A 68,475-nucleotide genomic window follows, 5' to 3' on the forward strand; every position below is an offset into this window, starting at 1 on the left:
GGACTGTGCATTCCCCTTCCCCCAATCCTAACCCTAACCATAATCCTAACCAAGCCTGTGCCTCCAGTCCGTCTGGGTGGCGTCCCATCATTCGTGGGCCTTCTGGGGACTTTGTTGTGGTGTGTGTGTTGTTGGGGGGCCACAAGTTTAACACACAAACTTGTTGTAGACACAACAATAAACAGGAGTCGGAGAAACATCAAAGCAAACATTTTAATGCTTTCATAACACACCATAATACTTACCTGTCTGGTTGTCCACGTTGTGATGAACATTGTACGTCGAGTAGACCCATCACAACTGTAGGATTCATTTGGCTGTTTGGTTGTCCACGTTGTGATGAACATTGTACGTCGAGTAGACCCATCACAACTGTAGGATTCATTTGGAGAAGCCAAACATCTTTCATAACACACCATAATACTTACCTGTGTAGTTGTCCACGTTGTGATGAACGTCGAGTAGACCCATCACAACTGTAGGATTCATTTGGAGAAGTCAAACAACGACGCTGCAGTGTTGAGCTAGAGCCCCGCCCACTGCAGACCTCCCTATATATTCTCCTCCGGCTCAAAACGGCACAGAACTCTCCAGCAGTCGAAGGGAACACATCCTGCTGTAGAGAAAAATAGAGTAGCCGTAAGTCTAGGGGATTAGAAGTGCCCCACCTACTAGGGAATTAGAAGTGTCCCAGTAGGCACAGACTCGCAGTTAAAAAGATGTTTACATCCTGCAATCACTGCAAAGCCAGCCTGAAGAGGTCAAGAGACCGAAACGCGTCGCTGGATGGCAGGGCCAGTCATGCCCGTCACTAATTTGGCTGTATGTGTCTGACGCAGCATGCGCATCTTTCAGGGTCTTCGGGGGGTTCCGGGGTTGGTGTGGGCGTCGCCCGGGCGGGCTGCAGACGGACTGTGCATTCCCCTTCCCCCAATCCTAACCCTAACCATAATCCTAACCAAGCCTGTGCCTCCAGTCCGTCTGGGTGGCGTCCCATCATTCGTGGGCCTTCTGGGGACTTTGTTGTGGTGTGTGTGTTGTTGGGGGGCCACAAGTTTAACACACAAACTTGTTGTAGACACAACAATAAACAGGAGTCGGAGAAACATCAAAGCAAACATTTTAATGCTTTCATAACACACCATAATACTTACCTGTCTGGTTGTCCACGTTGTGATGAACATTGTACGTCGAGTAGACCCATCACAACTGTAGGATTCATTTGGCTGTTTGGTTGTCCACGTTGTGATGAACATTGTACGTCGAGTAGACCCATCACAACTGTAGGATTCATTTGGAGAAGCCAAACATCTTTCATAACACACCATAATACTTACCTGTGTAGTTGTCCACGTTGTGATGAACGTCGAGTAGACCCATCACAACTGTAGGATTCATTTGGAGAAGTCAAACAACGACGCTGCAGTGTTGAGCTAGAGCCCCGCCCACTGCAGACCTCCCTATATATTCTCCTCCGGCTCAAAACGGCACAGAACTCTCCAGCAGTCGAAGGGAACACATCCTGCTGTAGAGAAAAATAGAGTAGCCGTAAGTCTAGGGGATTAGAAGTGCCCCACCTACTAGGGAATTAGAAGTGTCCCAGTAGGCACAGACTCGCAGTTAAAAAGATGTTTACATCCTGCAATCACTGCAAAGCCAGCCTGAAGAGGTCAAGAGACCGAAACGCGTCGCTGGATGGCAGGGCCAGTCATGCCCGTCACTAATTTGGCTGTATGTGTCTGACGCAGCATGCGCATCTTTCAGGGTCTTCGGGGGGTTCCGGGGTTGGTGTGGGCGTCGCCCGGGCGGGCTGCAGACGGACTGTGCATTCCCCTTCCCCCAATCCTAACCCTAACCATAATCCTAACCAAGCCTGTGCCTCCAGTCCGTCTGGGTGGCGTCCCATCATTCGTGGGCCTTCTGGGGACTTTGTTGTGGTGTGTGTGTTGTTGGGGGGCCACAAGTTTAACACACAAACTTGTTGTAGACACAACAATAAACAGGAGTCGGAGAAACATCAAAGCAAACATTTTAATGCTTTCATAACACACCATAATACTTACCTGTCTGGTTGTCCACGTTGTGATGAACATTGTACGTCGAGTAGACCCATCACAACTGTAGGATTCATTTGGCTGTTTGGTTGTCCACGTTGTGATGAACATTGTACGTCGAGTAGACCCATCACAACTGTAGGATTCATTTGGAGAAGCCAAACATCTTTCATAACACACCATAATACTTACCTGTGTAGTTGTCCACGTTGTGATGAACGTCGAGTAGACCCATCACAACTGTAGGATTCATTTGGAGAAGTCAAACAACGACGCTGCAGTGTTGAGCTAGAGCCCCGCCCACTGCAGACCTCCCTATATATTCTCCTCCGGCTCAAAACGGCACAGAACTCTCCAGCAGTCGAAGGGAACACATCCTGCTGTAGAGAAAAATAGAGTAGCCGTAAGTCTAGGGGATTAGAAGTGCCCCACCTACTAGGGAATTAGAAGTGTCCCAGTAGGCACAGACTCGCAGTTAAAAAGATGTTTACATCCTGCAATCACTGCAAAGCCAGCCTGAAGAGGTCAAGAGACCGAAACGCGTCGCTGGATGGCAGGGCCAGTCATGCCCGTCACTAATTTGGCTGTATGTGTCTGACGCAGCATGCGCATCTTTCAGGGTCTTCGGGGGGTTCCGGGGTTGGTGTGGGCGTCGCCCGGGCGGGCTGCAGACGGACTGTGCATTCCCCTTCCCCCAATCCTAACCCTAACCATAATCCTAACCAAGCCTGTGCCTCCAGTCCGTCTGGGTGGCGTCCCATCATTCGTGGGCCTTCTGGGGACTTTGTTGTGGTGTGTGTGTTGTTGGGGGGCCACAAGTTTAACACACAAACTTGTTGTAGACACAACAATAAACAGGAGTCGGAGAAACATCAAAGCAAACATTTTAATGCTTTCATAACACACCATAATACTTACCTGTCTGGTTGTCCACGTTGTGATGAACATTGTACGTCGAGTAGACCCATCACAACTGTAGGATTCATTTGGCTGTTTGGTTGTCCACGTTGTGATGAACATTGTACGTCGAGTAGACCCATCACAACTGTAGGATTCATTTGGAGAAGCCAAACATCTTTCATAACACACCATAATACTTACCTGTGTAGTTGTCCACGTTGTGATGAACGTCGAGTAGACCCATCACAACTGTAGGATTCATTTGGAGAAGTCAAACAACGACGCTGCAGTGTTGAGCTAGAGCCCCGCCCACTGCAGACCTCCCTATATATTCTCCTCCGGCTCAAAACGGCACAGAACTCTCCAGCAGTCGAAGGGAACACATCCTGCTGTAGAGAAAAATAGAGTAGCCGTAAGTCTAGGGGATTAGAAGTGCCCCACCTACTAGGGAATTAGAAGTGTCCCAGTAGGCACAGACTCGCAGTTAAAAAGATGTTTACATCCTGCAATCACTGCAAAGCCAGCCTGAAGAGGTCAAGAGACCGAAACGCGTCGCTGGATGGCAGGGCCAGTCATGCCCGTCACTAATTTGGCTGTATGTGTCTGACGCAGCATGCGCATCTTTCAGGGTCTTCGGGGGGTTCCGGGGTTGGTGTGGGCGTCGCCCGGGCGGGCTGCAGACGGACTGTGCATTCCCCTTCCCCCAATCCTAACCCTAACCATAATCCTAACCAAGCCTGTGCCTCCAGTCCGTCTGGGTGGCGTCCCATCATTCGTGGGCCTTCTGGGGACTTTGTTGTGGTGTGTGTGTTGTTGGGGGGCCACAAGTTTAACACACAAACTTGTTGTAGACACAACAATAAACAGGAGTCGGAGAAACATCAAAGCAAACATTTTAATGCTTTCATAACACACCATAATACTTACCTGTCTGGTTGTCCACGTTGTGATGAACATTGTACGTCGAGTAGACCCATCACAACTGTAGGATTCATTTGGCTGTTTGGTTGTCCACGTTGTGATGAACATTGTACGTCGAGTAGACCCATCACAACTGTAGGATTCATTTGGAGAAGCCAAACATCTTTCATAACACACCATAATACTTACCTGTGTAGTTGTCCACGTTGTGATGAACGTCGAGTAGACCCATCACAACTGTAGGATTCATTTGGAGAAGTCAAACAACGACGCTGCAGTGTTGAGCTAGAGCCCCGCCCACTGCAGACCTCCCTATATATTCTCCTCCGGCTCAAAACGGCACAGAACTCTCCAGCAGTCGAAGGGAACACATCCTGCTGTAGAGAAAAATAGAGTAGCCGTAAGTCTAGGGGATTAGAAGTGCCCCACCTACTAGGGAATTAGAAGTGTCCCAGTAGGCACAGACTCGCAGTTAAAAAGATGTTTACATCCTGCAATCACTGCAAAGCCAGCCTGAAGAGGTCAAGAGACCGAAACGCGTCGCTGGATGGCAGGGCCAGTCATGCCCGTCACTAATTTGGCTGTATGTGTCTGACGCAGCATGCGCATCTTTCAGGGTCTTCGGGGGGTTCCGGGGTTGGTGTGGGCGTCGCCCGGGCGGGCTGCAGACGGACTGTGCATTCCCCTTCCCCCAATCCTAACCCTAACCATAATCCTAACCAAGCCTGTGCCTCCAGTCCGTCTGGGTGGCGTCCCATCATTCGTGGGCCTTCTGGGGACTTTGTTGTGGTGTGTGTGTTGTTGGGGGGCCACAAGTTTAACACACAAACTTGTTGTAGACACAACAATAAACAGGAGTCGGAGAAACATCAAAGCAAACATTTTAATGCTTTCATAACACACCATAATACTTACCTGTCTGGTTGTCCACGTTGTGATGAACATTGTACGTCGAGTAGACCCATCACAACTGTAGGATTCATTTGGCTGTTTGGTTGTCCACGTTGTGATGAACATTGTACGTCGAGTAGACCCATCACAACTGTAGGATTCATTTGGAGAAGCCAAACATCTTTCATAACACACCATAATACTTACCTGTGTAGTTGTCCACGTTGTGATGAACGTCGAGTAGACCCATCACAACTGTAGGATTCATTTGGAGAAGTCAAACAACGACGCTGCAGTGTTGAGCTAGAGCCCCGCCCACTGCAGACCTCCCTATATATTCTCCTCCGGCTCAAAACGGCACAGAACTCTCCAGCAGTCGAAGGGAACACATCCTGCTGTAGAGAAAAATAGAGTAGCCGTAAGTCTAGGGGATTAGAAGTGCCCCACCTACTAGGGAATTAGAAGTGTCCCAGTAGGCACAGACTCGCAGTTAAAAAGATGTTTACATCCTGCAATCACTGCAAAGCCAGCCTGAAGAGGTCAAGAGACCGAAACGCGTCGCTGGATGGCAGGGCCAGTCATGCCCGTCACTAATTTGGCTGTATGTGTCTGACGCAGCATGCGCATCTTTCAGGGTCTTCGGGGGGTTCCGGGGTTGGTGTGGGCGTCGCCCGGGCGGGCTGCAGACGGACTGTGCATTCCCCTTCCCCCAATCCTAACCCTAACCATAATCCTAACCAAGCCTGTGCCTCCAGTCCGTCTGGGTGGCGTCCCATCATTCGTGGGCCTTCTGGGGACTTTGTTGTGGTGTGTGTGTTGTTGGGGGGCCACAAGTTTAACACACAAACTTGTTGTAGACACAACAATAAACAGGAGTCGGAGAAACATCAAAGCAAACATTTTAATGCTTTCATAACACACCATAATACTTACCTGTCTGGTTGTCCACGTTGTGATGAACATTGTACGTCGAGTAGACCCATCACAACTGTAGGATTCATTTGGCTGTTTGGTTGTCCACGTTGTGATGAACATTGTACGTCGAGTAGACCCATCACAACTGTAGGATTCATTTGGAGAAGCCAAACATCTTTCATAACACACCATAATACTTACCTGTGTAGTTGTCCACGTTGTGATGAACGTCGAGTAGACCCATCACAACTGTAGGATTCATTTGGAGAAGTCAAACAACGACGCTGCAGTGTTGAGCTAGAGCCCCGCCCACTGCAGACCTCCCTATATATTCTCCTCCGGCTCAAAACGGCACAGAACTCTCCAGCAGTCGAAGGGAACACATCCTGCTGTAGAGAAAAATAGAGTAGCCGTAAGTCTAGGGGATTAGAAGTGCCCCACCTACTAGGGAATTAGAAGTGTCCCAGTAGGCACAGACTCGCAGTTAAAAAGATGTTTACATCCTGCAATCACTGCAAAGCCAGCCTGAAGAGGTCAAGAGACCGAAACGCGTCGCTGGATGGCAGGGCCAGTCATGCCCGTCACTAATTTGGCTGTATGTGTCTGACGCAGCATGCGCATCTTTCAGGGTCTTCGGGGGGTTCCGGGGTTGGTGTGGGCGTCGCCCGGGCGGGCTGCAGACGGACTGTGCATTCCCCTTCCCCCAATCCTAACCCTAACCATAATCCTAACCAAGCCTGTGCCTCCAGTCCGTCTGGGTGGCGTCCCATCATTCGTGGGCCTTCTGGGGACTTTGTTGTGGTGTGTGTGTTGTTGGGGGGCCACAAGTTTAACACACAAACTTGTTGTAGACACAACAATAAACAGGAGTCGGAGAAACATCAAAGCAAACATTTTAATGCTTTCATAACACACCATAATACTTACCTGTCTGGTTGTCCACGTTGTGATGAACATTGTACGTCGAGTAGACCCATCACAACTGTAGGATTCATTTGGCTGTTTGGTTGTCCACGTTGTGATGAACATTGTACGTCGAGTAGACCCATCACAACTGTAGGATTCATTTGGAGAAGCCAAACATCTTTCATAACACACCATAATACTTACCTGTGTAGTTGTCCACGTTGTGATGAACGTCGAGTAGACCCATCACAACTGTAGGATTCATTTGGAGAAGTCAAACAACGACGCTGCAGTGTTGAGCTAGAGCCCCGCCCACTGCAGACCTCCCTATATATTCTCCTCCGGCTCAAAACGGCACAGAACTCTCCAGCAGTCGAAGGGAACACATCCTGCTGTAGAGAAAAATAGAGTAGCCGTAAGTCTAGGGGATTAGAAGTGCCCCACCTACTAGGGAATTAGAAGTGTCCCAGTAGGCACAGACTCGCAGTTAAAAAGATGTTTACATCCTGCAATCACTGCAAAGCCAGCCTGAAGAGGTCAAGAGACCGAAACGCGTCGCTGGATGGCAGGGCCAGTCATGCCCGTCACTAATTTGGCTGTATGTGTCTGACGCAGCATGCGCATCTTTCAGGGTCTTCGGGGGGTTCCGGGGTTGGTGTGGGCGTCGCCCGGGCGGGCTGCAGACGGACTGTGCATTCCCCTTCCCCCAATCCTAACCCTAACCATAATCCTAACCAAGCCTGTGCCTCCAGTCCGTCTGGGTGGCGTCCCATCATTCGTGGGCCTTCTGGGGACTTTGTTGTGGTGTGTGTGTTGTTGGGGGGCCACAAGTTTAACACACAAACTTGTTGTAGACACAACAATAAACAGGAGTCGGAGAAACATCAAAGCAAACATTTTAATGCTTTCATAACACACCATAATACTTACCTGTCTGGTTGTCCACGTTGTGATGAACATTGTACGTCGAGTAGACCCATCACAACTGTAGGATTCATTTGGCTGTTTGGTTGTCCACGTTGTGATGAACATTGTACGTCGAGTAGACCCATCACAACTGTAGGATTCATTTGGAGAAGCCAAACATCTTTCATAACACACCATAATACTTACCTGTGTAGTTGTCCACGTTGTGATGAACGTCGAGTAGACCCATCACAACTGTAGGATTCATTTGGAGAAGTCAAACAACGACGCTGCAGTGTTGAGCTAGAGCCCCGCCCACTGCAGACCTCCCTATATATTCTCCTCCGGCTCAAAACGGCACAGAACTCTCCAGCAGTCGAAGGGAACACATCCTGCTGTAGAGAAAAATAGAGTAGCCGTAAGTCTAGGGGATTAGAAGTGCCCCACCTACTAGGGAATTAGAAGTGTCCCAGTAGGCACAGACTCGCAGTTAAAAAGATGTTTACATCCTGCAATCACTGCAAAGCCAGCCTGAAGAGGTCAAGAGACCGAAACGCGTCGCTGGATGGCAGGGCCAGTCATGCCCGTCACTAATTTGGCTGTATGTGTCTGACGCAGCATGCGCATCTTTCAGGGTCTTCGGGGGGTTCCGGGGTTGGTGTGGGCGTCGCCCGGGCGGGCTGCAGACGGACTGTGCATTCCCCTTCCCCCAATCCTAACCCTAACCATAATCCTAACCAAGCCTGTGCCTCCAGTCCGTCTGGGTGGCGTCCCATCATTCGTGGGCCTTCTGGGGACTTTGTTGTGGTGTGTGTGTTGTTGGGGGGCCACAAGTTTAACACACAAACTTGTTGTAGACACAACAATAAACAGGAGTCGGAGAAACATCAAAGCAAACATTTTAATGCTTTCATAACACACCATAATACTTACCTGTCTGGTTGTCCACGTTGTGATGAACATTGTACGTCGAGTAGACCCATCACAACTGTAGGATTCATTTGGCTGTTTGGTTGTCCACGTTGTGATGAACATTGTACGTCGAGTAGACCCATCACAACTGTAGGATTCATTTGGAGAAGCCAAACATCTTTCATAACACACCATAATACTTACCTGTGTAGTTGTCCACGTTGTGATGAACGTCGAGTAGACCCATCACAACTGTAGGATTCATTTGGAGAAGTCAAACAACGACGCTGCAGTGTTGAGCTAGAGCCCCGCCCACTGCAGACCTCCCTATATATTCTCCTCCGGCTCAAAACGGCACAGAACTCTCCAGCAGTCGAAGGGAACACATCCTGCTGTAGAGAAAAATAGAGTAGCCGTAAGTCTAGGGGATTAGAAGTGCCCCACCTACTAGGGAATTAGAAGTGTCCCAGTAGGCACAGACTCGCAGTTAAAAAGATGTTTACATCCTGCAATCACTGCAAAGCCAGCCTGAAGAGGTCAAGAGACCGAAACGCGTCGCTGGATGGCAGGGCCAGTCATGCCCGTCACTAATTTGGCTGTATGTGTCTGACGCAGCATGCGCATCTTTCAGGGTCTTCGGGGGGTTCCGGGGTTGGTGTGGGCGTCGCCCGGGCGGGCTGCAGACGGACTGTGCATTCCCCTTCCCCCAATCCTAACCCTAACCATAATCCTAACCAAGCCTGTGCCTCCAGTCCGTCTGGGTGGCGTCCCATCATTCGTGGGCCTTCTGGGGACTTTGTTGTGGTGTGTGTGTTGTTGGGGGGCCACAAGTTTAACACACAAACTTGTTGTAGACACAACAATAAACAGGAGTCGGAGAAACATCAAAGCAAACATTTTAATGCTTTCATAACACACCATAATACTTACCTGTCTGGTTGTCCACGTTGTGATGAACATTGTACGTCGAGTAGACCCATCACAACTGTAGGATTCATTTGGCTGTTTGGTTGTCCACGTTGTGATGAACATTGTACGTCGAGTAGACCCATCACAACTGTAGGATTCATTTGGAGAAGCCAAACATCTTTCATAACACACCATAATACTTACCTGTGTAGTTGTCCACGTTGTGATGAACGTCGAGTAGACCCATCACAACTGTAGGATTCATTTGGAGAAGTCAAACAACGACGCTGCAGTGTTGAGCTAGAGCCCCGCCCACTGCAGACCTCCCTATATATTCTCCTCCGGCTCAAAACGGCACAGAACTCTCCAGCAGTCGAAGGGAACACATCCTGCTGTAGAGAAAAATAGAGTAGCCGTAAGTCTAGGGGATTAGAAGTGCCCCACCTACTAGGGAATTAGAAGTGTCCCAGTAGGCACAGACTCGCAGTTAAAAAGATGTTTACATCCTGCAATCACTGCAAAGCCAGCCTGAAGAGGTCAAGAGACCGAAACGCGTCGCTGGATGGCAGGGCCAGTCATGCCCGTCACTAATTTGGCTGTATGTGTCTGACGCAGCATGCGCATCTTTCAGGGTCTTCGGGGGGTTCCGGGGTTGGTGTGGGCGTCGCCCGGGCGGGCTGCAGACGGACTGTGCATTCCCCTTCCCCCAATCCTAACCCTAACCATAATCCTAACCAAGCCTGTGCCTCCAGTCCGTCTGGGTGGCGTCCCATCATTCGTGGGCCTTCTGGGGACTTTGTTGTGGTGTGTGTGTTGTTGGGGGGCCACAAGTTTAACACACAAACTTGTTGTAGACACAACAATAAACAGGAGTCGGAGAAACATCAAAGCAAACATTTTAATGCTTTCATAACACACCATAATACTTACCTGTCTGGTTGTCCACGTTGTGATGAACATTGTACGTCGAGTAGACCCATCACAACTGTAGGATTCATTTGGCTGTTTGGTTGTCCACGTTGTGATGAACATTGTACGTCGAGTAGACCCATCACAACTGTAGGATTCATTTGGAGAAGCCAAACATCTTTCATAACACACCATAATACTTACCTGTGTAGTTGTCCACGTTGTGATGAACGTCGAGTAGACCCATCACAACTGTAGGATTCATTTGGAGAAGTCAAACAACGACGCTGCAGTGTTGAGCTAGAGCCCCGCCCACTGCAGACCTCCCTATATATTCTCCTCCGGCTCAAAACGGCACAGAACTCTCCAGCAGTCGAAGGGAACACATCCTGCTGTAGAGAAAAATAGAGTAGCCGTAAGTCTAGGGGATTAGAAGTGCCCCACCTACTAGGGAATTAGAAGTGTCCCAGTAGGCACAGACTCGCAGTTAAAAAGATGTTTACATCCTGCAATCACTGCAAAGCCAGCCTGAAGAGGTCAAGAGACCGAAACGCGTCGCTGGATGGCAGGGCCAGTCATGCCCGTCACTAATTTGGCTGTATGTGTCTGACGCAGCATGCGCATCTTTCAGGGTCTTCGGGGGGTTCCGGGGTTGGTGTGGGCGTCGCCCGGGCGGGCTGCAGACGGACTGTGCATTCCCCTTCCCCCAATCCTAACCCTAACCATAATCCTAACCAAGCCTGTGCCTCCAGTCCGTCTGGGTGGCGTCCCATCATTCGTGGGCCTTCTGGGGACTTTGTTGTGGTGTGTGTGTTGTTGGGGGGCCACAAGTTTAACACACAAACTTGTTGTAGACACAACAATAAACAGGAGTCGGAGAAACATCAAAGCAAACATTTTAATGCTTTCATAACACACCATAATACTTACCTGTCTGGTTGTCCACGTTGTGATGAACATTGTACGTCGAGTAGACCCATCACAACTGTAGGATTCATTTGGCTGTTTGGTTGTCCACGTTGTGATGAACATTGTACGTCGAGTAGACCCATCACAACTGTAGGATTCATTTGGAGAAGCCAAACATCTTTCATAACACACCATAATACTTACCTGTGTAGTTGTCCACGTTGTGATGAACGTCGAGTAGACCCATCACAACTGTAGGATTCATTTGGAGAAGTCAAACAACGACGCTGCAGTGTTGAGCTAGAGCCCCGCCCACTGCAGACCTCCCTATATATTCTCCTCCGGCTCAAAACGGCACAGAACTCTCCAGCAGTCGAAGGGAACACATCCTGCTGTAGAGAAAAATAGAGTAGCCGTAAGTCTAGGGGATTAGAAGTGCCCCACCTACTAGGGAATTAGAAGTGTCCCAGTAGGCACAGACTCGCAGTTAAAAAGATGTTTACATCCTGCAATCACTGCAAAGCCAGCCTGAAGAGGTCAAGAGACCGAAACGCGTCGCTGGATGGCAGGGCCAGTCATGCCCGTCACTAATTTGGCTGTATGTGTCTGACGCAGCATGCGCATCTTTCAGGGTCTTCGGGGGGTTCCGGGGTTGGTGTGGGCGTCGCCCGGGCGGGCTGCAGACGGACTGTGCATTCCCCTTCCCCCAATCCTAACCCTAACCATAATCCTAACCAAGCCTGTGCCTCCAGTCCGTCTGGGTGGCGTCCCATCATTCGTGGGCCTTCTGGGGACTTTGTTGTGGTGTGTGTGTTGTTGGGGGGCCACAAGTTTAACACACAAACTTGTTGTAGACACAACAATAAACAGGAGTCGGAGAAACATCAAAGCAAACATTTTAATGCTTTCATAACACACCATAATACTTACCTGTCTGGTTGTCCACGTTGTGATGAACATTGTACGTCGAGTAGACCCATCACAACTGTAGGATTCATTTGGCTGTTTGGTTGTCCACGTTGTGATGAACATTGTACGTCGAGTAGACCCATCACAACTGTAGGATTCATTTGGAGAAGCCAAACATCTTTCATAACACACCATAATACTTACCTGTGTAGTTGTCCACGTTGTGATGAACGTCGAGTAGACCCATCACAACTGTAGGATTCATTTGGAGAAGTCAAACAACGACGCTGCAGTGTTGAGCTAGAGCCCCGCCCACTGCAGACCTCCCTATATATTCTCCTCCGGCTCAAAACGGCACAGAACTCTCCAGCAGTCGAAGGGAACACATCCTGCTGTAGAGAAAAATAGAGTAGCCGTAAGTCTAGGGGATTAGAAGTGCCCCACCTACTAGGGAATTAGAAGTGTCCCAGTAGGCACAGACTCGCAGTTAAAAAGATGTTTACATCCTGCAATCACTGCAAAGCCAGCCTGAAGAGGTCAAGAGACCGAAACGCGTCGCTGGATGGCAGGGCCAGTCATGCCCGTCACTAATTTGGCTGTATGTGTCTGACGCAGCATGCGCATCTTTCAGGGTCTTCGGGGGGTTCCGGGGTTGGTGTGGGCGTCGCCCGGGCGGGCTGCAGACGGACTGTGCATTCCCCTTCCCCCAATCCTAACCCTAACCATAATCCTAACCAAGCCTGTGCCTCCAGTCCGTCTGGGTGGCGTCCCATCATTCGTGGGCCTTCTGGGGACTTTGTTGTGGTGTGTGTGTTGTTGGGGGGCCACAAGTTTAACACACAAACTTGTTGTAGACACAACAATAAACAGGAGTCGGAGAAACATCAAAGCAAACATTTTAATGCTTTCATAACACACCATAATACTTACCTGTCTGGTTGTCCACGTTGTGATGAACATTGTACGTCGAGTAGACCCATCACAACTGTAGGATTCATTTGGCTGTTTGGTTGTCCACGTTGTGATGAACATTGTACGTCGAGTAGACCCATCACAACTGTAGGATTCATTTGGAGAAGCCAAACATCTTTCATAACACACCATAATACTTACCTGTGTAGTTGTCCACGTTGTGATGAACGTCGAGTAGACCCATCACAACTGTAGGATTCATTTGGAGAAGTCAAACAACGACGCTGCAGTGTTGAGCTAGAGCCCCGCCCACTGCAGACCTCCCTATATATTCTCCTCCGGCTCAAAACGGCACAGAACTCTCCAGCAGTCGAAGGGAACACATCCTGCTGTAGAGAAAAATAGAGTAGCCGTAAGTCTAGGGGATTAGAAGTGCCCCACCTACTAGGGAATTAGAAGTGTCCCAGTAGGCACAGACTCGCAGTTAAAAAGATGTTTACATCCTGCAATCACTGCAAAGCCAGCCTGAAGAGGTCAAGAGACCGAAACGCGTCGCTGGATGGCAGGGCCAGTCATGCCCGTCACTAATTTGGCTGTATGTGTCTGACGCAGCATGCGCATCTTTCAGGGTCTTCGGGGGGTTCCGGGGTTGGTGTGGGCGTCGCCCGGGCGGGCTGCAGACGGACTGTGCATTCCCCTTCCCCCAATCCTAACCCTAACCATAATCCTAACCCTAACCCTAACCCTAACCCTAACCTTCTGTACTATTTCACCACCCTTTTAAAACTTGTTGTACAACTTTTCTAGGGTCACAGTTTTCTCTCGCACCTAGTTATGCTATTTGATAATCCATGCTGGACATTCATAACTAAGGTGCATTCTAGTGCACATGGGCTGCAGAGAACTTTTTCCTAAACCTAACCATAGTCCTGGCCCTATCATAGCCCTGGCCCTATTCTCATCCTAACCCTAACCTTGTTTGTAATTGTGCACAATAATTCAAGGCTTAAGGCATAACAATTAATAATTAATAATTCATTCTGACTGTGGTAAAACAACAGGCTCCTGGATCAAGTTCTCTGCCACCTAGATTGTCTTTTGAAACTCCCAATGGGACAAAGAATATCTAAGGTGTTTTTCCTGTATTTTATTTATCATTATTTGTCATCATTTGTTACATTTTACAGTTTTAATCAGGCAAATAAGGCACTGCATTGTGATGAGCGGCTTTGTCCACCAGATGGCAGCATTGACCTATTTATAAACGCCTGTTGAATGTTTGTGTGAAAAAAACAAAAAGTTCACCTGACTTCACTTTGCTGCTTGTGATCGATGAGAGAAGACTCCCGCACTCTGTAAGCATTTAACTTTTATTTCCTCTTTCCTTTTCTATGGCACATCACGCCTGATGAAGGTTATTCTTACCGAAACGTTGCATGGATGTGTCATAGTTTGTAAATAAATAGTGCTATTTTTTCGAACTTTTGGACCTTTTCCTTGGATTATATTTTTCTATTTTTACTGCCCATGTGCACATTTTGGCTACCTCCCATTACTGTAGCATATCTTTTATTCATATAATGTCCGAATTTGTGCGGATGCAGCCGCTATTTGGGTCAAATCAATCGACCCAGGCCATGCCATTCGGACGGCCGCCATTAATGCTAACTGTTAGCCCACAACCACATGGTCCTGACTCTCACTCTGGGCCACACAAGAGCGGCCATTTAGGCTACAGAACACCACAGGGAGGTAGCCCCCAAGACAATCATTTTGGCCTCCAAACTAGATGCATGCAAAACATCATAATTATGATGCATCATCAAAAAAATATTAATAATCATAATTGGCCACCAACCATCAAAAGAATGGTTCAAACACTGACTATCATGATCAAGCCTGCACAAAACAATGCCGGCACGCAGGCTTTGATCTCAGTGAATGCAAAAAATTGGGCTGACACAACAATTGGCATATTAAGGAAGCATTATTTAAATTCCATAAAAATTGAAATGGACATACTGACCACCCAAATTGATTCAAAATGGAGGTCCGCTTTCTTCATCGCTTCCAATTGGGCCAAGAAAAAGTTGGGCTCAAAATTGACTCTTGACACCCTAAAACATGCGGAGACCCAAATCACTTCGCTGGTGTCACCTGACCCCCACATGGCTACCACGACTGGAGACCAGGATGACGCAGGACGAGCAACACCATCAGGACCGACCGATGACGTCACACCGGCGACTCCCCCCGATCCACCCCCGAAACCTCGGGCCCAGGCGGAGATCCATGGCGAGTTCCGTCCTTCTACCGGCGCGGCACCGGCTGTTCCCACGACTCCACAACCGTCCACGATACACGCTGAGGCTACCTGCCCCCCTTCTGTGACGCAAGAATACGGCAGTAAAGGGTTACCCTGCAGACGTCCCGTGATCGACCGGAGACCTTGGACCGTGGGACCCCGGCCCCCCCAGGTACGAAACCGGACTTATTATGAACCCCCTCCCACCTGCAGGCGACTTGGGACGGAGAGGTTGAAGCGCACGAGTGCTGAACTGATCCGGCCTCCTGAATACAGCTCGTATACCATCCCTGTCGAACCAGAGCGACAGCCCAGCACCGACCTCACCGATGTGCTGACACGGTGGTTCCGACAGTGGACTGGCCTATCCCACATGGGGTGCCCTACTCCAGTAAACAATCTGGTAAAATTATTGTGACAAAACAGGTGAAAAAATGTGTCTCACCTACATATGTCTGATTTGCACTATTTTGGCTCATTTGCATATGTCTGACCTGCCCTTATGTGTTGATGTGCCTCTTGCAGGGTCCTCGGGGGTTCCCGTGTTTGGCGTGGGCGTCACCTTGGCGGGGGGATAGATGGACAGTGCACACACCCCTCCCCCCCCTTTTTCTTTCTCTCTCTCTCTCTCTATCTCTCTATTTTTCACACCCTCCTCTAAACCTAATCAGCCCGTGCCTCCCCCCCGTCGCTGGGTTGGCGCCTTGCTTTGCGTGGGTCCCTCTGGGGTCTCTGTTGGGGGCCTCCACTACCAAATTCCTGTAAAAATTGCACAGGTGAACAATTCACATAAATCATTCCTGTAAACATGCACAGGTTAATAATTAACAAAAATGATTCCTGTAAACATTACACAGGTCAATTAATAGCATATCCAATTCCTGTAAAAATTTAACAGGTTAATTCACAACACATTCAATTCCTGTAAACAATCCACAGGTTAATTGACAACATATCCAAGTCCTGTAAACATCACACAGGCACAATTGTCATATTCAATTCAATTGTCACTTTTTGTCTTGGGACTACAGAGATACTGTACTATTTCACCACCCTTTTAAAACTTGTTGTACAACTTTTCTAGGGTCACAGTTTTCTCTCGCACCTAGTTATGCTATTTGATAATCCATGCTGGACATTCATAACTAAGGTGCATTCTAGTGCACATGGGCTGCAGAGAACTTTTTCCTAAACCTAACCATAGTCCTGGCCCTATCATAGCCCTGGCCCTATTCTCATCCTAACCCTAACCTTGTTTGTAATTGTGCACAATAATTCAAGGCTTAAGGCATAACAATTAATAATTAATAATTCATTCTGACTGTGGTAAAACAACAGGCTCCTGGATCAAGTTCTCTGCCACCTAGATTGTCTTTTGAAACTCCCAATGGGACAAAGAATATCTAAGGTGTTTTTCCTGTATTTTATTTATCATTATTTGTCATCATTTGTTACATTTTACAGTTTTAATCAGGCAAATAAGGCACTGCATTGTGATGAGCGGCTTTGTCCACCAGATGGCAGCATTGACCTATTTATAAACGCCTGTTGAATGTTTGTGTGAAAAAAACAAAAAGTTCACCTGACTTCACTTTGCTGCTTGTGATCGATGAGAGAAGACTCCCGCACTCTGTAAGCATTTAACTTTTATTTCCTCTTTCCTTTTCTATGGCACATCACGCCTGATGAAGGTTATTCTTACCGAAACGTTGCATGGATGTGTCATAGTTTGTAAATAAATAGTGCTATTTTTTCGAACTTTTGGACCTTTTCCTTGGATTATATTTTTCTATTTTTACTGCCCATGTGCACATTTTGGCTACCTCCCATTACTGTAGCATATCTTTTATTCATATAATGTCCGAATTTGTGCGGATGCAGCCGCTATTTGGGTCAAATCAATCGACCCAGGCCATGCCATTCGGACGGCCGCCATTAATGCTAACTGTTAGCCCACAACCACATGGTCCTGACTCTCACTCTGGGCCACACAAGAGCGGCCATTTAGGCTACAGAACACCACAGGGAGGTAGCCCCCAAGACAATCATTTTGGCCTCCAAACTAGATGCATGCAAAACATCATAATTATGATGCATCATCAAAAAAATATTAATAATCATAATTGGCCACCAACCATCAAAAGAATGGTTCAAACACTGACTATCATGATCAAGCCTGCACAAAACAATGCCGGCACGCAGGCTTTGATCTCAGTGAATGCAAAAAATTGGGCTGACACAACAATTGGCATATTAAGGAAGCATTATTTAAATTCCATAAAAATTGAAATGGACATACTGACCACCCAAATTGATTCAAAATGGAGGTCCGCTTTCTTCATCGCTTCCAATTGGGCCAAGAAAAAGTTGGGCTCAAAATTGACTCTTGACACCCTAAAACATGCGGAGACCCAAATCACTTCGCTGGTGTCACCTGACCCCCACATGGCTACCACGACTGGAGACCAGGATGACGCAGGACGAGCAACACCATCAGGACCGACCGATGACGTCACACCGGCGACTCCCCCCGATCCACCCCCGAAACCTCGGGCCCAGGCGGAGATCCATGGCGAGTTCCGTCCTTCTACCGGCGCGGCACCGGCTGTTCCCACGACTCCACAACCGTCCACGATACACGCTGAGGCTACCTGCCCCCCTTCTGTGACGCAAGAATACGGCAGTAAAGGGTTACCCTGCAGACGTCCCGTGATCGACCGGAGACCTTGGACCGTGGGACCCCGGCCCCCCCAGGTACGAAACCGGACTTATTATGAACCCCCTCCCACCTGCAGGCGACTTGGGACGGAGAGGTTGAAGCGCACGAGTGCTGAACTGATCCGGCCTCCTGAATACAGCTCGTATACCATCCCTGTCGAACCAGAGCGACAGCCCAGCACCGACCTCACCGATGTGCTGACACGGTGGTTCCGACAGTGGACTGGCCTATCCCACATGGGGTGCCCTACTCCAGTAAACAATCTGGTAAAATTATTGTGACAAAACAGGTGAAAAAATGTGTCTCACCTACATATGTCTGATTTGCACTATTTTGGCTCATTTGCATATGTCTGACCTGCCCTTATGTGTTGATGTGCCTCTTGCAGGGTCCTCGGGGGTTCCCGTGTTTGGCGTGGGCGTCACCTTGGCGGGGGGATAGATGGACAGTGCACACACCCCTCCCCCCCTTTTTCTTTCTCTCTCTCTCTCTCTATCTCTCTATTTTTCACACCCTCCTCTAAACCTAATCAGCCCGTGCCTCCCCCCCGTCGCTGGGTTGGCGCCTTGCTTTGCGTGGGTCCCTCTGGGGTCTCTGTTGGGGGCCTCCACTACCAAATTCCTGTAAAAATTGCACAGGTGAACAATTCACATAAATCATTCCTGTAAACATGCACAGGTTAATAATTAACAAAAATGATTCCTGTAAACATTACACAGGTCAATTAATAGCATATCCAATTCCTGTAAAAATTTAACAGGTTAATTCACAACACATTCAATTCCTGTAAACAATCCACAGGTTAATTGACAACATATCCAAGTCCTGTAAACATCACACAGGCACAATTGTCATATTCAATTCAATTGTCACTTTTTGTCTTGGGACTACAGAGATACTGTACTATTTCACCACCCTTTTAAAACTTGTTGTACAACTTTTCTAGGGTCACAGTTTTCTCTCGCACCTAGTTATGCTATTTGATAATCCATGCTGGACATTCATAACTAAGGTGCATTCTAGTGCACATGGGCTGCAGAGAACTTTTTCCTAAACCTAACCATAGTCCTGGCCCTATCATAGCCCTGGCCCTATTCTCATCCTAACCCTAACCTTGTTTGTAATTGTGCACAATAATTCAAGGCTTAAGGCATAACAATTAATAATTAATAATTCATTCTGACTGTGGTAAAACAACAGGCTCCTGGATCAAGTTCTCTGCCACCTAGATTGTCTTTTGAAACTCCCAATGGGACAAAGAATATCTAAGGTGTTTTTCCTGTATTTTATTTATCATTATTTGTCATCATTTGTTACATTTTACAGTTTTAATCAGGCAAATAAGGCACTGCATTGTGATGAGCGGCTTTGTCCACCAGATGGCAGCATTGACCTATTTATAAACGCCTGTTGAATGTTTGTGTGAAAAAAACAAAAAGTTCACCTGACTTCACTTTGCTGCTTGTGATCGATGAGAGAAGACTCCCGCACTCTGTAAGCATTTAACTTTTATTTCCTCTTTCCTTTTCTATGGCACATCACGCCTGATGAAGGTTATTCTTACCGAAACGTTGCATGGATGTGTCATAGTTTGTAAATAAATAGTGCTATTTTTTCGAACTTTTGGACCTTTTCCTTGGATTATATTTTTCTATTTTTACTGCCCATGTGCACATTTTGGCTACCTCCCATTACTGTAGCATATCTTTTATTCATATAATGTCCGAATTTGTGCGGATGCAGCCGCTATTTGGGTCAAATCAATCGACCCAGGCCATGCCATTCGGACGGCCGCCATTAATGCTAACTGTTAGCCCACAACCACATGGTCCTGACTCTCACTCTGGGCCACACAAGAGCGGCCATTTAGGCTACAGAACACCACAGGGAGGTAGCCCCCAAGACAATCATTTTGGCCTCCAAACTAGATGCATGCAAAACATCATAATTATGATGCATCATCAAAAAAATATTAATAATCATAATTGGCCACCAACCATCAAAAGAATGGTTCAAACACTGACTATCATGATCAAGCCTGCACAAAACAATGCCGGCACGCAGGCTTTGATCTCAGTGAATGCAAAAAATTGGGCTGACACAACAATTGGCATATTAAGGAAGCATTATTTAAATTCCATAAAAATTGAAATGGACATACTGACCACCCAAATTGATTCAAAATGGAGGTCCGCTTTCTTCATCGCTTCCAATTGGGCCAAGAAAAAGTTGGGCTCAAAATTGACTCTTGACACCCTAAAACATGCGGAGACCCAAATCACTTCGCTGGTGTCACCTGACCCCCACATGGCTACCACGACTGGAGACCAGGATGACGCAGGACGAGCAACACCATCAGGACCGACCGATGACGTCACACCGGCGACTCCCCCCGATCCACCCCCGAAACCTCGGGCCCAGGCGGAGATCCATGGCGAGTTCCGTCCTTCTACCGGCGCGGCACCGGCTGTTCCCACGACTCCACAACCGTCCACGATACACGCTGAGGCTACCTGCCCCCCTTCTGTGACGCAAGAATACGGCAGTAAAGGGTTACCCTGCAGACGTCCCGTGATCGACCGGAGACCTTGGACCGTGGGACCCCGGCCCCCCCAGGTACGAAACCGGACTTATTATGAACCCCCTCCCACCTGCAGGCGACTTGGGACGGAGAGGTTGAAGCGCACGAGTGCTGAACTGATCCGGCCTCCTGAATACAGCTCGTATACCATCCCTGTCGAACCAGAGCGACAGCCCAGCACCGACCTCACCGATGTGCTGACACGGTGGTTCCGACAGTGGACTGGCCTATCCCACATGGGGTGCCCTACTCCAGTAAACAATCTGGTAAAATTATTGTGACAAAACAGGTGAAAAAATGTGTCTCACCTACATATGTCTGATTTGCACTATTTTGGCTCATTTGCATATGTCTGACCTGCCCTTATGTGTTGATGTGCCTCTTGCAGGGTCCTCGGGGGTTCCCGTGTTTGGCGTGGGCGTCACCTTGGCGGGGGGATAGATGGACAGTGCACACACCCCTCCCCCCCTTTTTCTTTCTCTCTCTCTCTCTCTATCTCTCTATTTTTCACACCCTCCTCTAAACCTAATCAGCCCGTGCCTCCCCCCCGTCGCTGGGTTGGCGCCTTGCTTTGCGTGGGTCCCTCTGGGGTCTCTGTTGGGGGCCTCCACTACCAAATTCCTGTAAAAATTGCACAGGTGAACAATTCACATAAATCATTCCTGTAAACATGCACAGGTTAATAATTAACAAAAATGATTCCTGTAAACATTACACAGGTCAATTAATAGCATATCCAATTCCTGTAAAAATTTAACAGGTTAATTCACAACACATTCAATTCCTGTAAACAATCCACAGGTTAATTGACAACATATCCAAGTCCTGTAAACATCACACAGGCACAATTGTCATATTCAATTCAATTGTCACTTTTTGTCTTGGGACTACAGAGATACTGTACTATTTCACCACCCTTTTAAAACTTGTTGTACAACTTTTCTAGGGTCACAGTTTTCTCTCGCACCTAGTTATGCTATTTGATAATCCATGCTGGACATTCATAACTAAGGTGCATTCTAGTGCACATGGGCTGCAGAGAACTTTTTCCTAAACCTAACCATAGTCCTGGCCCTATCATAGCCCTGGCCCTATTCTCATCCTAACCCTAACCTTGTTTGTAATTGTGCACAATAATTCAAGGCTTAAGGCATAACAATTAATAATTAATAATTCATTCTGACTGTGGTAAAACAACAGGCTCCTGGATCAAGTTCTCTGCCACCTAGATTGTCTTTTGAAACTCCCAATGGGACAAAGAATATCTAAGGTGTTTTTCCTGTATTTTATTTATCATTATTTGTCATCATTTGTTACATTTTACAGTTTTAATCAGGCAAATAAGGCACTGCATTGTGATGAGCGGCTTTGTCCACCAGATGGCAGCATTGACCTATTTATAAACGCCTGTTGAATGTTTGTGTGAAAAAAACAAAAAGTTCACCTGACTTCACTTTGCTGCTTGTGATCGATGAGAGAAGACTCCCGCACTCTGTAAGCATTTAACTTTTATTTCCTCTTTCCTTTTCTATGGCACATCACGCCTGATGAAGGTTATTCTTACCGAAACGTTGCATGGATGTGTCATAGTTTGTAAATAAATAGTGCTATTTTTTCGAACTTTTGGACCTTTTCCTTGGATTATATTTTTCTATTTTTACTGCCCATGTGCACATTTTGGCTACCTCCCATTACTGTAGCATATCTTTTATTCATATAATGTCCGAATTTGTGCGGATGCAGCCGCTATTTGGGTCAAATCAATCGACCCAGGCCATGCCATTCGGACGGCCGCCATTAATGCTAACTGTTAGCCCACAACCACATGGTCCTGACTCTCACTCTGGGCCACACAAGAGCGGCCATTTAGGCTACAGAACACCACAGGGAGGTAGCCCCCAAGACAATCATTTTGGCCTCCAAACTAGATGCATGCAAAACATCATAATTATGATGCATCATCAAAAAAATATTAATAATCATAATTGGCCACCAACCATCAAAAGAATGGTTCAAACACTGACTATCATGATCAAGCCTGCACAAAACAATGCCGGCACGCAGGCTTTGATCTCAGTGAATGCAAAAAATTGGGCTGACACAACAATTGGCATATTAAGGAAGCATTATTTAAATTCCATAAAAATTGAAATGGACATACTGACCACCCAAATTGATTCAAAATGGAGGTCCGCTTTCTTCATCGCTTCCAATTGGGCCAAGAAAAAGTTGGGCTCAAAATTGACTCTTGACACCCTAAAACATGCGGAGACCCAAATCACTTCGCTGGTGTCACCTGACCCCCACATGGCTACCACGACTGGAGACCAGGATGACGCAGGACGAGCAACACCATCAGGACCGACCGATGACGTCACACCGGCGACTCCCCCCGATCCACCCCCGAAACCTCGGGCCCAGGCGGAGATCCATGGCGAGTTCCGTCCTTCTACCGGCGCGGCACCGGCTGTTCCCACGACTCCACAACCGTCCACGATACACGCTGAGGCTACCTGCCCCCCTTCTGTGACGCAAGAATACGGCAGTAAAGGGTTACCCTGCAGACGTCCCGTGATCGACCGGAGACCTTGGACCGTGGGACCCCGGCCCCCCCAGGTACGAAACCGGACTTATTATGAACCCCCTCCCACCTGCAGGCGACTTGGGACGGAGAGGTTGAAGCGCACGAGTGCTGAACTGATCCGGCCTCCTGAATACAGCTCGTATACCATCCCTGTCGAACCAGAGCGACAGCCCAGCACCGACCTCACCGATGTGCTGACACGGTGGTTCCGACAGTGGACTGGCCTATCCCACATGGGGTGCCCTACTCCAGTAAACAATCTGGTAAAATTATTGTGACAAAACAGGTGAAAAAATGTGTCTCACCTACATATGTCTGATTTGCACTATTTTGGCTCATTTGCATATGTCTGACCTGCCCTTATGTGTTGATGTGCCTCTTGCAGGGTCCTCGGGGGTTCCCGTGTTTGGCGTGGGCGTCACCTTGGCGGGGGGATAGATGGACAGTGCACACACCCCTCCCCCCCTTTTTCTTTCTCTCTCTCTCTCTCTATCTCTCTATTTTTCACACCCTCCTCTAAACCTAATCAGCCCGTGCCTCCCCCCCGTCGCTGGGTTGGCGCCTTGCTTTGCGTGGGTCCCTCTGGGGTCTCTGTTGGGGGCCTCCACTACCAAATTCCTGTAAAAATTGCACAGGTGAACAATTCACATAAATCATTCCTGTAAACATGCACAGGTTAATAATTAACAAAAATGATTCCTGTAAACATTACACAGGTCAATTAATAGCATATCCAATTCCTGTAAAAATTTAACAGGTTAATTCACAACACATTCAATTCCTGTAAACAATCCACAGGTTAATTGACAACATATCCAAGTCCTGTAAACATCACACAGGCACAATTGTCATATTCAATTCAATTGTCACTTTTTGTCTTGGGACTACAGAGATACTGTACTATTTCACCACCCTTTTAAAACTTGTTGTACAACTTTTCTAGGGTCACAGTTTTCTCTCGCACCTAGTTATGCTATTTGATAATCCATGCTGGACATTCATAACTAAGGTGCATTCTAGTGCACATGGGCTGCAGAGAACTTTTTCCTAAACCTAACCATAGTCCTGGCCCTATCATAGCCCTGGCCCTATTCTCATCCTAACCCTAACCTTGTTTGTAATTGTGCACAATAATTCAAGGCTTAAGGCATAACAATTAATAATTAATAATTCATTCTGACTGTGGTAAAACAACAGGCTCCTGGATCAAGTTCTCTGCCACCTAGATTGTCTTTTGAAACTCCCAATGGGACAAAGAATATCTAAGGTGTTTTTCCTGTATTTTATTTATCATTATTTGTCATCATTTGTTACATTTTACAGTTTTAATCAGGCAAATAAGGCACTGCATTGTGATGAGCGGCTTTGTCCACCAGATGGCAGCATTGACCTATTTATAAACGCCTGTTGAATGTTTGTGTGAAAAAAACAAAAAGTTCACCTGACTTCACTTTGCTGCTTGTGATCGATGAGAGAAGACTCCCGCACTCTGTAAGCATTTAACTTTTATTTCCTCTTTCCTTTTCTATGGCACATCACGCCTGATGAAGGTTATTCTTACCGAAACGTTGCATGGATGTGTCATAGTTTGTAAATAAATAGTGCTATTTTTTCGAACTTTTGGACCTTTTCCTTGGATTATATTTTTCTATTTTTACTGCCCATGTGCACATTTTGGCTACCTCCCATTACTGTAGCATATCTTTTATTCATATAATGTCCGAATTTGTGCGGATGCAGCCGCTATTTGGGTCAAATCAATCGACCCAGGCCATGCCATTCGGACGGCCGCCATTAATGCTAACTGTTAGCCCACAACCACATGGTCCTGACTCTCACTCTGGGCCACACAAGAGCGGCCATTTAGGCTACAGAACACCACAGGGAGGTAGCCCCCAAGACAATCATTTTGGCCTCCAAACTAGATGCATGCAAAACATCATAATTATGATGCATCATCAAAAAAATATTAATAATCATAATTGGCCACCAACCATCAAAAGAATGGTTCAAACACTGACTATCATGATCAAGCCTGCACAAAACAATGCCGGCACGCAGGCTTTGATCTCAGTGAATGCAAAAAATTGGGCTGACACAACAATTGGCATATTAAGGAAGCATTATTTAAATTCCATAAAAATTGAAATGGACATACTGACCACCCAAATTGATTCAAAATGGAGGTCCGCTTTCTTCATCGCTTCCAATTGGGCCAAGAAAAAGTTGGGCTCAAAATTGACTCTTGACACCCTAAAACATGCGGAGACCCAAATCACTTCGCTGGTGTCACCTGACCCCCACATGGCTACCACGACTGGAGACCAGGATGACGCAGGACGAGCAACACCATCAGGACCGACCGATGACGTCACACCGGCGACTCCCCCCGATCCACCCCCGAAACCTCGGGCCCAGGCGGAGATCCATGGCGAGTTCCGTCCTTCTACCGGCGCGGCACCGGCTGTTCCCACGACTCCACAACCGTCCACGATACACGCTGAGGCTACCTGCCCCCCTTCTGTGACGCAAGAATACGGCAGTAAAGGGTTACCCTGCAGACGTCCCGTGATCGACCGGAGACCTTGGACCGTGGGACCCCGGCCCCCCCAGGTACGAAACCGGACTTATTATGAACCCCCTCCCACCTGCAGGCGACTTGGGACGGAGAGGTTGAAGCGCACGAGTGCTGAACTGATCCGGCCTCCTGAATACAGCTCGTATACCATCCCTGTCGAACCAGAGCGACAGCCCAGCACCGACCTCACCGATGTGCTGACACGGTGGTTCCGACAGTGGACTGGCCTATCCCACATGGGGTGCCCTACTCCAGTAAACAATCTGGTAAAATTATTGTGACAAAACAGGTGAAAAAATGTGTCTCACCTACATATGTCTGATTTGCACTATTTTGGCTCATTTGCATATGTCTGACCTGCCCTTATGTGTTGATGTGCCTCTTGCAGGGTCCTCGGGGGTTCCCGTGTTTGGCGTGGGCGTCACCTTGGCGGGGGGATAGATGGACAGTGCACACACCCCTCCCCCCCTTTTTCTTTCTCTCTCTCTCTCTCTATCTCTCTATTTTTCACACCCTCCTCTAAACCTAATCAGCCCGTGCCTCCCCCCCGTCGCTGGGTTGGCGCCTTGCTTTGCGTGGGTCCCTCTGGGGTCTCTGTTGGGGGCCTCCACTACCAAATTCCTGTAAAAATTGCACAGGTGAACAATTCACATAAATCATTCCTGTAAACATGCACAGGTTAATAATTAACAAAAATGATTCCTGTAAACATTACACAGGTCAATTAATAGCATATCCAATTCCTGTAAAAATTTAACAGGTTAATTCACAACACATTCAATTCCTGTAAACAATCCACAGGTTAATTGACAACATATCCAAGTCCTGTAAACATCACACAGGCACAATTGTCATATTCAATTCAATTGTCACTTTTTGTCTTGGGACTACAGAGATACTGTACTATTTCACCACCCTTTTAAAACTTGTTGTACAACTTTTCTAGGGTCACAGTTTTCTCTCGCACCTAGTTATGCTATTTGATAATCCATGCTGGACATTCATAACTAAGGTGCATTCTAGTGCACATGGGCTGCAGAGAACTTTTTCCTAAACCTAACCATAGTCCTGGCCCTATCATAGCCCTGGCCCTATTCTCATCCTAACCCTAACCTTGTTTGTAATTGTGCACAATAATTCAAGGCTTAAGGCATAACAATTAATAATTAATAATTCATTCTGACTGTGGTAAAACAACAGGCTCCTGGATCAAGTTCTCTGCCACCTAGATTGTCTTTTGAAACTCCCAATGGGACAAAGAATATCTAAGGTGTTTTTCCTGTATTTTATTTATCATTATTTGTCATCATTTGTTACATTTTACAGTTTTAATCAGGCAAATAAGGCACTGCATTGTGATGAGCGGCTTTGTCCACCAGATGGCAGCATTGACCTATTTATAAACGCCTGTTGAATGTTTGTGTGAAAAAAACAAAAAGTTCACCTGACTTCACTTTGCTGCTTGTGATCGATGAGAGAAGACTCCCGCACTCTGTAAGCATTTAACTTTTATTTCCTCTTTCCTTTTCTATGGCACATCACGCCTGATGAAGGTTATTCTTACCGAAACGTTGCATGGATGTGTCATAGTTTGTAAATAAATAGTGCTATTTTTTCGAACTTTTGGACCTTTTCCTTGGATTATATTTTTCTATTTTTACTGCCCATGTGCACATTTTGGCTACCTCCCATTACTGTAGCATATCTTTTATTCATATAATGTCCGAATTTGTGCGGATGCAGCCGCTATTTGGGTCAAATCAATCGACCCAGGCCATGCCATTCGGACGGCCGCCATTAATGCTAACTGTTAGCCCACAACCACATGGTCCTGACTCTCACTCTGGGCCACACAAGAGCGGCCATTTAGGCTACAGAACACCACAGGGAGGTAGCCCCCAAGACAATCATTTTGGCCTCCAAACTAGATGCATGCAAAACATCATAATTATGATGCATCATCAAAAAAATATTAATAATCATAATTGGCCACCAACCATCAAAAGAATGGTTCAAACACTGACTATCATGATCAAGCCTGCACAAAACAATGCCGGCACGCAGGCTTTGATCTCAGTGAATGCAAAAAATTGGGCTGACACAACAATTGGCATATTAAGGAAGCATTATTTAAATTCCATAAAAATTGAAATGGACATACTGACCACCCAAATTGATTCAAAATGGAGGTCCGCTTTCTTCATCGCTTCCAATTGGGCCAAGAAAAAGTTGGGCTCAAAATTGACTCTTGACACCCTAAAACATGCGGAGACCCAAATCACTTCGCTGGTGTCACCTGACCCCCACATGGCTACCACGACTGGAGACCAGGATGACGCAGGACGAGCAACACCATCAGGACCGACCGATGACGTCACACCGGCGACTCCCCCCGATCCACCCCCGAAACCTCGGGCCCAGGCGGAGATCCATGGCGAGTTCCGTCCTTCTACCGGCGCGGCACCGGCTGTTCCCACGACTCCACAACCGTCCACGATACACGCTGAGGCTACCTGCCCCCCTTCTGTGACGCAAGAATACGGCAGTAAAGGGTTACCCTGCAGACGTCCCGTGATCGACCGGAGACCTTGGACCGTGGGACCCCGGCCCCCCCAGGTACGAAACCGGACTTATTATGAACCCCCTCCCACCTGCAGGCGACTTGGGACGGAGAGGTTGAAGCGCACGAGTGCTGAACTGATCCGGCCTCCTGAATACAGCTCGTATACCATCCCTGTCGAACCAGAGCGACAGCCCAGCACCGACCTCACCGATGTGCTGACACGGTGGTTCCGACAGTGGACTGGCCTATCCCACATGGGGTGCCCTACTCCAGTAAACAATCTGGTAAAATTATTGTGACAAAACAGGTGAAAAAATGTGTCTCACCTACATATGTCTGATTTGCACTATTTTGGCTCATTTGCATATGTCTGACCTGCCCTTATGTGTTGATGTGCCTCTTGCAGGGTCCTCGGGGGTTCCCGTGTTTGGCGTGGGCGTCACCTTGGCGGGGGGATAGATGGACAGTGCACACACCCCTCCCCCCCTTTTTCTTTCTCTCTCTCTCTCTCTATCTCTCTATTTTTCACACCCTCCTCTAAACCTAATCAGCCCGTGCCTCCCCCCCGTCGCTGGGTTGGCGCCTTGCTTTGCGTGGGTCCCTCTGGGGTCTCTGTTGGGGGCCTCCACTACCAAATTCCTGTAAAAATTGCACAGGTGAACAATTCACATAAATCATTCCTGTAAACATGCACAGGTTAATAATTAACAAAAATGATTCCTGTAAACATTACACAGGTCAATTAATAGCATATCCAATTCCTGTAAAAATTTAACAGGTTAATTCACAACACATTCAATTCCTGTAAACAATCCACAGGTTAATTGACAACATATCCAAGTCCTGTAAACATCACACAGGCACAATTGTCATATTCAATTCAATTGTCACTTTTTGTCTTGGGACTACAGAGATACTGTACTATTTCACCACCCTTTTAAAACTTGTTGTACAACTTTTCTAGGGTCACAGTTTTCTCTCGCACCTAGTTATGCTATTTGATAATCCATGCTGGACATTCATAACTAAGGTGCATTCTAGTGCACATGGGCTGCAGAGAACTTTTTCCTAAACCTAACCATAGTCCTGGCCCTATCATAGCCCTGGCCCTATTCTCATCCTAACCCTAACCTTGTTTGTAATTGTGCACAATAATTCAAGGCTTAAGGCATAACAATTAATAATTAATAATTCATTCTGACTGTGGTAAAACAACAGGCTCCTGGATCAAGTTCTCTGCCACCTAGATTGTCTTTTGAAACTCCCAATGGGACAAAGAATATCTAAGGTGTTTTTCCTGTATTTTATTTATCATTATTTGTCATCATTTGTTACATTTTACAGTTTTAATCAGGCAAATAAGGCACTGCATTGTGATGAGCGGCTTTGTCCACCAGATGGCAGCATTGACCTATTTATAAACGCCTGTTGAATGTTTGTGTGAAAAAAACAAAAAGTTCACCTGACTTCACTTTGCTGCTTGTGATCGATGAGAGAAGACTCCCGCACTCTGTAAGCATTTAACTTTTATTTCCTCTTTCCTTTTCTATGGCACATCACGCCTGATGAAGGTTATTCTTACCGAAACGTTGCATGGATGTGTCATAGTTTGTAAATAAATAGTGCTATTTTTTCGAACTTTTGGACCTTTTCCTTGGATTATATTTTTCTATTTTTACTGCCCATGTGCACATTTTGGCTACCTCCCATTACTGTAGCATATCTTTTATTCATATAATGTCCGAATTTGTGCGGATGCAGCCGCTATTTGGGTCAAATCAATCGACCCAGGCCATGCCATTCGGACGGCCGCCATTAATGCTAACTGTTAGCCCACAACCACATGGTCCTGACTCTCACTCTGGGCCACACAAGAGCGGCCATTTAGGCTACAGAACACCACAGGGAGGTAGCCCCCAAGACAATCATTTTGGCCTCCAAACTAGATGCATGCAAAACATCATAATTATGATGCATCATCAAAAAAATATTAATAATCATAATTGGCCACCAACCATCAAAAGAATGGTTCAAACACTGACTATCATGATCAAGCCTGCACAAAACAATGCCGGCACGCAGGCTTTGATCTCAGTGAATGCAAAAAATTGGGCTGACACAACAATTGGCATATTAAGGAAGCATTATTTAAATTCCATAAAAATTGAAATGGACATACTGACCACCCAAATTGATTCAAAATGGAGGTCCGCTTTCTTCATCGCTTCCAATTGGGCCAAGAAAAAGTTGGGCTCAAAATTGACTCTTGACACCCTAAAACATGCGGAGACCCAAATCACTTCGCTGGTGTCACCTGACCCCCACATGGCTACCACGACTGGAGACCAGGATGACGCAGGACGAGCAACACCATCAGGACCGACCGATGACGTCACACCGGCGACTCCCCCCGATCCACCCCCGAAACCTCGGGCCCAGGCGGAGATCCATGGCGAGTTCCGTCCTTCTACCGGCGCGGCACCGGCTGTTCCCACGACTCCACAACCGTCCACGATACACGCTGAGGCTACCTGCCCCCCTTCTGTGACGCAAGAATACGGCAGTAAAGGGTTACCCTGCAGACGTCCCGTGATCGACCGGAGACCTTGGACCGTGGGACCCCGGCCCCCCCAGGTACGAAACCGGACTTATTATGAACCCCCTCCCACCTGCAGGCGACTTGGGACGGAGAGGTTGAAGCGCACGAGTGCTGAACTGATCCGGCCTCCTGAATACAGCTCGTATACCATCCCTGTCGAACCAGAGCGACAGCCCAGCACCGACCTCACCGATGTGCTGACACGGTGGTTCCGACAGTGGACTGGCCTATCCCACATGGGGTGCCCTACTCCAGTAAACAATCTGGTAAAATTATTGTGACAAAACAGGTGAAAAAATGTGTCTCACCTACATATGTCTGATTTGCACTATTTTGGCTCATTTGCATATGTCTGACCTGCCCTTATGTGTTGATGTGCCTCTTGCAGGGTCCTCGGGGGTTCCCGTGTTTGGCGTGGGCGTCACCTTGGCGGGGGGATAGATGGACAGTGCACACACCCCTCCCCCCCTTTTTCTTTCTCTCTCTCTCTCTCTATCTCTCTATTTTTCACACCCTCCTCTAAACCTAACCCTAACCCTAACCCTAACCCTAACCCTAACCCTAACCCTAACCCTAACGGGTGGGCTTCTGTCCGAGTTTGTGTCATCCAGCACGACTCCAAATGGAGTGCAGGCCAACGGCGACACGCCGAACGCCTGTGGATGACCAAATTGGGCACTAGACATCCGGGGGGCCTCAATGAGGCGTGAGTGCGAGCCCGCTGGGCCATAGACGGACCGTGCACACCCCTCTTATATTCTTTTTTACACTCTTTTATCGCCCTTCCCCCACCCCTTACCCTAACCCTAACCACTCTCCTTTTTCACTCCTAAAACCTACCCATCTCTCTTTTCTTTACACCTAACACCTACCCATCTCTCCTTCTCTTTATACCTAACCCTAACTCCTAACTCTAACCCTAACCCCAACCCCAACCCCAACCCTAACCCAACCTGATGAGGTCTGAGGGACCGAAACGCGTCGTTGGACAGCCACAAACATTTGGCCGTGTTTGCCACCACACTGCACACCCAGGAGTTTGGCGTTGTACGCCTTCGGGGTTCTCGGGGGGTTCTGCGACTGGTGTGGGCGTCGCCCGGGCGGGCTGCAGACGGACCGAGCACACCCTTACCCCAACCCTAATCCTAACCCCAAACCTAACCCGCCAGTGCCTCCAGTCCGTCTTTGGGTGGCGTTCTGCCGGTCGTGGGGCTTCCTGGGGACTCTGTTTGCGAGGGACGTGAGTGCAAGTGGCACCATGTCAGTGTGGTGAGGAGCTCAAACACATTACAGGAGTTGAGGCACAAAAGAACAACCATATTTACATTGTCTTGCGTGGTTGGGCTGAGGGGTCCGTTGTGACACTGCAGGGGAACCGAAGCTCCACCCCCTGTAGAGCTCTCATAAATAAGTCCTCCTCCTACTCCACCTGCTCATTCGCTCTCCAGCTGTCGATGAGGGGACATCCAGCTGTGAAGACAAGAAAGAAGCCGTGTGTTAGAGAACAGCCAACCTGATGAGGTCTGAGGGACCGAAACGCGTCGTTGGACAGCCACAAACATTTGGCCGTGTTTGCCACCACACTGCACACCCAGGAGTTTGGCGTTGTACGCCTTCGGGGTTCTCGGGGGGTTCTGCGACTGGTGTGGGCGTCGCCCGGGCGGGCTGCAGACGGACCGAGCACACCCTTACCCCAACCCTAATCCTAACCCCAAACCTAACTCTCATCTCACTCTCTCTCTCTCTCTCTCTCACCTCCTAAACCTAACCTTTACTCTCTCCTCTCCTAAACCTAACCTTTACTCTCTCTCTCATCTCACTCTCTCTCTCTCTCTCTCTCACTCACTCTCTCTCTCTCCCTCTCTCTCTCTCTCTCTCTCTCTCTATCTCACTCTCTCTCTCTCCTAACCCTAACCCCAACCCCAACCACAAACCTAACCCTAACCCTAAGCCTTCTGGGGACTTTGTTGTGGTGTGTGTGTTGTTGGGGGGCCACAAGTTGAGTACCGAAACTTGTTTTAGACACAACAATAAACAGGAGTCGGAGAAACATCAAAGCAAACATTTTAATGCTTTCAAAAAACACCATAATACTTACCTGTGTGTTTGTCCACGTTGTGATACACATTGTATGTCGAGTAGACACATCACAACTGTAGGATTCATTTGGAGAAGTCAAACATCGACGCTGCAGTGTTGAGCTGGAGCCCCGCCCACTGCAGACCTCCCTATATATTCTCCTCCTGCTCAAAACGGCACAGAACTCTCCAGCAGTCGAATGGAGCACATCCTGCTGTAGAGAAAGATAGAGAAGCCGTAAAGTCTAGGGGATTAGAAGTGCCCCACCTACTAGGGAATTAGGAGTGTCCCAGTAGGCACAGACTCGCAGTTAAAAAGATGTTTACATCCTGCAATCAGTGCAAAGCCAGCCTGAAGAGGTCAAGAGACCGAAACGCGTCGCTGGGTGGCAGGACCAGTCATGTCCGCTACTAATTTGGCTGTTTGTGTCTGACGCAGCATGCGCACCTTTCAGGGTCTTCGGGGGGTTCCGGGGTTGGTGTGGGCGTCGCCCGGGCGGGCTGCAGACGGACTGTGCATTCCCCTTCCCCCAATCCTAACCCTAACCCGAATCCTAACCCCTTCCTGCTGCTCGAGTGCGCCAGGCACACGAGAGGTCATCCGGAGGGTCAGCACGTTTGCCACCTTGCAACAGCCGTCGTCACATGTCAGCAGACGGGACACGGCCACGCTGACCTCTCACACGGACTCGCTGACATCCAACGACAACGACCCCTCCCCAAAGGTCACCTGGAGGGGTCAACAACACACACGCAGGTCACTACAGCTGCCGCTTCCAACATTGAGTGTCACTAGCGTTGTTGTCGTTGTGTGCCTGTTGTTTCTGGTCGGGGTCCCCCGGGGCCTTGCGCGCAGTTTGGGCACCACCCTGGCAGTCCTTGACGGACTGTGCATTCCCCTAATCCCTTACCCTAACCCCAACCCCAACCCCAACCCTAAACCTAACCCTAACCCTAATCCCCTAATCCCTTACCCTAACCCCAACCCCAACCCTAAACCTAACCCTTAGGGTTGGGGTTAGGGTTGGGGTTAGGGTTGGGATTTGGGGTTGGGGTTAGGGTTGGGGCTGGGGTTAGGGTTGGGTCTAGGGTTGGGGTTAGGGTTGGGATTAGGGTTGGGGTTAGAGGGTAGGTCTTAGGCGTAGAAAAGACAGTCAGTTGGGGTTAGGGTTGTGGTAAGGATTTGGGTTAAAGTAAGGGTTGGGGTAAGGATTTGGGTTGGGGTTATGGTTGGGCTTAGGGTTGGGGTAAGGGTAAGGATTCGGGTTGGGGTTAGAGGGTAGGTCTTAGGCATAGATAGACAGTCGGTTAGGGTTAGGGTTGGGGTTAGGGTTGGTGTTAGGGTTGGTGTTAGGGTTGGGGTTAAAGGGTAGGTTTTAGGCATAGAAAGACAGTCGGTTGGGGTTAGGGTTGGGGTTTGGGGTTAGGGTTGGGGTTGTGGTTGGGATTGGGGTTGGAGGGTAGGTTTTAGGCATAGAAAGACAGTCGGTTGGGGTTAGGGTTGGGGTTAGGGTTGGGGTTGGGGTTGGGGTTGGGTTTGGGGTTGGGGTTGTGTTTGGGATTGGGGTTAGAGGGTAGGTCTTAGGCATAGAAAGGCAGTTGGTTAAGGTTGGGGTAAGGGTAAGGATTTAGGGTTAGATTTAAAGAGAAAGAGAGACAGGTAGGATTTAGGCATGGAAAGAAAGTCGGTTAGGGTTGGGGTTAGAGGGTAGGTTTTAGGCATAGAAAGACAGTCGGTTGGGGTTAGGGTTGGGGTTTGGGGTTGGGGTTAGGGTTGGGGTTGGTGTTAGGGTTGGGGTTGGGACTGGGGTTAGGGTTGGGTTTAGGGTTGGGGTTAGGGTTAGGGTTGGGGTTAGGGTTGGGGTTGGGGTTAAAGGGTAGGTCTTAGGCATAGAAAAGACAGTCAGTTAGGGTTAGGGTTGTGGTTGGGATTGGGGTTAGAGGGTAGGTCTTAGGCATAGATAGACAGTCGGTTAGGGTTAGGGTTGGGGTTAGGGTTGGGGTTAGGGTTGGGGTTAGGGTTGGGGTTAGAGGGTAGGTCTTAGGGATAGAAAAGACAGTTGGTTAGGGTTAGGGTTGGGGTAAGGATTTGGGTTAGGGTAAGGGTTGGGGTTAGGGTAAGCGTAAGGATTTGGGTTGGGGTTAGGGTAAGGATTTGGGTTGGGGTTAGGGTTAGGGTTGGGTTAGGGTAAGGGTAAGGATTTAGGTTGGGGTTAGGGTAAGGGTAAGGATTTGGGTTGGGGGTTAGGGTTGTGGTTAGGGTTGGGGTTGTGGTTGTGGTTGGGATTGGGGTTGGAGGGTAGGTTTTAGGCATAGAAAGACAGTCGGTCGGGGTTAGGGTTGGGGTTAGGATTATGGTTAGGGTTAGGTTTAGGGTTGGGGTAAGGGTAAGGATTTGGGATGGGGTTAGGGTTGGGTTTGGGGTTGGGGTTGTGTTTGGGATTGGGGTTAGAGGGTAGGTCTTAGGCATAGAAAGGCAGTTGGTTAGGGTTGGGGTAAGGATTTAGGGTTAGATTTAAAGAGAAAGAGAGACGGGTAGGATTCAGGCATGGAAAGAAAGTCGGGTAGGGTTGGGGTTAGAGGGTAGGTTTTAGGCATAGAAAGATAGTCGGTTGGGGTTAGGGTTGGGATTTGGGTTAGAAGGTAGGTCTTAGGCATAGAAAGACAGTCGGTTGGGGTTAGGGTTGGGGTTAGGGTTGGGGGTTGGGGATAGGGTTGGGGTTTGAGGTTGGGGTTAGGGTTGGGGTTAGGGTTGGTGTTAGGGTTGGGGCTGGGGTTAGGGTTGGGTTTAAGGTTGGGGTTAGGGTTGGGGTTGGGGTTAGTCTTAGGCATAGAAAAGACAGTCAGTTAGGGTTGGGGTAAGGATTTGGGTTAAAGTAAGGGTTGGGGTAAGGATTTGGGTTGGGGTTAGGGTTGGGCTTAGGGTTGGGGTAAGGGTAAGGATTTGGGTTGGGGTTAGGGTTGGGGTTGGGGTTAGAGGGTAGGTCTTAGGCATAGAAAAGACAGTCGGTTATGGTTAGGGTAAGGATTTGGGTTAGGGTAAGGGTTGGGGTTAGGGTTGGGGTAAGGGTAAGGATTTGGGTTAGGGTTGGGGTTAGGGTTGTGGTTGGGATTGGGGTTAGAGGGTAGGTCTTAGGCATAGATAGACAGTCGGTTAGGGTTAGGGTTGGGGTTAGGGTTGGGGTTAGGGTTGGGGTTGGGGTTAGGGTTGGGGTTAGAGGGTAGGTCTTAGGGATAGAAAAGACAGTCGGTTAGGGTTAGGGTTGGGGTAAGGATTTGGGTTAGGGTAAGTGTTGGGGTAAGGGTAAGGATTTGGGTTGGGGTTAGGGTATAGGGTTAGGGTTAGGGTTAGGGTTAGGGTTAGAGGGTAGGTCTTAGGCATAGAAAGACAGTCGGTCAGGGTTGGGGTAAAGGTAAGGATTTAGGGTTAGATTTAAAGAGAAAGAGAGACGGGTAGGATTCAGGCATAGAAAGAAAGTCGGTTAGGGTTGGGGTTAGAGGGTAGGTTTTAGGCATAGAAAGACAGTCGGTTAGGGTTGGGGTTAGGATTGGGGTTAGGGTTGGGGTAAGGATTTAGGGTTAGATTTAAAGAGAAAGCGAGATGGGTAGCATTTAGGCATAGAAAGAAAGTCGTTTAGGGTTGGGGTTATGGTTAGAGGGTAGGTTTTAGGCATAGAAAGACAGTCGGTTAGGGTTGGGGTTAGGGTTAACCCTCTAACCCTAACCCTAATTCGTTGTACGTTTGTATATTGACTAAAAAAAATGTGCATACATATGTACACATTGGTACAAATGTATACACATGTTTAAATATGTATATGTAAGCATATGTATACACACACACATTACTGTAGATGAAACTAAACATGTCCCTACCTTTAAGACCTGTGTTTCCAATCCGTCTGTCAGCTTCCATCGTTCCAGGAATTCTTCGGGAACCAGGCAAATCATTTGGTCCTTGTGGAACCATTAATCACGGAGGACCAGAATAGCCGGTTGTTCAAAGGCACAGCCCTTGTAGTGCTCACTGCTACTGCTGCCAGCCTCTCTGTCACAAAAAAAGAGATTCATTTAGGAACTGTATAATGTAGAGATTAAAAATATACCATACATACATCTTATACACCAGGGGGCACCAACCTTTTTGGAACCAAGGGCTACTTCTTGAGTACTGATTTATGCGAAAGCCTACCAGTTTATTACACACTTAAATAAATTGCCAAAAATAGCCAATTTGCTACATTTACCTTTAGCTCTATGTTATTATTAATAATAAATATTATGTGGAAAAACTGATCTTAATGATTTAGGGTTAGGGTTAAGGTTAGCTAGCCACTAACAATTTTTAACAAATCATGAATTACTTTGTACCATGTTTGTACAAATAATAACTCACGTAAAATACAAAAGTCAACTCTCATCATGTCACACTTTGAACTGGACACCAAATCTGATATATGTTTCTTTGTCAGTTAGTGGGAAGCCTGGCATGGCATTCTGTTAACTAGTGTGTTGTACTCTGCTGTGTAACTAGAAACTGCAACTCTGAGTGAGTCTTGCAGATGTGCATCAGTGAGGCTTGTTCTGTGTTTCTTCTTGATGAAGTTCATGTCAGAAAAGGCTGATTCACAAAGATAAGTGGAACCAAACAGGCTTGCAACCTTCATAGTTGCTGCACATACACCACTGTACTTTTCTGTGTGAACAAAGCACCAAAAGTTTGGTGCAGCCTGGCGGGCTTAACATTTTAAATTTTCAGGAAAGAAGAGGAATGAATTTAAAAAGTAAAAAGGTATATGTGTTTAAAAATCCTAAAATCATTTTCAAGAATGTATTTTTTCTCTTAAATTGTCTTTCTGAAAGTTATAAGAAGCAAAGTAAAAAGACCAAGTCTTTAAAATATTTTCTTGGATTTTCTAATTAAATTTTAGTTTTGTCTCTCTTAGAATTAAAAATGTCGAGCAAAGCGAGAGTTGGGGTTAACCCTAACCCTGCTAGTACATAAATATAATTTAAAAAATAGAGGCAGCTCACTGGTAAGTGCTGCTATTTGAGCTATTTTTAGAACAGGCCAGCGGGCTACTCATCTGGTCCTTACGTGTTAGGGTTAGGGTTAGGGTGTCCGCGTTGGTGACCCCTGTTATACACAATAACTTATTCCTTCCTATAAAACACTAACCCTAACCTCTCCACCACATCTCCACACATCTTCCAACATTTTTGGTTTTGATTTGATTTTGGCTAACTGTCATTTTCAATTTTGACATATTGAACTGAAACTTTACATATGTAATAGAGTTTTTGTTTACAATAACAAGCAATTATTTTTTGGGCGGGAAATTAGAGTGGTAAAGCTCACCTTGCAACATTCTTTATACCACATCAATAATATGCTGGTCAGATATATCTTGTCCCTGAAGAGAAGAACAACATTGTGTAAAAGTGACAACCATTACATTTCCCAAACAGTGAGTGGACTCACCGGTGGACCCTCAATACCCGGCCTGCCATGCACACCGCTCATGCCTTTCAACCCCCGAGGACCAGGCAGTCCAGGGGGTCCTACATCACCTGGCTTCCCAGAGTCTCCATGTTGGACCATTATGTCCAAGGTCTCCTCACTCTGTGCTGCAAACACATACAAGTGCATGAAGTGTATATTTACTTAACACATGATCATACACAACTCACCTGTCCTTTAGTGCCAGATTCTCCAGACATACCCTGTCACACCCAAACAATCATGAGATACTGATTTTAAAAATTGCAAGTTCTTGTCCTTTAGATTTGTTTTCCTCCGTTTAGTAAGCACAGCACCAAGAAACAATTGTGTTTCTACATGTAAGGTTCAACTATGAAAATGTTTGAATGCAGCGTTGAGAGATTGTCCAACAATAGTTTGTACAAAAACATGCAGAATGAGGGTTCCTACAAGTGGCAGGGCAAAAATACTGAAACACAATGACTCACTTTAATTAAAAAAAATGTTTTAAAGTACTATTAATGTATAATCTATACAGGATTCCTTTCTGCTCAGCTATTCATTAAAACGAAACAAGGGATGTCCAAAACTTTACCACAAAGGGCCGCACACTTAAAAGTTAACGAATGTAGGGGCCATTTTGGTTTTTAAAACCTTAAGGTCTTTCCTTGATTGTTAAAAGTCTTAGGGACCCAAAATGGGTCTCAGTCAAATAGTATATTATTTGTCTTTGCTTTCAATATTTAAATATCAACAGGTCAACTTCAGAAAGTTCAAAATGACTGGTCTTACTTTTTCCCTTTCTCACCAGCTAGTCCCTCCACGTCGGAGTCTACCTTCAAGCAGAACACAGAATATTTGTTAGTGTTTCATATTGAAGGCTCCAATCATTCACAAACAAAAGTGATACTCACAATGTCTCCTTTGGGTCCACCTCTTCTTTGGAAGCCCTTTGAATGAGGGGACAAACATACATGTATAACATGGAGTTAAAAATGTCCCGTAAATACATCTTGTACATGATACCTAATTCCACTACCTTCTATAAAACACTACCTTTAGAAGAAAGTGTAAGTATTGATGTACTACAGTACAAGGATAGAAACACTTATATAATTTTGAACTATAGGGGAAATAGTGAGTATTGATTTACAGAAACACTTATATACCATCTTTACAAAAAAAAACTATGTATTGATGTACAGGGACAGAAATACTTAGTTTACTGTTATATTTAGAATAAAGTGTACTACAGTACAAGGACAGAATCACTTGTATAATATATTATCTTTAGGAGAAAGTGTATGTATTGATGTACTGAAATACTTATATAGTATACTACCTTTAGGAGAAAGTACATGACAAGGATAGAAACACTTACAGTTGTGATCAAAATTATTCAACGCCCACACAATTTTGGTGTTTTAGCAAGTTGGACATTTATTCCGTATTTTATTTATAGTCATATCAAATAAAGATGCATTAAGTCGACAAATGCAAATTGAATTACAACATTATATGTTGTAACATACCAAACAGTGTCATTTCTCTTAATATTTCATTGACAAAATTATTCAACCCCTTGAAGATCAGAACTCTTAAGAACATAATTTGAATAAAATATTTTCAATCAGGTGTTGAAAACACCTGTAGATGTGATTAGAAGCATAAAGAGCAAAATTAAACTGATTGAAAAAGACTGTGACGCTCAGCTTCTTGTAGTGGGTCAATGGTGTATTTGCAACATGGTGAAGTCAAGAAAGGAGGTAATTTCTCTTCATAAGAAAGGATATGGATATAAGAAAATAGCAAAGACATTACACATTCCAAGAGACACAGTTGGGAGCATAATTTGCAAGTTTAAAGCTAAAGACACAGTGGAAACACTACCTGGGCGTGGTAGAAAGAGGATGCTGTGTGCAACTGCTGTCCGGTATTTGGAGCGTACAGTGGTGAAAAACCCCCGGGTAACAGCTGAGGAACTACAACAGGACATTGCAGAGGGGGAACGCAGGTTTCGTCCCAGACAATAAAGTGCGCGCTACGAGATGAAGGCCTCCATGCCAGAACTCCCAGGCACACACCACTTCTGACTACCAGGCACAAGAAAATAGATAACATGCCAAAAATCATCTGGACAAACCCCAAAGGTTTTGGGAAACTGTTCTATGGAGTGATGAGACAAAACTGGAACTCTTTGGGCCTATGAATCAAGGTTATGTCTCGAGGAGAAAAAATGAAGCTTACAAAGAGAAGAACACCTTTCCTACTGTTAAGCATGGTGGGGGGTCAATCATGCTCTGAGGCTGTTTCTCTGCCTCAGGTACCGGGAATCTCCAGCGCGTTCAAGGCATTATGAATTCTATTTCCTAGCAGGATATATTAGCTGAAATGTCATGAAGTCAGTGAGGAAGCTGAGGCTTGGGAGACGTTGGACCTTCCAACAGGACAAGGATCCCAAACATACCTCCAAATCAACATCAGAAGAAGGGCTGGAAGACTCTGGAGTGGCCTTCACAGTCACCAGACCTAAATCCTCTAGAAAAGCTGTGGTGGGACTTGAAGAAGGCAGTTGCAGCACGCAAGCCCAAGAATATGAATGAACTGGAGGCCTTTGCCCAAGAGGAATGGGCTAAAATACCTGTAGATGCTTGCAAGAAGCTTGTGTCCGGTTATGTATCACGTTTGAAGGATGTCAATACTGCCAAAGGTTGTTCTACTAAGTACTAAAGATGCATGTAACCAGGGGGTTGAATCATTTTGTCAATGAGATATTAAGAAAAATGTCCTTTTTTGGTATTTTGTAAAATACAGTGTTACAATTTAAGTTGCATTTGTCTATTTGACACATCTTTATTTGATATGACTATAAACAAAATAAGGAATAAATGTCCAACTTGCTAAAACACCAAAATTGTGTGGGGGTTGAATAATTTTGATCACAACTGTATATGCTATCAATAGAAGTCAGTTTAAGTAATGGTGTGCTACAAATACAAGGAGAGAAAGACTTGGATCATTTACTATCTTTAGAATAAGTGTAAGTATTGATGTACTACAGTCCAAGGATAGAAACACTTATACAGTGCCCTCCAAAAGTATTGGAACAGTGAGGCCAGTTCCTTTATTTTTGTTGTAGACTGAAAACATTTGGGTTTGACATCAAAAGATGAATATAAGACAAGAGATCAACATTTTAGCTTTCATTTCCAAGTATTTACATCTGGATCTGATACACAACTTATAAGATAATATTATTTGTAATGGAACACAACACTTTTAGGTGAACAAAACTATTGGAACTGTTACGGCTACTCTGTCGTTCCAAAAAGTTTCGAAAAAACTAAATCAAAGATAGCCGAGTAGCCTTGAAGAGGTTTAATACTCACTAAATTCCTTAAGCACTAGCGGAGATATTTCTAGATTCAAAATGTTGATCATTTATTTTCACAAACAAAAAATATTCTTTGTGGTTGACTTTCTACATAACCAAAATAACTTATTTCGTGGTAAAAAAAACTATTTCACTCCTCACTCCATCATGACAGACAGACAAAGGGAGCGCCCAGCTGTCCTGTCTTCTTAATCATAGGAGGAGGAAGTGGCTCACCTGGAGGAATGTGAGCAGCTGAACACAATCAGTCAAATCATAATCCATCAAAAACATCCAATAATTAATCAACATCATCATTGGCATTATTGGATTAGATTGTCAAAACAATGAATATATAAATAATATAGATAGGGTCCAACATACCCGGCCCCTAATTGTGTGCTTCAGCTAAACAATTACATAAATAATATAATTCAAAGGAGCCATAATAGAACAATTGAATATAAACAATTATGTTCTTTAAATTCAAGATTAATTGAGTTACTGGTCTAGTCTCAAAGTCCATAGTCATATCTGAAGCGGTCATCGACTCATCAAGGCTGGAGAACCAAATCCCCCTTCAGTCCATCAAGCTGCTTCCATTTGCAGGCAGAGATTGGTCGTTGAACCGTGTTGGTCTTGGTTTTAACCAAAATAAGCCTTTGGCATCTGGAAATGTCTTTACAATACGGCCCATCGTCCATGAGTTTCCTGGTGCTGTGTTATCAACAATGAACACCAGATCTCCGGGACTCAAGTTTCTTCTTGTGCTGTTCCATTTGCTTTTTTCTTGCGTGAGTCGAAGATACTCCTTTGTCCATCGGTTCCAGAAGAGATATTTTCTTTATCTTTGTCCTGGCCTTTTTTGGAAGAAGAAGAGGAGGAATGGCGATGTCTTTCTTTCTCTCTGAACTTATCCCGAGGTGTGACTTTGTCTTTATCCTGGAAAGATTCTGTTAGTTGATACTGCAGTGGGCCCAGCATCTTCTGTAGCACTGCAACTGAGTGGTCTAGTTAGCCCCCATCCCAGTATGGTTTGGACTGCATATGGTCCATTTTTTTCACTGTTTATTATATTCAACGGCTCCATTGCCCAAGGAACATCAGTCCCAAAAATAAGTTTAATCTCTGCCTCAATTTCCTTCAAGTCGATACCACCAAGATATGGCCACCTCTTCAAGTCAGCCTTTGTGATGATGTTTTCCTTTGACACAGGTATCTTGCTCTGTGTATACACTTTTGGCAGGTCCAGATATGCGAACCCTCCAACCTTCAGTCCTCTAACCTCATAGGTCTTCACAGGCTTTTCCTGTCCTATTGTTTGCAAAATAATTTGTGTTTTGCGTCTTTTCACTTTCAGTTTGTTCATTAGATTCTCTGTGCAAAATGTTGCCGTGCTGCCTGGATCGAGGAAGGCATCGATCCGAACATACCTGTTCCCTTTTCCCGCGTTAACTCTGACTGGCACAATTGCAAGTGCACAGTCTATCCCGGCCCCGGTTGCATCACCGGCTGAAACAAAAGCAATGCTTATAGGGGTATCTTCTGTCCCAACAGTGGGCTTTGCTTGTTTTTGCCGCTTTTGGGCCTTTTTCACTTGGAATATGAAGTGCAGTAGGATGTTTCATCTTGCAAACCTGACACATTAATCTTCTTTTACAATTTTTGCTCAAATGACCTTTTAGTAGGCAACCAAAACAATATCCTTACCTTCTTAAAAAAAAATCAATCTTTTCGTTATGTGACTGTGTTTTGAATTGTGAGCAGTCAATCAGAGCATGTTTGCCATTAAAATACTACATAAAGGGATGATACCACTGGGTGTGGTTTGAGCAGGTTGCAGTGGAACAGAGTATTTTACAGCGCTTCCTGCTGACTCTGTATTCACAGCTACTGAAGTAGCAAAGCTGTTGTTTATGCCTCTAATTGGTTTTAGTCCACTTGTGCTTCTTGGAAGAGGCCTTTTCGTTATTTGGTCCTGAATGTCTCCAAACAATGGATCCAAAAGCATCTTGGCATGCATTTCTAGAAAATCCACAAAATTGTTGAATCTGATTCTCCTGACAGTCCTCTGTTGTGTCTCATAAGCTGTGCTTTGCCACTTTTCTCTGAGTTTGTAGGGTAGTTTGGATGTAATCAGCCTTAGGTTTGATGGGATATCAAGTTCCTCCAAATGCTGTAAATCTTGCATTACATTACAGCATCCTCTCAAATACATTGCATATGCATGAAGCATTTTCCCATCCTCAGCTTTAATTGCTGTCCAATTCAAGGCTTTTTCCAAGTAACCTCCCGAAATTTTCATCTCATTTCCAAAGTGTTCCTTTAAGAGGCGCCTTGCTTCATTATAGCCCCTACTGGCTTCCATGTGCAAACAGCTGTGAACCAAGTCTCTTGGCAAACCACATGTAAACTGTTCAAAGTAGTAGAGTCGGTCTTGATGATTCTCAGTCTTGTCTTCAATCAAGTGTTCAAATGCATGGATAAAAGACTGATATGCCAGTGGGTTACAATCAAACAGACATCTCTCTAGCTAGTAGTAGAGAGTTTTTGCTGTGAGACAATGAGTTTTACGATTTCACTCTGTCTTTGAATAACCATTTCCAAGTTATCATGAGCAGCATTAATAACCACATTATCTTGTGCAGAGAGATTTTTTATTTGAGTCTGATTTACATTCTGGGTCTTGTGTTTTTTAATTGCGTTTTTGTTTTGAGGTTTATTTAGATCTTCTGATGTGCTGGGGTTCCTTTTAGGTAGAGGTCTGTGGAGACTTAAGATGGTTTGGTGAAGTGGGGTTTTGGGTATCACACCAAACTCTATAAAGTCCACATTGCTCGCCATAGTTTCTCTTTCATGGTGAGAATCATAATACTCAGTCATGGGTTCCTGAGCCACCTCATTACTTTCATGAATTAAATCACTTTGAAGGATTTGTATTTTAGCAGTTGATGCTGCGAGATCTGCTTCCAACTCCATTTGCTCCATCTTTGCTTTAAGCTTTGTTTCCTCCAGTTACATTTGCTCCATCTTTGCTTAAAGCTTTGTTTCCTCCAGTTGCAAGATGTGTTTTTCCTTCAGTGCAGCAGCTCGAGCCACTTTAGCAGCCTGTTATGCTTTGGCCCTTTTTAATTCTGAGGATACTGAGGAACATCTAGAGGCTTTTGATCCAGTGACAGACTTTGATTGGTGAGATATATTTGATATGCTGTCCAGTGGTCCAACTTTTGATTGTGCAATTTCTCTTTTCCATGTTTCATGAAATAATTCACATTTATTATTCTGGGTTCATACCAGTCATAATAATCGTTTTTCTTTTCCTCTTCTGATAGCAAGTTTTGCACAAAGTTGTGAGCATTTTTAAATCCATCCACAGCTCTTTTAAATACTTCAAAATCATCATTGACTTTATCAGCATTTCTAACATGAGTCATCAAAGTCTTTATTTCATTTAGCTTCCTTGTGCACGCGCCCAGTCTGCCTCTGCGCGAAGCAATGCGCGTTCTCGGCATGTGGTCGGCCTCAGCTGCCGTCTCAGGTGTGCCAGACATCATTCCAAATAATCACACTGCTCAATTTATTTTACACTTAGTCCATTGTTTAGTTCATTCCTAAACATCCTTCCAACATTTGCATTTCACATCCACAATCTGCAACTTTCCTTTCCATAGCGTTAAAATGATTCCATACAGCGCAGCGGCGCGATCATTCATTCATTCATGACGTTCATCAGCTGATTTTACTCACGGCCCGCCGGCTGCTTGCTGTCGTCGGTGCAGAGCGATCGTGGATTGTCCTTCGGGTCTACAGTGTAGTTTGTTTACTTGTTACGGCTACTCTGTCGTTCCAAAAAGTTTCAAAAAAATTACAATAAAGATAGCCAAGTAGCCTTGAGGAGGAGGTTTAATACTCACTAAATTCCTTAATAAGCACTCAGGGAGATATTTCTAGATTAAAAATGTTGATAATTTATTTTCACAAACAAAAAATATTCTCCGTTGTTGACTTTCTACATAATCAAAATAACTTATTTGGTGGTAGACAAACTATTTCACTCCTCACTCCTTCAGCATGACAGACAGAGAAAGGGAACGCCCAGCTGTCCTTTCTTCTTAACCATAGGAGGAGGAAGTGGCTCACTTAATCATAATCCATCTAAAACAGCCAATAATTAATCAACATCATCATTGACGTTATTGGATTAGATTGTCAAAACAATTAATAAATAAATAAATAATATAGATAGGCTCCCACAGGAACATATAACCTTAAAATACATTAAAGTGTATAGGACTTAATATAAATGATAAATGGGTTGTACTTGTATAGCGCTTTTCTACCTTCAAGGTACTCAAAGCGCTTTGACATTACTTCCACATTTACCATTCACACACTGACGGAGGGAGCTGCCATGCAAGGCGCCAACCAGCACCCATCAGGAGCAAGGGTGAAGTGTCTTGCTCAGGACACAACGGACGTGACGAGGTTGGTACTAGGTGGGATTTGAACCAGGGACCCCCGGGTTGCGCACGGCCACTCTTCCACTGCGCCACCCCGTCCCTGGTTATATGTAGTTGCAAATCCTTTGCTTTCAATAACTGCATCAAGCCTGTGAGCCATTGACATCACCAAACTTTTGTGATGCTTTTCCAGGCTTTCTCCATAGCCTTTTTCAGTTGTTTGTTTGTTTTGGGGGGAGGGGGTTACTCCTGTCAGTCTCCTCTTCAGCAGGTAAAATACATGCTCTATTGGGTTTAAGTCTGGAGACTGACTTGGCCAGTCTAAAACCTTCCACTTCTTGCCCCTGATCAACTCCTTTGTTGTTTTGGCAGTGTGTTTTGGGTCGTTATCTTGCTGCATGATGAAGGATCTCCCAATCAGTTTAGTTGCATCTTTCTTTAAATTAGAAGACTAAATGTTTCTGTAGACTTCTGAGTTCATTTTGCTGCTGCCATCATGGGTTACATCATCAATGAAGATGACGTCCCAGAAGAAGCCTTGCAAGCCCAAGCCATGACATTAGCTCTGCCGTGTTTCACATATGAGCTTGTATGTTTGGGATCATGAGCAGATCCTTTCTTTCTCCAAACTTTCGCCTTTCCATCACTTTGGAAGAAGATAATCTTTGTCTCATCAGTCCATAAAACATTTTCCCAGAATTTTTTAGGCTCATCCCTGCACCTTTTGGCCAAAATGTAGTCTGGCCTTCCAATTATTCTTGCTATCGAGTGGTTTGCATCTTCTGGTTTAATCTCTGTACTTCTGTTCATGAAGTCTTCTGCAAACAGTAGATTGTGATACCTTCACTCCTGCCCTCAGGAGGTTGTTGCTGATGTCACTAACAGTTGTTCTTTATAGCTCTCACAATGTTTCTGTCATCAACTGCTGATGTTTTCCTTGGTCCTGTTCCACGTCTGTAGCCTAGTACACCAGTGGTTTCTTTCTTCTTCAGAACATTCCAAACGGTTGTACTCACTATGGCCAATGCTTGTGCAATGGCTCTGATTGAATGTCCATCTTCTCTCAGATTCACAATTGCTTTGTTTTCACCCATAGACCCATAGACTCTCGTTTTCATGTTGGCGCCAACTCTAAATGCAGTCTGCACAGGCAAAACCTATCCTACTCAATCTGAAACTGAGCTCAGACATTTAGTGCTATTTAGTGTTTGAATAATCAATGTAATTGGGAAACACCTGGGCAACAACACACACCTGTCAGTCACATGTTCCGATACTTTTGCTCTCATGAAAAATGGGTAGGCTGAACCAAAAGGTGCTATCTTCTAAGTTGTGTATCAGATCCAGATGCAAATACCTGGAAATAAAAACTAACATGTTGATCTATTGTCCCATACTCATCTTTTATTGTCAAACCCAAATGTTTTCAGTCTACAACAAAAATAAACAAATTGGACTCACTGTTCCAATACTTTTGGAGGGCACTGTATGTATAGTACCCTTAGAAGAAACTAAGTATTGATGTACTGAAACACTTACACGTTCTTCTAAAGATAGAATATTGTATAAGTATTCGTGTACTGAAATACTTCAAAGACAGTTGAAGTAATGATGTACTACAATGCATGGACAGAAATACTTATATAATCTTTAGAATAAAGTTATGTATTGATGTTCTATAGTACAACGACATAAATACTTAGACATTGTATCTTTAGAAGAAACTAAGTATTGATTTACTGACATACTTTTACAATACACTATCTTTGGAAATAAGTGTAAGTATTTATGTACTGAAGTACTTATATAGGAGAAAGTCTATGTATTGATGTACTGAAATACTTATATAAAATACTATCTCAAGGGGGATGTAATATTGATGTACAACAAGGACGCAAAAACTTTAGAAAAAAAAGTGTAACTACACACGTATATGCTATCTTTTGTAGTATTGGTGTACTACAGTACAAGGCTAGAAACACATACTATATTTCGAAGAGAGTGTATGTATTGATGCACTACAGTATAAGGACAGAAATACTTATATAATACAGCAAGTTTAAAGGACAGCAGGTTAGGCCACCGTGAGCTGAGACAGTCTCTACACAAGTCCCAGTATGTAATGTGATAAATGGCATAAACGCGCCAGTGACACAAGATTTGAAGTCATTTACACTATATATATCCGCCTCTCTGCAATTGGTGAGATATATTCTACTCACGAGGGTGATTTGGCTGAAAATAAGGTGCCTCGAACGCCGAGTGGCCCATTGTTCCCCTGCAACTATGCCACAACGCGGATCAAAGGAATCTAAACACGTCCGTGATCAATTGTCCTCTAGGGATTTGGACGAAAATGCAATGTTTACTCCGGACGATCGAAAAATGTTGCGAGCTATGGTTGAAAAACTTGAAAAACTGGACATTTTGATTGAACTAATAACTGACGTTCCAGAGCTGAAAAAAATCAGTCAAGTACAATCACGCTGAAATGGTGGAGATAAAAAAGGAAAAGACGACACTAAAAGTTGAGTTAACAAGCCAGGAACTCGAAACTACTAGACTGACAACAGAGAGCGAGAAATTAAAGGCGGACTTGTTGGAACTCTGCTGCAGGAGCATGCGGGACAAGTTGCTGATTATGAAGATGAAGGTGACAAGATGGCTGCCAATGCTTCTCCCTGCTCAGAGTCTCTCTACAATTCATCAAATATATCTGGAATCTGAGACAAATATCTTGAAATGCTCCATTGCTGATGGTGAAGGAATACTTTACTTCACTACTTTGGGGATATTGCAACAACATTGGACTCTGAAAAAGGTATTTTAGGAGTATCAAATCAAGGCCCAAACAGGCCTTCTGAAAACTTCAGTGCAGCTCATCAAGTTACCGTATTTTCCGCGCTATAAGCCGCATCTAAAAACCAAACATTTTCTCAAAAGATGACAGTGCGGCTTATAACCCGGTGCGCCTTATATATGTATTAATATAAATATTTATTTTCATAGAGTTTAGGTTTCGCAACTACGGTAAACAGCCGCCATCTTTTTTCCCCGTAGAAGAGGAAGCCCTTCTTCTTCTACGGTAAGCAACCGCCAAGGTAAGCACCCGCCCACCTGGAAAGAGGAAGCGCTTCTTCTTCTACGGTACGCAACCGCCAAGGTAAGCACCCGCCCACCTGGAAAGAGGAAGCGCTTCTTCTTCTACGGTACGCAACCGCCAAGGTAAGCACCCGCCCCCGTAGAAGAAGAAGCGCGCGGCTAATCCGATTCATTTCATTTGTGTGTTTCTGTAAAGACGACCACAAAATGGCTCCTACTAAAAGACACGCGTACAACGCAGAATTCAAACTCAAGGAAATAAGTCACGCAGAAGAACACGGAAATAGAGCAGCAGCGAGAGAATTGAACATAAATGAATCAATGGTGCTTAGGTGGAGGAAGCAACAAGATGACCTGCGCCAAGTAAAGAAGACAACACAGAGTTTGAGGGAACAAAGCAAGATGGCAAGAGTTGGAGGACAAACTCTAACAGTGGGTTGTTGAGCAGAGAGCAGCAAGCAGAAGTGTCAGTAACATCACTATTCCAATGAAGGCAACAGCGCCAGCAAGCGAACTTCACTTGGATGATTTTAAAGGTGGAGCTTCTTGGTGTTTCCGGTTCATGAAAAGACGCAATCTCTCCGTCCGCACACGGACTACTATTTCACAGCAACTGCCAAAAGACTTTCAAAAAAAGCTGGCTACTTTCCGCGCATATTGTAAAAACAAGATAGCTGAAAAAAGATCCGGCCAGGAAGGCAGGATTCATGGAACTGCCGGACAGCAACAGCGACACTGACTCTGATGACTTCGACGAGACGGAGCCCGCCATTTTGGATGCCGTATTCGCCCAATTTTTTAATTCAGACACCGAAGAAGAAAAATTCTAGGGATTTATGGATGAGGAATAACTTCTGAAGGTGAGCTTTAAATGTTTATTTTGTGTGCTGTGACATTAACGTTCGACCAAAGTTGAGTTATTGATGTTGCTATTGCTCTGCAATATTTTGAGTGTTACTATTGTTGTGATTGCACATTCGCACACTGGTTTGTATTATTAAAGTTTGACTGACCTATCTGACTGTTTTTTTGACATTCCCTTTAGCGCAGCATGGGCGCGGCTTATGACCCGGTGCGGCTTATAGGTTTACAAAGTTTTTAAATATACCATTCATTGAAGGTGCGGCTTATAACACGGGGCGGCTTATAGCGCGGAAAATACGGTACCTAAAATACCTGTGTAAAATTACTTGAAAAGATGACAATAACAATTAAAAAGTTGTCAGAGGAACTTGAAGAGATAAAGAAATCTCTAAACTTCATGGGTGAAGAGATTGCTAAGGTTCTAAAGCAACAAGGAAACATCATGGGCCTCATGGAGGAAGTGAAGGAGCTGAAGGAGAATGTGATCCAGAGAGACAAAAGGATTGAACTTTTGGAGCAGAGATGTGAGGATTTGGAGCAACAATCACTTGTCAATGACATTGTGGTCACAGGACTAGAGCTGAAACACCGCAGTTATGCTCGAGTTACAGCTGGGCTGAACCAAGGTGAAGATGCTCCTACGGAGTAACTTGAAACTCTTGAGCAAAAACTCCTGGACTTTTTCAGAGGTAAAAACATCATCGTTGAGAAACAAAACATATCAACATGCTATTCATTTCCAAACAAGAATGTTAAAGCAAGACCAATAATAGTGATGCAGATGGTTAACCAGAAACACAAAATGGAGCTGCTGAGACAGTCCAAAAAGCTAAAGGGCACTGGAATTTATCTGAATAAGCACCTGACAAAGAAAAATGGTGAAATTCCAAGAAGTGGCCGCATTCTCAGGAAAGAAAATAAGATTCAATCTACATGGACGAGACATGGCAAAGTCTACATAAAGCCAAATGGATCGGATCAAATGAAGCCAATATGGATTAAAAACGTGAAAGACTTGGAACAATTTAAATAACTTGTTGAATCAGGACAACAAATGGTATGTGGACAATGAAAATGTATGGTACACATGGTATATGGACATTAGGATTATGGATAATGTGTGTTTTTTTAAGTTATATCGTACATTTTAGTACATTATTGATATTTTGGTTAAACTTCTTTGGAGGATGACTAATAATGACTTTTATATTTCTGACGAGGAAGAAAGCAGTATAGCTGGGCAAGAAGATATTCAAGACAGGATAAGCTGTAAGGAACTAAATTTAAGTCATTTAGAAATGAATGATGATAAAGTAGGAGAATTTTGTAATGACATTGATCCAGAAATTAATCTAAGTGGATTACATAACATAAATGTTTCATATTACTCAGAGGATAGTTTTAAAAATGTGGATTTAAAGGGTTTTTTGCTTATTCATTTTAATAGTAGAAGTCTCAGGGCTAATTTTGAGAAGATACAAGAGTGTTTGGAATCTTTAAAATCAACATTCCAAGCAATTGCATCTCAGAGACATGGTTGACAGATGAAATTAATGATATGTTTATATTAGAAGGTTATGATTTTTATAATATAATTAGAAAAAATTAAAAAGGAGGTGGCGTTGCATTCTATGTACAAAAAAAATATTACTGTGAAATTATCGACAGTCTAGTTATAGATGATGTTATGGAGAGTATGACTATAAAAATACAAATAAACAACGAACGTAGTGCATATTTGAGTTGTATTTATAGGACACCTGGGTCACATGTAGAGCTTTTCCATGACAGCCTACTAAAAGTACTTGGAAAACTAGCTAACAAGAAATGTGTCTTTGTGTGTGGAGATTTCAATTTTGATTTATTAAAATGGAGAACCCATAAACCAACTAATGACTTTATAAATGAAATGTTTACTTATGGTTTGCAACCAATAATTGATAAACCAAGCAGAATAACGCGAGAATCTGCTACCCTCATTGACAATATTTTTACAAATATCCATGACATAACTACAGGTGGAATACTCCTTAGTGACATCACAGATCATTTTCCAGTGTTTGTGAATATTCAAAGTATGATTGTAAATAATATAGCACAAAAAACATTGTTCAAATTAACAAGATTAAGGACACCTGAAAGAATACAAGCATTTAAGAATGAGCTTTCAAAATGTTTCTGGGAAGGGGTGTATGTTGAAAATTGTAATGATTCATACAGGGCATTTCTGTTTAAATGGATAGAACTTTATAATTCCTGCTGTCCAGTCGTGAAGTCCACACTAAAGAAAGTGAGTAAAAATAAGCCTTGGATGACGAAGGGTCTAGTAATGGCCTCCAATAGAAAAAATGTTCTGTATGATAGTTACTTAAAAAATAAAACTGAACAAAATGAAATGGAGTATAAAATTTATAAAAATAAGTTGACTTCTATTCTACGAAAGCAAAAGAAAAGTTATTATAACGAGAAATTTGAAGATAGCAAAAATAATATTAAACAAACATGGAACACAATCAACCAGGTTTTAGGTAATAGATGTAAAAATCATGAGACTCCGAGCTACTTTATAAATGATAATAATATAAAACTAAACAAAAAAGAAATGATAGTGGAAGAATTTAATGACTATTTGGTTAATATGGGCCCTGCACTTGCAGAAAAAATACCTGTTTATGAGGACACAGGCTTGACTAAAAACACAATAAACCCTCGTTTAAAATCAATGTTTTTGAGTGGAGTAACAGAAGTGGATATAATTCAAACAGTAAGAGCCTTTAAAAGTAAAACATCTACAGACATACATCACATAGATATGGTAATTATTAAAGAATGTATTCATTTAATTCCTAAGCCATTGGCTCACATATGTAATCAATCATTCATGTGTGGATACTTCCCAGATGATATGAAGATAGCAAAGGTTATTCCTGTTTTTAAAAACGGAAATAAGCATCTTATGGAAAATTATAGACTGATTTCAATACTCACTCAATTTTCAAAAATTTTAGAAAAGCTTTTTACAAAACAGTTAAATAATTTTCTGGAAAAAAACACCTTGCTTAAGCAGCAGCAGTATGGTTTTGGGGAAAATCGAACAACTACGTATGCAGTAATGCATATGCTGGAGGAGGTTAGTACTGCTATGGATAATGATGAATTTACAATAGCCATCTATATTGATTTAAAAAAGGCCTTCGATACCATTGACCACAGACAGTTAATAAATAAGTTGGATAAGTACGGCATCCGAGGGCCAGCTCTGTCCTGGATCAAGAGCTATCTAGAAAATAGAAAACAATGTGTTCAGGTGGATAATACAATATCTGGATTTAAAAATATAGTTTGTGGAATTCCACAGGGTTCTGTAATTGGTCCTAAGTTATTTACAATTTTCATTAATGATTTTTGTGATGCATCAAGTTTCTTAACATTTTTTATGTTTGCTGATGATACAACTATCCTTTGTTCTGGAAAATCTTTTAATGAACTTTTGGTAAAAATAGAACAAGAAATGACAGTGCTTAAAAACTGGTTTGATATGAATAAATTATCACTTAATATTGCTAAAACTAAATTTATGATATTTGGTACCAAAACTGAGGTATCTAATGAAGTAAATATTAAAATAAATGGATATAAAATTGAGCGTGTCTTTGATACTAAGTTTTTGGGAGTTATAATTGATTATAAATTATCATGGAGACAACATGTAAATTATACAAAAACAAAAATATCAAAAACACTTGGTGTTTTGTATAAAACTAAAGAATTACTTAATTATAATTCTTTGTTAACAATTTATTATACTTTGATACTTCCATACATGAGATACTGTGTAGAACTCTGGGGAACCACTTTTAAAACCATAACTAATGATATTGTTTTGCTGCAAAAAAAAAGCTGTACGGCTAATAAACAAAGCAGGATATTATGACCATACCCATCCATTATTTGTTAAATCAAAACTTATGAAATTTCAAGATATTGTTTATTATAAAATAACACAGATAATGTTCAAAGCAAAAATAAATACTCTTCCAGAAGGAATTCAAAAATACTTCACTCTACAGACCAGCAAATACAATCTAAGAGATGAATCTAGGTTTATTTTACCAAAAGCAAGACTAGTGGTTAAATGTAGATGTCTATCTGTTCTCGGTGTTAATTTGTGGAATTCTGTTGGTAAAGAAATAAAAATGAGTGACTCAGTATTTAATTTCAAAAAGAACATGTCACAATGTATTTTAAAAAGTTATGTGAACTAGAAATGTATGTTTGTTTGGTTAAATGTTGTATTTAGAAGGTATGTATGTTTATCTATTTACAGAAAAGTGTATGTGTGTAGGTACATATTTTTGTATTGTTTGTTGGGGGGCAGCTTGAATGTGGATGCCGAATGACTATATTTCTTTTTGTGTTGCAGAATTATTAGAAAGGGTAACTTAATTGAATGTAAAAAATGTATGTTGGGCATATAAGCTTTTTTGCTTCTGCCCGTTTCAGTCATGTTATTCATTTTTGAATCGTGATCTATGTTTGAATATGTTTTTGTTAGACTGAAAATAAACTGAACTGAACTGAACTGAAAGATGTAGAAGAGACTTACAGCATCGCGGAGAACCTCGTCACAGCCATTCTGCAGAAGCAACTCGGCATTTCGGATGAAGAAGTCAAGAGGATCCAAATGGAACGAGCACACAGGATTGGCAAACGCAAAGAGGATGCTAGACCGAGACCTATGGTTGTAAAGTTGATCAACTCCAAATGCAAAGACGGAGTGCTTGCTCTCTCCAGAGGGTTACTAACCCTCCTTAATCTTTACAAAAGATTAAAAATGTTATGGATGCATTTGATTTAATTGATATCTGGAGATTAAAAAATACTAGGTTAGTACAATATATGTGGAGAAGACAAAACCAGGCAAGTCCTATTGACTATTTTTTATATACCATTTTCATTGCTAAACAAAGTGACTGCAATACCAAGCAATGATAAATTGTGTTCTGATAATAATTGTATAGGTTTAAAAAACTGCAATTGAAGATAATACATGTGAGCCCAGATATTGGAAGTTGAATCAAATGCTTCTACAGGATGAATAATTCATTGAAAAAAAAAAACTTATTACTGACTAATCTAAAAATAATACAGGATCATCAAATCGCCAAATCGCCTGGGAAGCCTTCAAATATTTAAGGGGATATGCCATTGCGTACTCTTCATGGAGAAAAAAAACTTAAAATGGTCTAACAGGAATTAAAGAAAGAAATTGAGGATTTACAAAAAACATTGATAGTAGTGATAATCTAATTAGCGAGCAACTGAATTCCTTTTACAGCCAAAAAAGAAGAGTTAAACTTAACTGAAAAACAATTATTTTAAAGTTATGACTGCAACAGAGCAATCTGGATGAAAAAAAGGTGATAAGTGATCAAAATTCATTTGAAATATCCAAGCAAAAAAACGTTATAAAAAGAACATTTCCATACGTATTAAAACAAATGGAAAGGTATTGGATACACACACCACATTGTTGAAAGTAAACGAAAATTACTTTGGAAATATTTTTTCTAATAAAGTAATCTCTCCTGAAACTACTTTTTTTTTCCAGAAAATTATAAAAGAAAATTGACTTCAGAAGAAAGCCATTCATGTAAAGGCCTCATTAGAGAGGAAGAACTTGTGGAAGCTGTTAAGTCTTTTCATCCAGGGAAACTCCAAAATTAGATGGAATACCTATTGAGGTCTATCAAGTATTTTATGAAGAGGTTAAGAAACCACTGCTTTTGTAGTTTTAATTACTCATATAAAACACATGTTTTTGTCTAACACTCAAACAGAAGGTCTTATTTCTTTATTCTGAAACAGGAAATAAATGGTGAGTATAAAGACCAAGTTTATCTAAAAAATTGGAGACCAATGACACTTCAGTGATACGATGCCAAGATCCTGGCAAAATGTTTTGCTTAAGGACTTAAGTCTGTTTTGTCAAATATTAGGGTTAGGGTGAAATATTATTCACCAAGATCAATCAGGTTTCCTACAATTAAGTAACATAGGAAACAATATTAGACAGTTATTAGAAATGATAGAAAATTATAATATGGAAAATAAAAAAGGATCAATTTTTACAGTCAACCTGGAGAAAGAATTTGACAAAATTAGCCTAGATGTGTAAAAGCTTAGTTTGTTTCAATTTTGGCAACACCTTACTACACTGGATCAAGACGCCATATATTTAAATGAACTGTAGAATCATCAATAATGGATACATCTCTGGGACAATATTTCTATTAAGAGGTCTAAAACAAGGGTGCCTTTTGTCGCCATACTTATTCATTATTGCTATGGAAATATTGACGGTAAAAGTTAGATTGAATAAAAATATTGAAGGGCTCAGTAATAATATTATTGAAAGTAAAATAATGTATGCCGAAGATACAAGCTTCTTTATCAGCCCCGATCCTCATTGTTTGCGAAAGCTTCTTAATCGTTTGGACATATTTTCACAGCAATCTGGGCTTAGGCTAAAATATGGTAAATGTAAAATAATAATCGGAAATCTAAAGGGAACGTTATTTCGATTGCAATGCAAAGTGCCTGTTTTGTGGACAGATGGACCATTTAACATACTTGGTGTTTTTGTCCCAGAGAATCTGGAAGATCTCGGCTCAGTAAATTATGTTAATCGATTAAGAAAACTGGATAAAATGATGCAATTATGGAAAGGGAAATCCTTAATCTTGTATGGTAAAATATCTATTGTCAACTCGTTAATCATTCCTCAATTTATTTATTTGTTTTTGTCATTACCAGCTCCATCAAAACACTTTAAGGTCTATGAGCGGAGGGTCTTCCATTTTGTCTGGGACGGCAAACCAGAAAAGATTAGAAGAAAGGTTTTGTACAATGAATATGAGGGCCTGAAACTTCTCAACCATGAAGCTATGTGCCTGTCTTTAAAAGCATCAATTGTTCCAAAGACGTAATTAAACACTGAGTGGTACACTAGTGTCCTGTTGGACAAAAAACATGTACCGTATCAAAATAAATTGTATCCGTTTTTACAATTGATGACCTCGCATTTTCCTTATGTAGAGAGAGAGTCTGCTGGGAAACATGGCGAGGTTCATGAAGGAAACAATCCACTCATGGTGGTGTTTTATATTTGATGTGCCAGAAAAAAGAGATGACATTTTGCAGAAGATAATATGGATGAACTCTATTGTTGTAATAGATGGAAAGCCTTTCTTTTGGTAAACTATGTTTGAAAGAGGAATCATTTTTGTCAATGACATTATCAATGAGAACGGTAAGATTATGAAGTATGATGAATTTAAAGGCCTACTGAAAGCCACCACTACCGACCACGCAGTCTGATACTTTATACATCAATGATGACATTTTAACATTGCCACACATGCCAATACGGCCGCTTTAGTTTACTAAATTGCAATTTTAAATCTCCCGCGAAGTTTCCTGTTGAAAACATTGCAGAATGATGACGCTTATGTTGACGCGTGTTTGTGACGTTATTGTTTGTAGTGGACATTTTATCCAAGCACCACTCACAGCTAAAAGTCGTCCAATTTAATCGCATAATTACACAGTATTTTGGACATCTGTGTTGCTGAATCTTTTGCAATTTGTTCAATTAATAATGGAGACGTCAAAGAAGAATGTTGTTAGTGGAAAGCAGTGGATTGCAGCCGCTTTTAGCAACCAAAACACAGCCGGTGTTTCTTTGTTTGTGGTGAAGCTCTACTATGGAACAGAGCGGTCAAGCGAACATGTTTCTCTACCACATGTCAACCAGCAGGTTTCGGTGAGAAAATTGTGGTAATAAGTCGGCTCTTATCGGAGACATCAGCGGAGCTTGTGTCGTTCTTCCTGCAGCAGCTGTCAAATAGCCAGCTGCCACTTTCTTGGCTCCTCCATGGCTTCCATCAGAGACACTGCTGGTCACCAAACCCCTCCCAATTTCAGGTATGACTTTATAATCTCACTAAAACACTAGTAACACAATAATCAGATAAGGAATTTTCCAGAATTATCCTAGTAAATGTGTCGAATAACATCTGAATCGCTCCCACTGCCCTAGCCTTTTTTTTTCTATTGCTTCACTCTAACTTTCCTCATCCACGAATCTTTCATTCTCGCTCAAATTAGTTGGGAAATCGTCGCTTTCTCGGTCCGAATCGCTCTTGCTGCTGGTGGCTGTGAATATAAACAATGTAAGGAGCCCTACAACCAGTGACGTCACACGCACATCGTCTGCTACTTCCGGTACAGGCAAGGCTTTTTTTTTAGCGACCAAAAGTTACGTACTTTATGGTTGATGTTCTCTACTAAATCCTTTCAGCAAAAATATGGCAATATCGCGAAATGATCAATTATGACACATAGAATGGACCTGCTATCCCCGTTTAAATAAGAAAATCTCATTTCAGTAGGCCTTTAGAACTATGTATGATGATGCTTGTTCAAGTTTTTCATTCAATCAACTAACTGGAATCATTGGGAAAAGATGGAAACAAATAATTATGGAACTACTAAATTATTAGTTTGTAAACCTCTAATAAGAAATTCTAGTTGGCAAAAAGGAACTAAAATAAATATAAAATAATATAATTTTTATTTAATAAAGAAATCTTTGAAGGATGCTCATATAACACATATGGAAAATGGGAGGACATTTTTGACTGCTTTTTGACTGAAGCAATATTCAAATCAATCTACGAAACTACTATCGATGTGCAAAATTGTTAATTTCAAATTAAAATTATTTATAACTTTTCGAACACGAGAAAAATGTTAAAACTATGGAATGTGACAAGAGTCGGATGAATACCTATTTTGTTGTAAGGAGTCTGAATCCACCCTGCTTTTGTTTTGGTATTGTCATATTGTGTCTTCCTTTTGGGTGGAAGTTGGAAAAATGTGTTTAATTATTGGTTTGTTTATGAAGCTTAATGTGGTTTCTGTTATTTTAGGAGAGTTCATTGACAGTCATGACTAAGTCAATTTAATTATAGTATTCAGTAAAAGGTTTTTTTAAGGCCAAAAACAGATATTCACTTTTTACCCTCATTAAAACATGTATTCAATATTTTTTGACTTCAGAAAGTTATATGGTTGAAACCGATAATGATGCCAATATACATAAAAAAAGATGGGAAGTTTGAAAATGTAATTTTGTTTACAGATATTTGCAATGTGTTGTTGTGTTTCCTAATTTTGAGTGTACATAAATGAAGGTGTGCCGTTGCTGAGTCCGACCTGGACATAATCTGAACCGTACATAAATGCTTAATTTGAAAATGTCATTTTGTTTATAGATTATATGCAATCTATTGTTGTGTTTCCTAATTTTGAGTGTACATAAATGAAGGCGTGTGTTGCTGAGCCCGACTTTGAATGATTGATTGAAACTTTTATTAGTAGATTGCACAGTTCAGTACATATTCCGTACAAATGACCACTAAATGGTAACACCCCAATAAGTTTTTCAACTTGTTTAAGTCGGGGTCCACGTTATTCAATTCAGGTAAACTGGACCTGGACATAATCTGGACTGGACCTGGTTTGAAGAACCCTTCAAACAATCTAATTTCATTCATAAGGTCCTTTTCAAAAAATATATATAAAATAAAATAAAATAAATACATTTAAAACATTTTCTTGAATAAGAAAGAAAGTACAACAATATAAAACAGTTATAGAGAAACTAGTAGTTAATGAAAATGAGTAACATTAACTGTTAAAGGTTAGCACTATTAGACAGCGTAATGAAATACATGTTATACAATCTTTTGAAGAAATTGTAAGTATAATATATTATCTTCAGAATATGTTCATAGTGAAGCACTACAAGGACAGAAATATTTCATCCTGCTTGAATGTAAGACTTGTATTCAACTCCTGGGTAAACACTGCCCCCTGGTGGACTCTTTAACTACATACCTTGTCTCCTTTGCCTCCACTCAGACCTTGAGCACCTGGAACGCCCATGGGTCCTCTCTCTCCTTTGAGTCCACTCAGACCTTGAGCACCTGGAACGCCCTTGGGTCCTCTCTCTCCTTTGCTTCCCTGTCATATATGAGAACAATGAATAAGTATTGTACTTACAATGTGCTGTGCTGAGCAGACATGTGTTGAGTTGGCTCCAGCAGCAAACTTTTCATATTCACTTTTAGACCTTGTCATTGAAGCAATTTGAAGTACAGCGAGGTATTGCATGCATGACATACATGTAGATGTTTTTAAAAATGTATTTTGTAATTTGTGATTGCTGCTGTTCACATTCACTCACAATCACGTCCACACAGAAGTAATACAAATAACGCTTTTCTAGACAAAAGCAGCACCGTTGTATAGCACACTCGATGTAGATACTTTTTTAAATGTATTTTGTAATTTATGATTGGCCTCACGCGGGCCGGACAGGGATGCACATAGAGCCGCAGAATGCCCGGGTCTGTGTTACAGTGAATGAATATGCATTTTAATGTATAATCACCTCATGATAGTATTACACAATTCCCTAAGCCAGTGACTATCTAACTGTGGTAAGACAGAGAATGACATAAATATGCAAACAGTTTTACTGTTCAAACTGTGGCCAAAAATATTCAATGAATACTTATGGCCACTACGCAACTGGTCATTATGGTAGTACTTGGAGAGCAACGTTTTTTTTTCTTGAAGTGGTACTTGGAAAACAACCTTTACATATTTGCTTTTGAAGTCATAAGTCAGGGGAACAAGCATTTAAACAAAAACATTTCAGGAATATAAATGTTAACACAGGGGTGTCTAAACGTTTTCACCAAAAAGTCAAAGTATGTTGGTACCGTTTTGAGATATTTTTATATATCTTAAAAATAATACTCAAAACTGACATTAAAGAAAAAACTTGGGCCATGTCCACACGATTACAGAGTGTTTCAAAAACACATATTTGGGGTGAAAACAGTCTTTATTCACACAAGTGTAGTTTCAAAAGTGTCTCTGTCTACACACAAACACATACACCTGCTGTCATGCACATTTTGTCCAATCAAAATCCTGACAAATGGTGGCCTTACACCTCTTATTATTTTTATTTTTATACACTACACGTAAAATGACTTGTCCATTATCTTTAAACCCAGCCTGCACGTACACAGAGCCCTGGGAACATTATTAAAGAGCGAATAATAGAATTATAACATGTTCAGCAAAATGGTGATGAATTACATGTGCAGTGAAGTCGACATTATTTCTAAAATCAGCACGCACTAAGGAAACCATTTTGCATGTTTGAGGGAATTATAAAGCATTTAATCATGGATATAATGATATGGTACATGGATGATGAAGTGTATATTGTCTTTCACATCAGTACAAATTACAAGGATGACGTTACATTGTTTTTTTTGTTTCTGCTTGGTCGCTCTTTTTGTGTGTGTGCGGTCGCGCCCGGCTCAATCTACAATAATGGAAGCAAGACACGTAAGTTCACTTCATGACTTGTCGTTAAACAAGGACTAAAAACATAAGATAATGTTGCACCTTTCTTATGACACAGAACAAAAAGTCTTGCTTGTCAAAGTTGTGCCATCAGGTGGAGGTTCCACAGCCATCACATCCAAAACAGCTGACTGTCATTTGCGCTGACGGGAGTGTCACCAAGCCCATTTTAATGAATCTTTTTTTAATTCATGTTGAGTGAAAATAGCGCATCCAAACATAGAATAAATCATCTTATGGTGCGTTTAAAGGCAGCAAGGTAGCAAGGCAGTGTTGTTGAGCTTGGAAATGACACAAGCGTGACGTCATCTCAAGTCTCCGGTTGTGCCGTGTACACGCATACGCTCAGCGGAGACTTTTGGAATTCTACACTTTGACCAGCGTTTGCAAAAGTCTGCATTTTTAAAGACACGAGAGGCCTAAACACAGAGATATGTATGCGTTTATTAGGTTTCTCTGTTCGTGTGGACATGGCCTTAGTGTCAGCTTTCTGTTATAGACTACAAAGTGTAGCAAAGTATTACAGTAAAAAATGGAACATAGGTGGTTCCACAGCTGGGCGATATATCGATATACACGATATATTGCGGGTTTGTCTCTGTGCGAGATAGAAAATGACTATATCGTAATATTGGAGTAGACGTTCTCACGCAGTTGTTTTTAGCTGCGGGCATTACACTACAGGCTCTCCTCGCTCTTTCCTGTGTCTCCTTCTCACAGACAAGCAGGCGCACATTCTTACATACGTCACATACTGTCACCTCTTACTTCACATACGTATACGCCCTCGCCCAGCAGAGAGGTAGCGGCGTGGCTAACGTTAGCTGTGATGCTAGCGGGTTGTTGCAAGAGAACGAAGGTGCGAATCTCGTAACAAATGAATTAATTAATTCCCAAGAAAAACAGCACGGGGTCCATCGTCTGGCGGTGGTTCGGCTTCAATCAGAAATATGTCAAATAGACAATTTTAATTTGTCATGTGTGGAGCACAAGCGTTGCTACCAAAAGTAGCATTAGTGCTAATATGTAGCATCATTTGAAAAGTTTAATAAATACAGTTTTGGTCAATTGACTTAGTTGTGATTTCCTTCTCTGCATGAAAGTTTTAAAAGTAGCATATATTAGTGCAGTATGGAGAATAATCACCATACTGCTGTGATTATATGTATCCAGTGTTTATTCAAGGCTAAGGCAAAATACCGAGAAATATATCGTATATCGCGATATGGCCTAAAAATATTGCAGTATTACAAAAAGGCAATATCGCCCAGCCCTAGGTGGTTCAACGTAGCACATTTTTCTGCCTATATTTTTCACATTTACTAATAGGGTGTCCAGAGCAGCAACGGTGGGCAAAATGAACTTTCACAAAATATTCATTATGAACAGTCCTGCAATGCGTTCACTTGTGGAAATGTCTAAACATAAAAGCTAAATTTCCTCCAATAATAAGCACACAAGTCTTGCTGGGTAATATGGCCCAAAACGGATAGCATTTATGCATTTATAGTCTGAATGGCGATATATGTTATACCGTATTTCCTTGAATTGCCGCCGGTGCGCTAATTAATTTAAAACCTCCTCTCACTCCTGCGCTTACCAAAGGCATGCGGTAAAAGTAAGCATGCGCAAATTATTTTAAAACCTCTTCTCACTCCGACACTTACCAAAGGTATGCAGTAAAAATTTGAGTGTGATGTAAGCTTGGATCTTAAATCCTACTGAATAGTAGGGGTGTAACGGTACGTGTATTTGTATTGAACCGTTTCGGTACGGGGGTTCCGGTTCGGCACGCGGGCGTACCGAACGAGTTTGGAAGCAGAAGTCTTCACAAGCTGCTATGCTTTCTGCCTCTGTCTCAGCAGTGAGCACCCAGCATTGTCCTGCCCACACAACCATCTGATTGGTTACATACAAAGCCAATCAGCAGTGCGTATTCAGAGCGATGTAATAGCCAATCAGCAGTGTGTATTAAGAGCGATGTAATCAATGCTTTAGCGTCGAGCAGAGATATTCGTTTAGCAGGGGAGCAGCGGACTCTACCCAAATTATACTTAACACTTCCCATTCACAACTATTACAAACATCACTATGAGCCCGTTGACCTTCTAGAAACTTAAACTGCAGCTCAGGTAGCTCACAGTATAGGTTTGAGGAGAAGGCTAATTAGCTTTTAGCGTAACATTAGCTAATTTTGCTGTGTGTGTATGTGTGTGTTTGCGCGTGTGTGTGTGTGCGTGTTAGGGGCAGCAAAGCCCTGTCTGTCTGTTATTTCATTGAACTCCATCGTGTTTAGGGATAAATAGTCTCTCCCATTGCTATTGTACTATTTTTCAGCAATAGCTACATTAATCATTAGTAATGTAGCAGCTTAGTTTTGAATAGCAGGGTCCCTGCTATCACATGTTGATAAAAATACAACATGTACATAATAAAAGTCAACTACAGGCTTCCCTAATACTGTAATAAATTAAGCATGATGAGTTGACATTAAACAGTTTCAATGGAAACTGTTTAATGTTGCACTTTTTATATGTAGAAGAAAGGTTTTTTCATTTTATTTAATCACAGCAACAACTTGAGACAGTTTAATGTGGATTAACGTGGGCAGAATTATTATAGTTTTCCTCATGTTAGAAGGATAAAGCCATTGTTTACAAATTTGGTAAATAACCAAAAAAGGTATATTTTGTTGTTTTCTTACTGTACCGAAAATGAACCGAACCGTGACCTCTAAACCGAGGTACGTACCAAACCGTAATTTTTGTGTACTGTTACACCCCTACTGAATAGCTCTTAGTCTTCTTCCCTTTATGCGATTTCAAATTACCGGTATTAAAATCAGCCTCCTCCATTTTGAAAATGATGACAGGGGAAGTGTCACTCGTGACGTCACGAGTTTGACCAGGCGGTACTACTAAGCATGCGCTAATTTCTTGGGGGGAGCGAGTTTGACCCGGCAATAATTCAAGGCAGGCGCATACTATATGCCCTGCGGCAATTCAAGGAAATACGGTATGCTGGTACCTGAAACAACAGGTGTAAAGTGCTCGAGGCCGCTGACCTACTTATCTCCATTGCAGCGGTGGTTTGCGTTGTGCATCGTTGCTTCCTGTGCGTGGGGTTATTTTCAGAGCAACTGAAAAGCAGAGACGTGGAAATTCACAACTCTAAGCTGAAGAAGTAGAATAAATCAACACGCAAAATGTTTACATCTCAAGATCGTATCAAATTATACCCAAAGCTAAGTTTTAATTTCTTTACTTATAATTTAAGACTATTGTATACATTTTTTCTGTATAATCCTGAAATATGAAGTCAGTCTACGCATCCTATCATGATTTATAAGCTTCCATAAAATCTTTTTGTAAGGCTGCCGGCGCCGCCTCAGACAAACAAAACCATTGTAACATTTCACCCGGAAAAAAGTCCTCTGCTATGGTCCGATAGTGGTATACAAGTGCTAAACTATTCACTGTCAAACCCTGTTTGAAAATTCAACAAAATATGGAAGTTACAGCTATTGTTTATTGTAACGTCAGTACTTGGTTCATTAAATAATAAAATATATAATCTATCAAGTTTTAAAATATTGAATGAAGTGATTTTCTTTAAGTTACTGACTTTTTATTCATGCATTTATCATGTTTTGTAGTTCACCTTCCAAAAAGTAGCTCACTTATTTTCTTAGTCTTAAAAAGCGACAATTTTTGAGCTTCAAAAATGCCTAGCTCCTTTGATATCATATTGGTTCAAATACCATTTAAACTTGGTTTGCCTTTGCACTAGTGTCACTTTTTTTTAAAGATATTCAGCATTTTAAATTTGGAGAGTATGCAGATTAATTTTTCCTGTATGTAGTAACCTAACGTGTTGCTTATAAAGTCATTAATTAGCAGTTTTTGTTATTTTTTTCCATTACGCTAGGTTTATTGCCTAAAGGCTGCTGGCTATTCAGTTTGTAACTACTCTTCAGTCGCTATACGACACACGGGCTATAAGGAAAGACATTTTCAAGCCCAGGACTAGCTAATCATTTGCAGGCATGTGAGCACCCTTTAAAAAAAAAAAACAAAGGCTGACGAAAAACATAAGAATAAATTAAATCAAGACTACATTTCCTGCAATGGAAACAATCACAAACAAACAAACAAATAAATACACACTATTTTTTTGAACAACAAACATGTCCACATGTGAATAAAAGTTAAGGCACTTTCAACATATTCAACAATTTTACACATCAGGTTGAGCAAATTATGACTTTAACACAACATGTCAAGGAAAGAAAATAAAAGCAAATACAGTATTACAAATAATAAAACAATGTGATAAAATACACAAATTAAAGAGAAAAAAAGGCTACATTCAATCACCTTAAATGTTTTCAATAATGATATCAATTTAAGGTTTTTGGTACTTTTAATCATTTTCCAAGAATTAATTGGTAATTTGAAACCATTAAGCCAATTAAAACATGTAGGTTTTAACTTCAGAAATCGACATTTATGTATAAAAATAGTTGCTTGCAGCATAATAGTGTTGACAAACATGTCTAAGGACGTGGAGATGTCCCCATTCACAATAAAAGAGATCAAATTTGACACATATGTGAATGACAGTAACATATAAATGTTTGTCAACATTTTTATGCTGCAAGCAAATTTTTGTATGCATAAATGTTGATTTCTGAAAGAAAAAACGTTTTCTAATTGGCTAAACGGTAAAACTATCAAATAAATATGCAAAAATGGTTAAAAGTACAAAAACCCATAAATATACATCTTTATTAAAAAGTTTGAAAGTGACTTAATTTAACCCTTTTTTTTTTAATTGTATCATATTTTTTTATTATTTGTAATACTCTTTTTTTATGTTCTTTTAACCCTTTCATTGACATGTTTTATTCAAGCTAATGGATGTGTAAAATTGTTGAATATTAAAGAAAAAGTTTAACAACTAACTATATAGTTCTGATGTTGTGACCTCTGTTTATAATATACCTTTTCGTATAGTAATTATACGTCAAGGGCCGGGATCCGCGCATGCGCGAAGGTAACTTTTTGACGGCATTCTGTGACTTCACGTTTTGTTATATTAGAATATTTTATGAATGTGTTGTCTAAAAACTAGCTAACCTAAAAGTAAAGGGAAAGAAGAATATAAACATGAAGAAGGGGAAATATATATAAAATGAATAATTATAATGCAATAGTAATCGTCCAAATATGATTAGCAGTATGAAGTGAACATGAATGTTTGGACGGAGAGATTTTAGCTGAGGAGCTATCGTTAGCTGTTGTGCTAAGACGCTACAAGGAGAGATATATGTTATATGTGTAAATAAAGCTGTAGTCACTCATCAATCTGGAGATATATGTTATATATGTAAATAAAGCTGTTGTCACTCACCAATCTGGAGATATAGGTTATATGTGTAAATAAAGCTGTAGTCACTCATCAATCTGGAGATATATGTTATATATGTAAATAAAGCTGTTGTCACTCACCAATCTGGAGATATAGGTTATATGTGTAAATAAAGCTGTAGTCACTCACCAGTGTCAAGATATAGGTTATATGTGTAAATAAAGCTGTAGTCACTCACCAATCTGGAGATATATGTTATATGTGTAAATAAAGCTGTAGTCACTCAGCAATCTGGAGATATAGGTTATATGTGTAAATAAAGCTGTAGTCACTCACCAATCTGGAGATATAGGTTATATGTGTAAATAAAGCTGTAGTCACTCATCAATCTGGAGATATATGTTATATATGTAAATAAAGCTGTTGTCACTCACCAATCTGGAGATATAGGTTATATGTGTAAATAAAGCTGTAGTCACTCAGCAATCTGGAGATATATGTTATATGTGTAAATAAAGCTGTAGTCACTCACCAATCTGGAGATATAGGTTATATGTGTAAATAAAGCTGTAGTCACTCACCAATCTGGAGATATATGTTATATGTGTAAATAAAGCTGTAGTCACTCAGCAATCTGGAGATATAGGTTATATGTGTAAATAAAGCTGTAGTCACTCACCAATCTGGAGATATAGGTTATATGTGTAAATAAAGCTGTAGTCACTCATCAATCTGGAGATATATGTTATATATGTAAATAAAGCTGTTGTCACTCACCAATCTGGAGATATAGGTTATATGTGTAAATAAAGCTGTAGTCACTCAGCAATCTGGAGATATAGGTTATATGTGTAAATAAAGATGTAGTCACTCACCAATCTGGAGATATAGGTTATATGTGTAAATAAAGCTGTAGTCACTCACCAATCTGGAGATATAGGTTATATGTGTAAATAAAGCTGTAGTCACTCACCAATGTCAAGATATAGGTTATATGTGTAAATAAAGCTGTAGTCACTCAGCAATCTGGAGATATAGGTTATATGTGTAAATAAAGCTGTAGTCACTCAGCAATCTGGAGATATAGGTTATATGTGTAAATAAAGATGTAGTCACTCACCAATCTGGAGATATAGGTTATATGTGTAAATAAAGCTGTAGTCACTCACCAATCTGGAGATATAGGTTACATGTGTAAATAAAGCTGTAGTCACTCAGCAATCTGGAGATATAGGTTATATGTGTAAATAAAGATGTAGTCACTCACCAATCTGGAGATATAGGTTACATGTGTAAATAAAGATGTAGTCACTCACCAATCTGGAGATATAGGTTATATGTGTAAATAAAGCT

At 42.7% G+C, this 68,475-nt stretch overlaps 1 long non-coding RNA gene across 2 annotated transcripts; it reads right to left on the reverse strand.

The window, feature by feature from the left end:
* Positions 1–32,075: 32,075 nt before the first annotated feature.
* On the reverse strand, positions 32,076–60,314 carry LOC133542976 (uncharacterized). Of its 2 annotated transcripts, XR_009804271.1 has the most exons (9): positions 60,205–60,314; positions 39,357–39,392; positions 39,235–39,278; positions 38,652–38,684; positions 38,443–38,588; positions 38,320–38,374; positions 36,837–37,008; positions 32,981–33,175; positions 32,076–32,352 (listed from the first exon to the last, which is right to left on the reverse strand). It is a non-coding gene; the product is annotated as an uncharacterized LOC133542976 (long non-coding RNA). The 2 variants fall into 2 exon arrangements; XR_009804272.1 differs by lacking the exon at positions 32,981–33,175 and having other exon boundaries at positions 60,205–60,313.
* Positions 60,315–68,475: the final 8,161 nt, after the last annotated feature.

The sequence above is a fragment of the Nerophis ophidion genome, linkage group LG25 (genome assembly GCF_033978795.1).
Source record: "Nerophis ophidion isolate RoL-2023_Sa linkage group LG25, RoL_Noph_v1.0, whole genome shotgun sequence".
NCBI lineage: Eukaryota > Metazoa > Chordata > Actinopteri > Syngnathiformes > Syngnathidae > Nerophis > Nerophis ophidion.